Source organism: Rhopilema esculentum, chromosome 10, assembly GCF_057945365.1.
Source record: "Rhopilema esculentum isolate cy_ngs chromosome 10, ASM5794536v1, whole genome shotgun sequence".
Lineage (NCBI taxonomy): Eukaryota > Metazoa > Cnidaria > Scyphozoa > Rhizostomeae > Rhizostomatidae > Rhopilema > Rhopilema esculentum.
In genome coordinates this window covers 458974-531062 of record NC_142824.1, presented here as the reverse complement: position 1 = coordinate 531062, position 72089 = coordinate 458974, and the positions used below count along the sequence as shown (strand labels likewise).

The 72089-nt window shown below is 37.2% G+C and overlaps 5 protein-coding genes across 5 annotated transcripts; 3 read left to right on the top strand and 2 right to left on the bottom strand.

Annotated features, from left to right (window-relative positions):
• The first annotated feature begins 23105 nt into the window (after nt 1–23105).
• Nucleotides 23106–32696, top strand: LOC135694104 (fumarate hydratase, mitochondrial). Its single transcript, XM_065212783.2, has 8 exons — nt 23106–23336; nt 24725–24850; nt 28056–28166; nt 28480–28659; nt 28984–29139; nt 29472–29680; nt 31729–31916; nt 32098–32696. Exons 1-8 carry the CDS (start codon nt 23121–23123, stop codon nt 32520–32522), a joined length of 1611 nt encoding a protein of 536 aa, XP_065068855.2. The 5' UTR covers nt 23106–23120; the 3' UTR covers nt 32523–32696.
• Nucleotides 32697–32771: 75 nt separating this feature from the next.
• Nucleotides 32772–60393, bottom strand: LOC135694111 (inositol-trisphosphate 3-kinase B). Its single transcript, XM_065212796.2, has 9 exons — nt 59636–60393; nt 56039–56138; nt 40392–40532; nt 39210–39282; nt 38243–38297; nt 37450–37599; nt 34611–34712; nt 34446–34517; nt 32772–33613 (listed from the first exon to the last, which is right to left on the bottom strand). The coding sequence occupies exons 1-9, from the start codon at nt 60089–60091 to the stop codon at nt 33404–33406; spliced, it is 1359 nt and encodes a 452-aa protein (XP_065068868.2). The 5' UTR covers nt 60092–60393; the 3' UTR covers nt 32772–33403.
• LOC148959173 (uncharacterized) lies at nt 49513–50734 on the top strand. Its single transcript, XM_089110977.1, has one exon. The coding sequence runs from the start codon at nt 49519–49521 to the stop codon at nt 50605–50607; it is 1089 nt and encodes a 362-aa protein (XP_088967103.1). The 5' UTR covers nt 49513–49518; the 3' UTR covers nt 50608–50734.
• Nucleotides 60394–64892: 4499 nt separating the features above from the next.
• Nucleotides 64893–66473, top strand: LOC135691501 (uncharacterized). Its single transcript, XM_065209363.2, has one exon. It carries the CDS (start codon nt 64893–64895, stop codon nt 66471–66473), a length of 1581 nt encoding a protein of 526 aa, XP_065065435.1.
• Nucleotides 66474–67517: 1044 nt separating this feature from the next.
• Nucleotides 67518–69317, bottom strand: LOC135691491 (uncharacterized). The gene has a single exon (XM_065209353.1). It carries the CDS (start codon nt 69315–69317, stop codon nt 67518–67520), a length of 1800 nt encoding a protein of 599 aa, XP_065065425.1.
• Between the last annotated feature and the right edge of the window lie 2772 nt (nt 69318–72089).

The following is a 72089-nucleotide window of genomic DNA, read 5'->3' as shown; positions in this document are numbered from 1 at the left end:
TTCTCTTCATTATCTTCCCAACTCCAGCATTTTTCCTACGGGACTGCTCTTTTACATTCACAAAACTGCAATATACCCATTTAAACATTTGACATGATGACATAAGAGACGACAAGACAAAGAACTGCTCGTTTAGGGGACATGACGACTCTTTAACATCAAGAGCTTTTCCTCATTATCTTCCCAACTCGAGCATTTTTTCTACGGGACTGCTCTTCTACATTCAGAAAACTGTAATATACCCATTTAAACATTTGACATGATGACATAAGAGACGACAAGACAAAGAATTGCTCGTTTAGGGGATAGGACGACTCGTTAACATCAAGAACTTCTCTTCATTATCTTCCCAACTCCAGCATTTTTCCTACGGGACTGCTCTTTTACATTCACAAAACTGCAATATACCCATTTAAACATTTGACATGATGACATAAGAGACGACAAGACAAAAAACTGCTCGTTTAGGGGATATGACGAATCTTTAAATTCAAGAACTTTTTCTTCAATATCTTCCCAACGAAAGCATTTTTGCTACGGCGCTGCTCTTTTACAATAATGAAACTGCAATGTACCCATTTGAACGTTTCACATGATGGCGTAAGAGACGAGAAGACAAAAGACTGGTCCTTTAAAAGACATGACGACTCTTTAACTTGAAGAACTTTTTTGTAACATATCCATTAAAAAATTTCACATGGTGACGTCAGGGACAACAAGACAAAAAACTCCTACTTTAAGCGACGTGACGACTCTTTAACTTAAATAACGTTTTCCTCAATACCTCCCCAACTCGAGCATTTTTCCTACGGGGCTGCTCTTTTATAATGACAAAACTGCAATATATCCATTTAGACATTTCACATGATGGTGTAAGAGACGAGTAGACAAAAAACTGGTCCTTTAAGGGACATGACGACTCTTTAACTTCAAGAACGTTTTCTGTAACATATCCATTAAAACATTTCACAAGATGACGTCAGGGACAACAAGACAAAAAACTGCTCCTTTAAGGGACATGACGACTCTTTAACATCAAGAACTTTTCCTCATTATCTTCCCAACTCCAGCATTTTTTCTACGGGGCTGCTCTTTTACATTCACAAAACTGCAATATACCCATTTAAACATTTGACATGATGACATAAGAGACGAGAAGACAAAAGACTGGTCCTTTCAGCGACATGAGATTCTTTCCCAACTCAAGAATTTTCCTACGCGGCTGCTCTTTTACATTCACAAAACTGCAATATACCCATTTAAACATTTGACATGATGACATAAGAGACGACAAGACAAAAAACTGCTCGTTTAGGGGATAGGAGGACTCGTTAACATCAAGCACTTTTCATCATTATTTTCCCAACTCCAGCATTTTTCCTACGGTGCTGCTCTTTTACAATTACAAAACTGTAATATATCCATTTAAACATTTCACATGATGGCGTAAGAGACGACAAGACAAAATACTGCTCCTTTAGAAGACATGGCGACTCTTTAACATCAAGAACTTTTCATCATTATCTTCCCAACTCCAGCATTTTTTCTACGGGGCTGCTCTTTTACATTCACAAAACTGCAATATATCAATTTAAACATTTGACATGATGACATAAGAGACGACAAGACAAAAAACTGTTCGTTTAGGGGACATGACAACTCTTTAACATCAAGAACTTTTCCTCATTATCTTCCCAAGTCCAGCATTTTTTCTACGGGGCTGCTCTTTTACAATTACAAAACTGTAATATATCCATTTAAATATTTCACATGATGGCGTAAGAGACGAGAAGACAAAAAACTGCTCCTTTAAGGGACATGACGACTCTTTAACTTCAAGAACTTTTTCTGTAACATATCCATTAAAAATTTCACATGATGACGTCAGAAACGACAAGACAAAAAACTGCTACTTTAAGCGACGTGACGACTCTTTAACTTGAAGAACGTTTTCCTCAATACCTCCCCAGCTCGAGCATTTTTTTTACGGGGCTGCTCTTTTATAATGACAAAACTGTAATATATCTATTTGAACATTTCACATGATGGCGTAAGAGACGAGAAGACAAAAGACTGGTCCTTTAAAAGACATGACGACTATTTAACATCAAGAACTTTTCCTCATTATCTTCCCAACGAAAGCATTTTTGCTACGGGGCTGCTCTTTTATAATGACAAAACTGTAATATATCTATTTGAACATTTCACATGATGGCGTAAGAGACGAGAAGACAAAAGACTGGTCCTTTAAAAGACATGACGACTATTTAACATCAAGAACTTTTCCTCATTATCTTCCCAACGAAAGCATTTTTGCTACGGGGCTGCTCTTTTACATTAATAAAACTGCAATGTACCCATTTGAACGTTTCACATGGTGACGTCAGGGACAACAAGACAAAAAACTGCTCCTTCAAGGGACATGACGACTCTTTAACTTTAAGAACTTTTTCTGTAACATATCCATTAAAACATTTCACATGATGACGTCAGGGACAACAAGACAAAAAACTGCTCCTTTAAGGGACATGACGACTCTTTAACTTCAAGAACTTTTTCTGTAACATATCCATTAAAACATTTCACATGATGACGTCAGAGACGACAAGACAAAAAACTGCTACTTTAAGCGACGTGACGACTCTTTAACTTGAAGAACGTTTTCCTCAATACCTCCCCAACTCGAGGAATTTTTTTACGGGGCTGCTCTTTTATAATGACAAAACTGTAATATATCTATTTGAACATTTGACATGAGGATGTAAGAGACGAGAAAACAAAAAACTGCTCGTTTAGGGGATAGGAGGACTCGTTAACATCAAGCACTTTTCATCATTATTTTCCCAACTCCAGCATTTTTCCTACGGTGCTGCTCTTTTACATTCACAAAACTGCAATATACCCATTTAAACATTTGACATGATGACATAAGAGACGAGAAGACAAAAGACTGGTCCTTTCAGCGACATGAGATTCTTTCCCAACTCAAGAATTTTCCTACGCGGCTGCTCTTTTACATTCACAAAACTGCAATATACCCATTTAAACATTTGACATGATGACATAAGAGACGACAAGACAAAAAACTGCTCGTTTAGGGGATAGGAGGACTCGTTAACATCAAGCACTTTTCATCATTATTTTCCCAACTCCAGCATTTTTCCTACGGTGCTGCTCTTTTACAATTACAAAACTGCAATATATCAATTTAAACATTTGACATGATGACATAAGAGACGACAAGACAAAAAACTGTTCGTTTAGGGGACATGACAACTCTTTAACATCAAGAACTTTTCCTCATTATCTTCCCAACTCCAGCATTTTTTCTACGGGGCTGCTCTTTTACATTCACAAAACTGCAATATATCAATTTAAACATTTGACATGATGACATAAGAGACGACAAGACAAAAAACTGTTCGTTTAGGGGACATGACAACTCTTTAACATCAAGAACTTTTCCTCATTATCTTCCCAAGTCCAGCATTTTTTCTACGGGGCTGCTCTTTTACAATTACAAAACTGTAATATATCCATTTAAATATTTCACATGATGGCGTAAGAGACGAGAAGACAAAAAACTGCTCCTTTAAGGGACATGACGACTCTTTAACTTCAAGAACTTTTTCTGTAACATATCCATTAAAAATTTCACATGATGACGTCAGAAACGACAAGACAAAAAACTGCTACTTTAAGCGACGTGACGACTCTTTAACTTGAAGAACGTTTTCCTCAATACCTCCCCAGCTCGAGCATTTTTTTTACGGGGCTGCTCTTTTATAATGACAAAACTGTAATATATCTATTTGAACATTTCACATGATGGCGTAAGAGACGAGAAGACAAAAGACTGGTCCTTTAAAAGACATGACGACTATTTAACATCAAGAACTTTTCCTCATTATCTTCCCAACGAAAGCATTTTTGCTACGGGGCTGCTCTTTTATAATGACAAAACTGTAATATATCTATTTGAACATTTCACATGATGGCGTAAGAGACGAGAAGACAAAAGACTGGTCCTTTAAAAGACATGACGACTATTTAATATCAAGAACTTTTCCTCATTATCTTCCCAACGAAAGCATTTTTGCTACGGGGCTGCTCTTTTATAATGACAAAACTGTAATATATCTATTTGAACATTTCACATGATGGCGTAAGAGACGAGAAGACAAAAGACTGGTCCTTTAAAAGACATGACGACTATTTAACATCAAGAACTTTTCCTCATTATCTTCCCAACGAAAGCATTTTTGCTACGGGGCTGCTCTTTTACATTAATAAAACTGCAATGTACCCATTTGAACGTTTCACATGGTGACGTCAGGGACAACAAGACAAAAAACTGCTCCTTCAAGGGACATGACGACTCTTTAACTTTAAGAACTTTTTCTGTAACATATCCATTAAAACATTTCACATGATGACGTCAGGGACAACAAGACAAAAAACTGCTCCTTTAAGGGACATGACGACTCTTTAACTTCAAGAACTTTTTCTGTAACATATCCATTAAAACATTTCACATGATGACGTCAGAGACGACAAGACAAAAAACTGCTACTTTAAGCGACGTGACGACTCTTTAACTTGAAGAACGTTTTCCTCAATACCTCCCCAACTCGAGGAATTTTTTTACGGGGCTGCTCTTTTATAATGACAAAACTGTAATATATCTATTTGAACACTTGACATGAGGATGTAAGAGACGAGAAAACAAAAAACTGCTCCTTTCAGCGACATAAGTTTCTTTCCCAACTCAAGAATTTTCCTACGCGGCTGCTCTTTCACATTCAAAAAACTGCAATATATCCATTTAAACATTTGACATGATGACATAAGAGACGACAAGACAAAAAACTGCTCGTTTAGGGGATAGGAGGACTCGTTAACATCAAGCACTTTTCATCATTATCTTCCCAACTCCAGCATTTTTTCTACGGGGCTGCTCTTTTACATTAAAAAAACTGCAATATATCAATTTAAACATTTGACATGATGACATAAGAGACGACAAGACAAAGAACTGCTCGTTTAAGGGACATGACGACTCTTCAACATCAGGCTTTTCCTCATTATCTTCCCAACTCGAGCATTTTTTCTACGGGGCTGCTCTTTTACCTTATCAAAACTGCAATATACCCATTTAAACATTTGACATGATGACATAAGAGACGACAAGACAAAGAACTGCTCGTGTAAGGGACATGACGACCCTTTAACATCAAGAGCTTTTCCTCATTATCTTCCCAACTCGAGCATTTTTTCTACGGGGCTTCTCTTTTACCTTAACAAAACTGCAATATACCCATTTAAACATTTGACATGATGACATAAGAGACGACAAGACAAAGAACTGCTCGTTTAAGGGACATGACGACTCTTTAACATCAAGAGCTTTTCCTCATTATCTTCCCAACTCGAGCATTTTTTCTACGGGGCTGCTCCTTAACAAAACTGCAATATATCCATTTAAACATTTGACATGATGACATAACAGACGACAAGACAAAGAACTGCTCGTTTAGGGGACATGACAACTCTTTAACATCAAGAGCTTTTTCTCATTATCTTCCCAACTCGAGCATTTTTTCTACGGGGCTGCTCTTTTACCTTAACAAAACTGCAATATACCCATTTAAACATTTGACATGATGACATAAGAGACGACAAGACAAAGAACTGCTCGTTTAAGGGACATGACGACTCTTTAACATCAAGAGCTTTTCCTCATTATCTTCCCAACTCGAGCATTTTTTCTACGGGGCTGCTCTTTTACCTTAACAAAACTGCAATATACCCATTTAAACATTTGACATGATGACATAAGAGACGACAAGACAAAGAACTGCTCGTTTAAGGGACATGACGACCCTTTAACATCAAGAGCTTTTCCTCATTATCTTCCCAACTCGAGCATTTTTTCTACGGGGCTGCTCTTTTACCTTAACAAAACTGCAATATATCCATTTAAACATTTGACATGATGACATAAGAGACGACAAGACAAAGAACTGCTCGTTTAGGGGACATGACAACTCTTTAACATCAAGAGCTTTTCCTCATTATCTTCCCAACTCGAGCATTTTTTCTACGGGGCTGCTCTTTTACAATAATAAAACTGCAATATACCCATTTAAACATTTGACATGATGACATAAGAGACGACAAGACAAAGAGCTGCTCGTTTAAGGGACATGACGACCCTTTAACATCAAGAGCTTTTCCTCATTATCTTCCCAACTCGAGCATTTTTTCTACGGGGTTTCTCTTTTACCTTAACAAAACTGCAATATACCCATTTAAACATTTGACATGATGACATAAGAGACGACAAGACAAAGAACTGCTCGTTTAAGGGACATGACGACTCTTTAACATCAAGAGCTTTTCCTCATTATCTTCCCAACTCGAGCATTTTTTCTACGGGGCTGCTCTTTTACCTTAACAAAACTGCAATATATCCATTTAAACATTTGACATGATGACATAAGAGACGACAAGACAAAGAACTGCTGGTTTAAGGGACATAACGACTCTTTAACATCAAGCACTTTTCCTCATTATCTTCCCAACTCGAGCATTTTTTCAACGGGGCTGCTCTTTTACCTTAACAAAACTGCAATATATCCATTTAAACATTTGACATGATGACATAAGAGACGACAAGACAAAGAATTGCTCGTTTAAGGGACATGACGACTCTTTAACATCAAGAGCTTTTCCTCATTATCTTCCCAACTCGAGAATTTTTTCTACGGGGCTGCTCTTTCACCTTAACAAAACTGCAATATATCCATTTAAAAATTTGACATGATGACATAAGAGACGACAAGACAAAGAACTGCTCGTTTAAGGGACATGACGACTCTTTAACATCAAGAGCTTTTTTCTCAAATCTTCCCAATTTTTAGCTCCCAACACAAGCTTTTGTATCAATGGGACTGCTCTTTTACAATGAGAAATGTCTGATATATCGATGTAAAGATCCTTCATGATGATGTGAGAAACGACAAAAAAAAAACTACTTATTTTAGAGGACATGACGAATCCTTAATATCAAGAGCTTTTTCTTGAAAATCGTCAGAATGTTTAGCATCCAAGTCCAGTTTTTGTACCCATAAGACTGGTTTTTTACAATGTCAAAACTGTAATGGATCCATTTAAAAATGACACATGACGATGTAAAAGACGACAAGACTTCTTATTTTTAGGAACCCGACAAATCCTTAACATCAAAAGCTTTTCCTCAAAATCTTTATGATGTTCAACTTCCAACTTTAGCTTGTTTTGCTATTAGACTGTTCTTTTTACAATGAATTAATTGTTATATATCCCTTTAAACATCCGACATGATGATGTGAGAGAGGACAAGACAGAAAACTACTGATTTAGAAGAAATGTCGAATTCTTTACCTCAAGAATTATTTCTTCAAATCTTTCCAATGTCTAGCCTCCAAGTCCAGCATTTATACCTCCGGGACTGCTCTTTTACAATGAAAAAATAGTGATATATTCATTTCAACATTTGACATTATGGGAAAAGGACGAAACATCAAAAGAGGTTTTTCCCCCATGTCTTCACTATGTTTATCTTGTTAACACGAGGAGCTTTGCTTATGTGGCTGCTTTTTATATTTTCGAAACAGCGATCTGTTTTAAGATCTTTTATGTTGACATGGGAGACGACCGGACAAAAGACTGCTCGTTTTAGGGGAGATGACGAGTCATTAACGTCAAGAGATTATCTATCAAAATCTTCACAATGTTCAACTTCCAACTTATGCCTTTTTTCATATGAGACTGCTTTTACAATGACAAAACTGTGATATTTAAACATCTGACATGACGAGGTGAGGCACGATTAGACCAGAACTGCGAAACTGCTTATTTATCTGGACATGACGAATTGTTTAATCTTAAATGCATAAAGGTTTTCACTATGTTTAGCTTGAGCAACTTTCCCTATGTGCCATTTATACACAATTTCTCAATTTGATGAGAGACAGGACTACCAGTGAAGTTGTTTATTCTGCAGGACTTAACTAGTTTGTTTTCCATTTCAAACGTATTCAATGCTTTAATCATTGTCTATCTGCTAGCTGCTTTCTGAAAAATTCAGAAGTTCCCAGAATCAAAAAGAGCCATTTAACTTTTTGTGAGAGACATAGGTACTTGGGACCAGAGATGGCAGAAACCTATAGGACTTGGTTTTGGAGGAAGGTTTTAGTCAAAGACAATTTGTTGTATTTTTGGTATTACCTAGAGCCACTAAAAATCTTGTATGCTGTCTGATATGAGAGAGGCTTGTTTTCAAATGCAAAAAGTCAGGCTGCAATGTTTGGTAAAATTAAAAAAATCTACAAGAAACTATTGATCTGTGTATGGACCTGTTTTTTGCCTGAAATGGTTATTGAATTTTTTCTGGACAGTGTAGGAAGTTTTTGGAAAGTGCCCTATGTCGTTTGAAAAAAATTGATGGTTGTTTTTTCTTGCATTTCTTTAAAATAGACGGGAAATATTTTTGTTGAATGATTTATCTTTTAATTTTTATCAAACGTAGGAAAATTTGTTGTTAAGCAGAGCTACTTTAAATGTTTTTTAAAACTCTAAATTTTTGTATGTCATGACGTTTAAGTTCATCTGTTCTTTTTCCTTGGTTTTTTATCTTTAGCTTTTTAAATACGCGTATGGGAGAATTTAGAAAATAGGGTTTGATGGCGAATTTAGGGTGTTTGTTAGACCACTGTATGAGCGTAAATATGTAAGTATACTATATTAACAGAGTCCTAAAGATAAATCTTCATTCCTGAAGAAACAATGCTACACAAATTTTTACCCTTGATTTGCAAGTGCGAGTTCATTTGATCTGTAAAACGAAGAAAACTTTTCTTTATAATGGATTATGAGCTCAGCATTTAAAATTTAAAAGGAAACCATCACTACATTTCCAATTTCTTTGGGGTTTTATAAATAGACTATATGCACAGTTTAATTATCTAGACTATTTCATTTTGTGATAGTCATTATCTAGAAAAAATTACTGTAAATAACATTTTATTAAATAACATTGTGTGGAAGTAAAAAATGTTGATTTAGTATTGTTGAAAATTATCAAAAAATGATTTTAGCCTGAAAAATTTGAGTTCAACTGACATTGCATTCTTTCCTATGACACTCAGAATAAGAATTGGGATTTCTGCTTGGAAGCAACTGTAAAACAAACGATGATTATTTTCATGGCGTAATGGGCAGCAGTTGACAGAGCAAGCTAAAGGTCCTGCCTTTTATTAGTTCTGAAAAGATTTTGCTTGCTCATGTTTTAAATTTACTAGTAGAAATAGAAATCATTTTCTGACAGTTTATTCGAAAGACGACTCACAACATAGGCAAATATAGTTTTACACGTCTGAAAATCTTCCACGTTTTAAAAACCACGTGGAATAGTAATGGTTCTTTGTACAGTGTTTGTCCAATACCATCATATTCGCAACCAATTTTTTTGATAATCTTTTCAAACCAGTTGACCATTACAGCAAAATATGACAGTTTCGTCGATTTTAAAACAGTGTAGACAGGTCAGCATATTTGTACAGTTTATTGACCAAATCTTAGCAAACAGTTATAGGGGCTACCAGGTAAAATACCATTATTTTCAAGCCTTGGCTCCCCCAACGATCCTTGATTTCAATAAAACGATAGTCACAGTTTTAAAAACAAACTACTAAAAACTAGAACGACTGTTGTTAATTGAAGACACCATCAGAATTTATCTTCAGAACAGTCATTCAACAGTGAAACACAACTGATTTCGTCTGGGGCTCTTTTCAATGCAAGTGATGTTAATTTTATGGTTTGAACCCTCTGTAAAGCTTCTTTGCTGCATTCTTGTTTGGAGTAAAGATTTTTCAAAACAGGGCCTATTTTAGTGTGCTTTTTCCCACATTTTGTGGTGTTGGAAATCCAAAATGTGGTCTTGGAAATTCAAAATTGTGGAATGGGTTTTTTCATTTTAGCTATATCTTTGTTATAAACATGTTTTTCTGTTGATAGAGTTTTGAAACTTTATAACATAACAGAACAGAACAAAACATCCATGAATCGTAGCGCAAGTTCCTTGTTCCAGATTAATCTGGTCCAACAAGAGTGAAAAATGTTACAGCCAATCAGCTTTATGCTCGCAAATGGTGTAAAAGCCAATCAGAGCTTGTAAAAGACCCCTGAATCTAGCGACAATAACAACAATGGCGGCCAAACAGCCACCAAGCTGCGTGAAAATGCACTACAAACTTCGAACTGCTGCAAGCGAAAAATCTCAAGGCAAAATAAGTCTATGATTTTTTCAATATGTAAGGGTCGTTCTAGATTTTCAACGTGCGCATTTTAGAATTTTCTAAATTTTTAAATTTCTTGGCTCTGTGTCCAAGTCCTTCAATATTAGAATAAGTATGAATAATAGAGCTTCTAGCAATGTTAACCTTTAATTACTGTTACTGTCGGAGTCCATAAAGAATAGGCTATAATAGAAACATTTTTGTAATCGTGTTATGTTGAATATTTTTGTTTTACATAAATAAAGAAAAACGCTTTCTACGGCAACGGTCGATATCTTGAAATTCCATGCTTCATATACAGCCTTCTTTTCTTAAAGTGTGGTCTTGGAAAATTTCCATAAAATAGGCCCTGTTTTTAAAAGCTACACTACTGAACATTGGGAAGGCTTTTCAAGGCAGCGTAACTTTTGTGTTGAATTATCAAGAACGCAAGCAATAGTTTTCTAACAATTTGTTTATTCCTGACACTACTTACCGTCAATGGTTTTGGAAAACGGTAGAACCAGTCTTTTTCAACAAAATGGATCAAATTAAAGCATTATCCTCATTGAAAATGATATGGTAAATATTCAAAGACGCAGTTTGATTAAACTCAGAACATGGTTTGCTACAAAAAAATTAAATATAAATTAACAGTTGATAAAAAAAAGCAGATAGTCAATATGAAATAGGTTAGGCCTAGTAAGAAATACACGAACAAATTAAAGTAGTAGAATAAACTGAACAAAACGAATATCTATGAAAAATGAAAGCTAATATAATTAACAATAACAAATTACTTACAATCTATTTGCCTCCGTAACTATATTGCATGACCAACTAACTGTACACGTGCCGCAACTTACAAGTCTTCCGCTTTAGAAAATGCCCTCCGCGTCTTTAAAGTGCTACTGAATTGAAAAAAATAAATTTTTTTATTGTTGATTCTGGTAGACTAAATCATTGCTTATTTCGAAAAAGTTTAGTTTTTTAATCTGGGGCCCACAAATAGGGGTTTCTAGGGTTCTTTTGCGAGTAGGTCGTGCGAAAAGAGGCTGGGGCGAGTGATGCATTAAGATTTATTGAGGGCTGTGAGAAGATAAAAAGTTATAAATTGTGTAAAACATGATACAAGCATGAGACGTGATAAAGATAGGCAGTTTGATACGCCGTAAAAGATAGGGTGTGAATAGACGTCGACAAATATCCCCTTATGCTATTTATAGACTGGGGTATTTGGTTCCAAACCTCTAAGCAGTAATTGCCATTATTTAACTTTTAGATCGCGATATCAGCATGGAACTTTGTAAAGATAAGCAGTTTGATACGCTGAAAAAGATAGGATGCAAATAGACACCGTAATATTTCCCTTGTGCTATTTATAGACTGGGGTACTTGGTTCCAAACCTCTAAGCAGTAATTATCATTATTTAACTTTTAGCTCATGATACCAGCATGAAACTTTGTTGAGAAAGGAGAAAGGCAGTTTGATACGCCGAAAAAGATAGGGTGTGAATAGACGCTGAAAAATACCCTTTATGCTATTTATAGCCTGGGGTACCAGGTCCCAGACCTCTAAGCAGTGATTGTCATCATTTAACTTTTAGATCGCGATATCAGCATGGAACTTTGTAGAGATAAGCAGTTTGATACGCTGAAAAAGATAGGATGCAAATAGACACCGAAATATTTCCCTCGTTCTATTTATAGACTGGGTACTAGATTTCAAACCTCTTAGCAGTAATTGTCACAATTTAACCATTAGATCGCGATGCCAGCATGAAACGTGATAGAGGTAAGCAGTTTGATACGCCAAAAAAGGTAGGGTGTCAATAGACGCTTAAAATATCCCACCGTGCTACTTATAGACTGGAGAACAAGGTTTCAGATAAAGCAAGTTATTTTCATAATTTTCATTCTGGATCACGATACCATGACAATGATGCTAACAATGATGCTACTGCTATAACCAGGGACGCCAAGATGTTCTGGAAGCCAATACATTAGGCCAAAATATATTTGCAACCACGAATTCTAGATTAGCTTAAATTGATTCTTTTTCTTGCAAACGTTTAAAAAGTTTAACTTTTTAAGGCATAATTTTGTTACTTTCAATCAATTCCATTTAAAATGAACTTCTTTACTTTTTGAGGCGCCCTCACCACGAGACCCTGGGGCAATTTATCCCACCTTGACGGCCCTGGCGATAACTGATGCTTTGACAGTGGCAACGCAAGTTGGAAAATGAGAAACGCGCCGAAAAATGTGCAATTTGTGTGGTTCTAAAATAGATCAACTTTATCCCTTGATCAATTTGCTCACTTTTATTCATAATTTGTAAAGCTGTTCGTAAAAGCATTCTTATTCGACACGCTCAATGATTCACAAAAGGTAAATGATCGGCATGAAGTCTTGGTAAAAACTGCACGCCAAAAGTTTGCTCATTTCGTATGGGCACGGAATTTTCGCAAGAAAATACCTTGCACGTGTCTTGTAGTTAGATAGCTAGTGATATCTAGAGCACAAGTATCGCACCATTTCCATCCACTTCACGTTTTTTGGTTTTTTAACGCACGCGAAATATAGTTTTCAGTACTGAAGCCCGCATCACTTTCGCGACTTATAAACGTGAATGCGTCACACATTCCTGAAATTCCTCACAGACCGCGCACAAATTTTCGCACAAAAAGTTTTGAAAATCGCAACTTTGAAGCGTTGTAGCTTCAAAACACTTCACAATTCCGAAAAACGAACTTCACCATCGGATTCAGGAGCACTGACTTGACTTGATATCTAGAGCACATCAATAAAAAAAATTTTGATTTTTTCAATTCAGTGGCACTTTAACTTCAAACTCTTCGTGATTTATAGTTCAATGATATACAGGAATACAACGCCCAAAAAACGTATGCACAGCATAAATAGTTATGGAGACTGGGTACAAAAATATTTACAAACAAAGCAATAAATAAAGCAACAAAAGGTAAAGTTAGTCAGCACGTGCATGAATTACATGGAAACAGAGAGAGTCTTGCAGAGGTTAAAATGTTGCTGTCCCTCTGGCAAAACTTTGCACGTTTCACAACCATTCACAACATACCTGCGAATTTGCCGAGAAGCAAATCTGTCATTTGCTTAAACTTGAACAGCTTTTTGTCAATCATTGTTTTCAAAAGTTTTTCCGGAATTATAGAAGCTTGCAGGATGGCATTTCTCCTACTAGAATTTAGGAGAAAACTAGGCAAAAGATTCCATGAGGTTTTTTAGCTGACTCTTTCTAACCTCTTTTAGAAACAACTAAAAAACAGATTATAATTTTATGGTACATTTTTTATCGTTCCTTATTCTCGGTTTCGTAATGTTCACCATGTGATAATGCAACGACTTGAAAAGTGGAAAAAACTGGATAAGGATACCGATGCAGTTCGGATGGATGAGCTATTCTACCTTGACATATTGTTAAATTCTTTTTGTTGGTATAGATTGAGCCAAATTTGCATATTCATGCAATTCTTGGAATCATCATCATCACAACATATATTTATTCAAGCCCCAGCCGGGGTAGTGCGATAAAATTGTGAAAGTATTGTGCACTTTGAGGAAAGCATGAAATTTGGCAGTAGTGTTCTCCAATATGTGTAGTTACAAAAATGAAGGGTAACCACCCTGTTGCGAATATGTTAACCACTTAATTGCAGACCAGATTATGTGGTAGTAAAACCTTTAAGCCGTAAAAACTTTAAACCAGATTTCTCAAGGCATAGTAATGATAATGAAAAATAAGAAAACACACTTGATTTTTTCTTTCTTTCAAGTCATGCCCACCATTCTATTATTATGAATGTATAAGGCAAAGGCGAATGTATAGAATATCTTAGACAGATCACGTTACAAATGAGGAAGTATTAAGAAGAGCAGAGAGAGAAAGAAACTCAATAAAAACAATCAGGAAGAGACAGCTGTAGTTCTTTGGGCACATATTGCGAAAGGAAGGTATGATATGATATGATATGATATGATATGATATGATATGATATGATATGATATGATATGATATGATATGATATGATATGATATGATTGATATGATATGATATGATATGATATGATATGATATGATATGATATGATATGATATGATATGATATGATATGATATGATATGATATGATATGGTATGATATGATATGATCTCCGATTGCATCGAGGCCTGGTGTAATGTTTATCAATTTCTTTTGTTCTGAAACGTGTTTATAAAAATTTCTTCCATGCTTTTAGCAATCTTTGTTACAATATCGTCAACCTATTTTATCATGCTTGGATGAAGATGGAGGGCTTGTTATTTAGATTCTTCTTGGATTCAGTGTCCATCTTTGGACCCATGCTATTATTTAACAAAATCCTGTTGATTTCTCTAACTGTTTTTGTATCTTTTTCAGTTGACTCTCGATAGTCTTGTCTGCATCGTTTTTGCCCAACGGATTTTGTGACCCAACTGTATGGGGCGGGATCCTGTCCAGCCGCGATCCCGCCCCATATACCTTTTGCTATACATTATAGCACTAGCGTTCACACGAGAAAACATTTTTCCCGGCTATTCGAGATCTCGTTTGAGCATTGCCGGGATCCCGCTTAGGCACATACACAATCCTTGACACAATCAACCCTTGACACATTCAGAATGGCTTTAAAGTTATCCCGATCTGTCATGCGGGGTCCTTCAAGGGTCTATTCTTGGTCCTCTCATATTCCTCCTATATGTAAATGACATGGCACGGGCAGTCGATTGTGACCTGTATCTATATGCAGATGATTCTTGTTCAATTTTTAGAGACAAAAATATTGAGCAAATTGAGAACAACTTGAATCGAAATTTCGATTCACTCTGTGATTGGTTTATAGAAAACAAACTCAACACTCATTTTGGGAAAAACAAAGCGAAATCCATTCTCTTTAGTCGATATAAAATTAAGCAACACTCAACGGTCACATATCTAGGATATGTTCTGGATGAAAACCTTTCTGGGGCATCAATGGCAACTAGCGTGCTTGACAAAATAAATGGCAAGCTAAAGTTTCTGTACAGGAAGCAAAAGTACCGGGATAAGCCCCTTCGCAGGTTGCTTTTAAATGCTCTTAATCAACCTCATTTCGATTATTCCTGTTCTTCTTGGTCAATGATATATAAGCGACGAAGTCGCTAGATGTCTAACTCTATTGTTCTCAAGTGAGGCAAAATCACTCATTTCGGAAAGGCAATGCTGGAAAAACTTGCCTTTCCTATTTAGAGCCCAAAATATGGAACAGTCCTCCATCAGCATTAAAATCAACATCCAATATCAACACCTTCAAGCGTAAGATCAAAGCGAATTTTTTTCAGAACATAGCAAAAAAAGATGGCATGTATGTCTACTTTTTCCCGTCGCTTCTTTTTTACTAGTTAAACCAGCACCTCTAAGGGGACCATAATGGAAAAAAGGTCAGCTAGACCTTTTAATGCTATCCCTGCCACTGAAATCAGGAGTGTTTATTTTTTGTTTTTAATATAAATTATTGTATTATATTATTTTTAACTTTTATAACTTGTAATACTTTTAGTGTGGCAAACTATTCATACATGGATATATAAAGGTCGATAATTAGTCGAGATTCCCGCCTCACCGGGAAAAGTGGGGGGGGGGGGGTGAATCACTCCTAAAATCTCGTAAACCTTTCACAAATTACCAAAAATATCTCTAAAATCTCTTAAACATTGCTGAAATCTCAAAATCGTTTTGAAAAATTATAAAATCTAAGAAATCACGTAAAAAATTCATTCAAAAAATCTTGCAATCTAGAAACGAAATATGAGAAAGTCTTGAAATCTCTTATCATGAGAAAGGCGCTCACAGCAAGCACCCCTGTCCCTGCTCAACCGTCCAAAATAACCAGCCCCGATCTGACTCCGAACCTCGATATGAACATTTTTGCATTTTTATAATCGAGGATGCAAATTTGCGGGAAAACACGGGAATTGTTAGCATGTGCTTTCGGTTCTTAAAATTTGAAATCGAATGGTTTTTCAGCAACAAAATCTCGAACATAGCACAAAACTGAATGGTCTTTTTGTGGATTTTCAAGCCCATATTAAAGTTTGAATCCCGTGGCACTGTATATGCCAACTGCAACAAGTCCACTTGAGTGTTTTATCCCTGTGATCTTGTGTTTTGGGGTTTTAAACCTTTTCTCAAACATTCCAAAACCAAGGAATTCCAGGAAAATTGATTCAGGAAAATTAATATTGCTTTGAAAAAAGCAAACACTTTACAACATATTGAATAAAAGCTTTTTCGTCTGACACTCCTCAGAGCATAAAACGTCAGAATAAGGGTCCGAAAGCACAGGATGAAAAATATATACCCAGTTGTGGATCGAGATAGGCCAATCAGAAAAACGCAAGCACAAGACCGGTATAGTTGACCAATCAGTGTTGCGTGCCTAAAGAAAAAATACCACTGGAGTCCAGGAGAGAAAACGAACTCTTTCTGTCTACACCGTGGAGGTTTTTTCGTTTGTTTATAGATCGATTCCAAAACTGCTAATTAGAAGGACGACCGGGCTCTGCAAATTATCTGAAGCATGTCGTCATTATAGAGTTTTGCACAATCTGGGTTGTCTAAAAGATGTTGACCGATAGCAGAATCACTTGTTTTAACAGTGTTTCCAGACCTACAAGATCTAGGTCTAGAAAGAGGCTTTACTGGTAGTTTATTACTTGATATTTGACATTTCATGCAAAAGGTGGGAGGGGGGCTGAAGCCCCCCAGCCCCCCTGTTCTGCGGTGCCTGATATAGTCAATGTATAATTGTATTGTTATTAGTTTCTATGAATAAAAAAGGAATCACACAACAATATGCATTTCTCATTTCACTAAAAGAGTAAGAAAAATATAATGTAAAAGAGTTCAAGAGTATCTTTTTTCCCTTAGTCCTTAGTCAAGTACAGTAGTAGTTCAAATAAGTCCCCTCCCCCTTCGTGAATAATACCCCCTAAATCATGTCAGATTCAGTAAAAGGAAACGCCAAATTCCAACATCCAGTTTTGAATAGATCCCTCCCAAGTTTCATTCATTCAAGCAGCAATTTCATTCTTGATAGAAATTGTGTTTTTCTGGTATACATGCTCCGACAAAATCTATTGCACAAGCATAGTTATCACAATAAACTCCTTAAATCATAGAATTGTTCTATCAAAATCCCAAAATCTTTAAGCTCCTGCCTTGAACAATAAAATTTCAAAACCTTTTAAAGATATTATAGAATCCCGAAAATTGCTGAAAAATCCCGTAATCTATTGGACTAGAAGGAGATTTTTCAAAATCTCTCAATCTCGAACACCTTTTTGGGAGTGATTCGCCCCTCGGGAAAAAGGCTGGGGAAAGTTTCTTCATATGAACAGGCTCTGAATCTATCTTCAATACTTTTATTATAATGGGCACTTTGAAGAGGCTCTTGAAATGTTTCTTGATCCAGTCCATTGACCATGCTCTGCAGCACCTCATCATAATGCCTTGAAGGCCATTATAACCACAGAGCTTCCCAATTACTCCAATATACATCGTCATCAAATTGAATTTTCGAAGCATCAGTACAACTTGCCACTAATGCTTTTACACTATCTCAAAGCATAACATTTTCTGAAAAATCAAGAGTAAATAATATTTCAGCATTGAAAATGGTAATTTCTTAAAATTTTACCGTTTCTTACCAAGACAACAAGCTTTCCAAGCAGATCTTTATCTTTGGTATGTTAAGTGGTTTGCCACACATTTTTTACGACAACAAACTTTTCAAGCAGATCTTTATCTTTAGTGTGTTAAGTGGTTTGCTACATTTAAGATTGTTTTTTACTTTTGCAGTATATGAACACTTTAATGTCGAAGATATAAACTTTCTAACCTGATGAGGACAAGTTCCTTTCAACATAAAAACAACAATTTCTGTCTTGTACAATCATGCTATTACGTTTTCTTAATTATCAATAGAAATATCGTCTCGAGAACAAGTTGATGAAAATATTGAAATTGATATGGTTTTCAATTAGGTAGTCAATCATTGTAATGTACAAACATTTTCAGTGGATAAATATTTGGTCAATAAACTTCAACAAAAATATTTTCGAACATACTTTTTGCATTTCGGACAAATAGATTTTCGGACTAAGTCTGGCCAGTCTTTTGGATGCTTAAAGCAAAACTACTTCAGGTTATTGATACTCACATATTTTAAGACTGTTACGAATTCTTGAAGAATTGCAAGAATGCCGTACGGAACAGGATCAAATTGTTAGTTTCTTATAAAGAAAACGTTTATTTAAACTAAACTAAGAACCTTCTCGAGGTCATCGAGAAGGTTCCCTCACGACATCAAAGTCTCTAAAATACATAGAAGAGAGAAGAAAAATCACCAATTTTCTTGTTAACATTCATATTTGTTTGTCACTTGTTTAGAAGAACATGTTGGCTTATATTTGCTTTCACATTTAAATCATATTCAGTCTAATTCATCGGATCATTGAGGTTTTAGAGCATTTGACGGTATGGTTACAGATGTGCTACGTCAACACGCTCCTATCAAGAAAAAGTACTTTCGCTCAAATGATGGGCCTTTCGTGAGAAGAGAGCTGCGAAAAGAAATGATGCATCGTACTAAGTTTCTGAACAAATATAACAAAGCGAAAACTGATGAAAATCTTAATGCTTACAGACGGCAAAGGAACAAATGTGTGAAAATGTTGCGCATAGCCAAATTCAGCCATTACAAAAACTTGGACCTAAAAAATCTTACAGATAGATAATCGTAAGTTTTGGAGGAACTGTTGAACCAGTTTTCACAGATAAGGTAATTGTCTCAATGCATCACACTTAAGAAATGATTACTGACAATCTCAAAATTGCTGAAATATTTAACGATTTCTTTGCTAATATCACGCAAGATCTAGAAACTACTGACACCGGCACTAATATATCACCTACAATAATAATAGAAGACCCTATAGATCAAGCTATTGAAAAATGTAAAAACCATCCAAGCATTAAGAAAATTAAAGAGTGTTTTACATGCTCAGAGTCGTTTCAATTTAGGCAAGTTACTGTTGAAGAAATTTTTTGTCAACTTGGAAAATTAAACCCTAGGAAATCTTCTTCTGTAGGAAGCATACCTGCGAAGGTCATCAAAAAATTCTAGTATTTTTGCACCAGTTCTTCAACGCAAATTTCTCGCAAAGTGACTTTCCAGAAACGTTGAAAGCAGTAGATATCTCATCACTTGACAAAAAGGACGATAATTTAGTAAAGAAACATGACAGACCAATTACAGTCTTGCCTGCCACATCGAGAATGATGGAGCCTCAAGTGAAAGCCTTCGCTCGCTGCTTTCTCAATTCACTGCTGTGCGGTTTTCGAGAGATTTACTGCGCACAGCATGCTCGTCTTCGATTCATAGAAATCTGCAGTAAGGCATTGGACAGTGGAAACACTGCTGGGGCCGTGTTTATGGACCCTCCCAAATCCTTTAACTGCTTGAATCATGACTTATTGATAGCAAAGTAAGAAGCATATGGTTTTAACAGAGGATTGCAGCTTATCCACAGCTATCTGAACAGGCGAAAGCAGAGGGTAACGGTGAATTGATCTTTCAGCACGTGGAGGTAGACTACTCTTGGCACACCACAGGGATCTGTTCTGGGGCTTCTTATGTTTAATATCTACCTGAATGACCTGTTTATGTTTGTGACGGACAGCAAAATATGCAATTATGCTGACGATAGCACCATCTATGTCTGCGATAGCAATCCTGAAAATGTAATCAATAGATTAGAAAACGAAACCGTAATCCTTTCAGACTAGCTTAATAATAGCTACAAGAAGTTGAATGTTCACAAGTGCCACTTGATGACTTTTGGTGGAAAAAGCAATGATTTACCGATAAAAGTTGGAAATAAAACCACAACAGAAAGCACAGAAGAAAAGTTACCAGGAGTAACTTTGGACAAACAGCTTTCTTTTAAGACACACATACAATCGTTATGCAAGACAGCAGGTCAAAAGCTCCACGCTCTATCGCCTATCTCCTACTTACTTGGCACTGAAAAACTCAAGCATAACATGCTGGCTTTTATCGTACCCCAGTTCAGCTCAGCTACTGCCCCGTAGTGTGGATGTTTGCGACAGACAACTTAATAACAAGATCAACCACATTCACAAAAGGCACTGAGCATCGCATACAAGGGTAGTGTTTCTGACTTTGATGCACTTATAACCAGAGATAATTCTGTATCTGTTCATCAACGGAATCTGCAGTTGTTGATGACAGTGTTCTATTTGCTCTACCGTAATTTTGGATCTTTTCCTGGTTAGAAGGTCAATGGCAGCTTTCATAGACTTCTCTCGCTGGTCTTTATAGTGCAACAAGATTAGTGACAAAAGTTGGGACTGCATCACTTCACGGAGGTTTTTGGTCTGTGACGCAGGCTATAGGCGAAGTAACTGGATGGCTTGAGGACAGGGGATATGAAGAGTCTCTAGTTGGTGAAATGGGGGAAAGGGTTCTTTTTGTACTAACATACCATCCAGCACTCAATGGATTGGGGAAAGCGGCAGGGAAACTCCTGGGCCCACCTATAATTGTTTTTAGAAGATGTAAGAAAACTAGTTTTAAATCTAAAGTAACTGGTTAGGAATATAAGATAAATTACTCGTATAACTGTGAATCGTCTAATGTGGTGTATCCGTTAGAGTGCAATGTTTGTGGTGTGCAGTATGTTGGTAGCACTAGGCATGTTGATACATAGATTTTAGGTTATTTCTTTTTTCTTTGCATTATATGATTTTTTGTCTATTTTGGATTTTTCCTCTTCCACTAGCTCTTCCACTACCACTAATCGGTGTTCCTTTTTGTCACATATATCATTTGCAGCCCCCGTGAGACTTGCACTGCCGCCGACTTTAGCAGCACCTTCTCCTGTGCTTTCTTCTAATTCTCCCATTGAGTTACACTTTTAACAATAACTACTATAAAAAGCAATCTCCTCTAGCCTCCTCATTGTATTGACTTTATTGTACCAACCCAATTGTATTAACTCTATTGCACTAATTCTATTGTATTAACCCTATTGTATAAACTCTATTGTAGTCCTTGGTAATGACTTTAAACTACATCCGGTTTTAAGGCTATGGTTCGGGAGAACCAAAGTTCTGGGGATAATGGAGTTACCTCTTAATTACCACTACTCTCAGGTCCACCCTGACCCGGGGTGGTAGCACCTGCAATAGTCCCAGATATAGGTCAAATATCGTTCCTGGGGTATGAACTTAAACTTCATCCGTGCGCCACCGACAGAGCAGGGTGGAGATGCTTTAGCAGAGATTTGGTCTTGCTAAATAAATGATAAAGTATCGTGCACTATGACTGCTGGCAGAAATATGGTACAACCAGATGAATGGCGGCAATCAAACTTTAGTTAGTTGAGAACTGCAATCTGTAGAACGCAACGGCAAACTACTACAGTATCCTGCCAAGAAAATGTCATGAAAATGCCAGTCTCAAGTAATTAACCTATTATGGCCACATAAATAGAGCAGACAACAGTTTACAAAAACTGATAATGCAAGAAAAAATTGAAGGGAAAAGAGGTAGATGAAGACCTGCAAAAAAGTGGTTTGACAACATTAAGACGATGACAACAAGAAATGTTTATCAGCTCAACAAAGACAGTAAAAATAGAGCTGAATGGAGACGTCAGGTTCATAACATCACCAGGGGTCGAACGACCTGAAGGACAACTACAACAACAACATTAACTCTATTGTATTGATTTTGTAAATGTTTCTGAAGAAGCTTACAGTGAAACGTCAACTAAGTTGTTTTTTTATTGAGTATCTATTTATATTTTTAAAAAACCTTAGAGTTAGGAGCTATTGAATATATATATATATATATATACACCAACTTTAAAGAAATTGATGGATGGATGGTTGGATTTGAAGCTTCAAATAGGTTTTCTGACTGAAGTTAAAGTTTTTTGGCGTCATAAATTCCAGCCGCTTTAAACCCGTTTTGTAGACGATAAGATCGATAAATGTTAATTGTTTGTTATTTTTATTGATTCGGAAGAACAGCTGTTTTAAAATTTTTTGCAGACATGCTCATGTTCAAAGATTGACAATGAAGATCGTCAGATCAATCTCCATATAAAAAGGCGACCTAGAAACGATCAGGTCAAATAAGTATATTGGCGTACAGATTGGTTCACATCCTAAGTGGAGAGAACAAATAAGTTTTACTATCCATGATTGTAAGATCCAATTTATGATTATTGATAGCATTCCTAACAGTCAATGTCAGTATATCCGAATGGCTTCACACGAAAATCAGCTTCTGACATACAACATCTCTCCCCCCCCCCCCGAAGTGTGAGAGGTGCTTCTATTTATATTATTGAGATGGTAGAGCAAGAAAACACACTCTTTACATTTTCATATCTTGCTTCATAAGATTTATAACTTAACTGAATGAGGTTACGAAGATAACTGAACTACGCTTTACAAAGCTTCGGATTAAATAGTACTTGTCACGTGATTACAAAAGGTCATGTGATCTGGGGAGCGTCCTACTACAGAAGTCTTCTCATCGAATTTGTAAGAATCCCAAGGACCAACTTTCTGAAAAATTGGGGGGGGGGGATGGACTAGCCCTTCCCCGTCATGGCTCCGCCCGCCACTGAAAGTGTGTGGCTGAGGTGAACACCCTTGTTAGGCTTAGATGAGTGCCCTTGATACCCAATCATGGGGTAGGACCACTGATCTAAAAAAAGACTTTTTTCAGTGGGTAGGACCTGGACCTGCTGCGGAGGAGCTTCCGTGTGATCACATCACAGTCAACATGGCAGCCAGTTTGTTCACAAAGCGTGGTTGTCGATTCTTTTCATATGTGCAGTCGACCAGAAAACCACTCCATCTTTTACTAACACGAACGATGGTAAAATAGCTACTTGTTTCTTAGATTGTCTTTTGAATCTTGTATTGTTGTTGGTTATGAATTTGTGTTAAAATGGGTAGGGTTCCTATCTCACCAAATTTAAGTTGCATTATTAGTTTGGCGTTGATATTATTAATTATATTTGCGATCTTTCAGATCTTCTCACGTAAAAAAGACACGCCACAATTTGAAAAATGACCATAGCAGTTTTTTCATCTTTAAAAAATTACAATTTCAAACACGGCTCAAAGTGAGGAAGATGAATTTAAGGGGGCGTGAATTCAAATTATTTTTTATTTCAGACAACAAGAAATACAAGTTGAAGTTTTAATACAAATATGTGAAAAGATTACATTACAATTATAAATCTTAACTAAAGAAATAATTGCTAATACAAAAAACAGTAATACAACAACTTCATACATTATTTTTACTCATTGTTTAGGACCCTTAGAAAAAACTCCAAAAAGGTCTATCGAGCTAAGCATTGCTAATTAAGTGAATTGAAGATTACGAAAATCCCAAATCCGATTTTTTTAATTATTTTTTGTGGAAATTGAATGCGATGGTTGCTGAGTTTTGCAGTATTTCTGTTTTGGTCCAGAAATGTAGCGCAAAAGTTTCACAACCTTGTGTAGCTCCTAAGTCCATGCCCGACTGCAGAGTATGGCAAATGTACAGGATATATTTTGCTCGAAAATGCTCCTGCACACCTGGTAAAGGGTGTGGCATCTTGAGATATGGACTTGACATGGGTGTGACCTACACACTTTTTTATAAGAATTCCTTTTTTTTTGCAGAGCCTCAATATTCTTTAAAATTTTTGATTTTGAGCCTAAGATTGATTCTTGCCCAACAGTATTCTTATAGACTTTATTCTTATAAAAAAAGTGTGTATTGCTTAAGGCAAATAAAGAATTCAATAGGTACAAAATAACTATGAGTCTTGTTGATTTTCTTGTTGATGTCTTTTTGCTCTAGCATAGTTGTGGAGACTTTATACACAATTGAAGTACAAACTCATGCCAAAGTGCACACTTGCACACTTGAAAATTTTTCTCTTACACACCAGAGAGCTTGTTGGAGACTGATTTACTCTGCAGTCCCGAGTCCAAGTCTGCCAGTTTGCAGAGTATGGCCGTTTTTAACAAGAACTTTGGTGCCCCAACAGCCCTGCACCTCAAGTGCTGGTGTTCAAAAATTTTCCAAGAATGTTAGCTGTGCCAGAACTATAAACTTTTCCTGATTCAAATTGAATAAGCTAGTTTTAAGGTGTACTCTGAAAGATACCGTTTCTGCATCTTGGGTGTGACATTGCCATGCTCTGCATACTGTAAAATTTCTAAATCCCATTCTAAGATAATTTTCGCTATCTTCTAAATATTCAGGCAACTATACGTGTGGAGACCGACACAATGGGAGAAATGCAAGTCCCTTCCGATCGATACTATGGTGCTCAGACTGCCAGATCAATGGAAAACTTTCCAATTGGAGATGAAAATGAAAAAATGCCAGTAAGTTCATTTCAAATGTATAATTTTCTATAACATAAATCACTAACAGCTTGCCAGGAAGATTCCATGTTTGATAATTTGTTAAACTTTTGAATGATAAAATGCAAACAAAGTTTAGAGAAGACGAGATTAAGCATGTTTGTAAGGCATTCTAATTCAGGGTTTACTAATGATGAATCCCTGTTTTTGAATACATTGTGGTATTGATTCTATCAAAAACTTGCTCCAAGGCACGGAACAAGGTTGAAAGACTTTCCATTATTTACTGGCCTGTGCTAAGATAGTGACACAATCATCGATCCCAGAATTGCTTGCAAATGCCATGCATGATGTAACTGCATAACATGCCAACATGTTACAGATGGGACAACTACTTTTAGTTTTCCTATAACTGGTAAAAACTTTGATGAAAGCAATGAATGAACTGCAACTCTGCTAATATCATTTATGCTGTTTACATAAATGCATGTTTGAGTATCAAAAACTAGAACTCACAGTACATCAGACAAATAAGCAGATGACTTAAAGACAGCTTTTACAAGCACTGGCCAGACATTGTCAACTGAAATTAAGGTAAATCTGGCGTGGCAGCACACTTGACTGCAATGGTCAGCCACCTGATATTACCACCAGGGCTACTTCAACTGAACAGCAAATGAAAGTGTTCAATCTAGAGAGCAATACTTCATTGGTTTAACGAACAACTTTGCCCCAGCCACATGAACAGAACCAGCCACATGAACAGAACCAGCCACATGAACAGAACCAACAACCGTTAGCTGCACATCACCATCACTCATCAAGATATCAACAGCTCATCATCATCATCCTCTGCACCCTCCTAGCAATGACTATTTTTATTATTATTATTATTATTATTATTAACAAATACCTTGAGCATGGGCGTTTTACTTGGAGGCACGACTCTGCCCTGCACTTCATTGCATCATCATTTTCATTGCATCAACTTCATTGTATCCGAGATATATTCCCGCTTATTTATCACCATGTATCATAACTGGTGATTTGTTACGTCCCGACATGCTTATCAAAACTGCTTCCAACTGTCTGTATGTCATCAAATTAACTGTTTGGTTCGACACTAACCTGGATAATAACGCTTCGCGTAAAGCTAAGAAGTACCATTCCCTTCTAAAGGAACTACACCCTAAGTTCAAAAAAGTAAACTTTGTTAATCTAACCATCAGCTGTCTTGGTATCTTTGGTAACTCCTGTGATTCTTTCATCAATATTTGTGACTAACTAAAACTTGACTACCAACACTGTAATTTTATAATTAAAAAACTGTCAGCAATAATTATACGCACTCCTATGATATATTCTGTATGCGCAATAAGACTTGGACAAACCCTAAACTGCTCTCCTTCTAAAGATTCTTTGCAATCATATGATTTATTTAAATGTTATATCTTTTGTAAAATTAGTAGACTTGTCACCAGGCTAGCAGATAGTAACTACCTGTAAAATGAGGTTACTGTTGTAAGTAGAAGAATATAAGATAAAAATGTTTTCATTATTATTATTATTATTATTATTATTATTATTATTATTATTATTATTACTAACGATAGGATTTGAAACTAACCTTAACTGCAATGCAGAAAGGAAACGCTCAAAATATGCTCGCCTTGTCTCAGATCTAAGACCAAGGTTCAAATCTGTCATATTTGTAAATCTCTCCATCAGCTCTCTTGGCATCTTCGGCGACTCATGCAGCTCATTCCTTGAAATGTGTGACTCTCTTTCCATCGATGATCAACACAAACGATATCTCATTTCTAAGCTTTCTACGATATCCATTCGTACCACCTATTACATTTTTTGCTGTAGGAACAAAACATGGACTAACCCAGAGCTACTCCCCTTTTAACGTTTTTTCTTTTCTTTTCTCTTTACTACGATTGTAATAGTCTTATTTTGTAAAAACAGGCTAGCCAGTTACAAATTACCTTGTAATAGTGAGATTTGTAATTGTAGTTTTAACTGGAATTCAAAATGAAAAGTTTCCATTATTATTAACGGTATCGTATTTCTAAACTTTCCAACATTGCCATCCGTACTACGTACTTCATTTTTTGTTGCAAAAATAAGCCATGGACAAATTCGGAATTACCACCTTTTTAACTTTAGTTGTTTTATTTTTTTCTCAGTTTTTCCTTTTACCTTACGAATGTTATAGTTTTTTTTGTAAAACCAGGCTAGCCAATTGCAAATTACCTTGTAATAGTGAGATTTGTAATTGTAGTTTACGTTGAATTGAAGATGAAATGTTTCCTTTATTATTATTATTATTCCAAATTATCATGGCATCTGAATATATCTGACCTGCCAAAACATTTGTTGTTGAAAACCTTGACAACCTTGTTACAAAATATATCAGGCAATGGCTTGATCTTCCAATAATTTCTACAATCGGTGGAATGATTCTCCCTAGAAGTAGCTTTGGTCTTAACTTTCAGCTTCCATCTTGCAAATTCCTTCAGTGCCAAGTTACCTATCGACGGTCTCTAAAGCACTTGAAACATGATCAAATCATCATGTTTATATTTTTAATGCTGTGTACAACCCTTTATTTCTTTGCACTTGTAATAGCTCTTTTTCAATGTAAGTGTGCCACATACAAACTACCTTGTAATAGTGAGGTTTGTAAGTGTTATATTTTTCAAAATGAAATTACAACTTATCATTATTTTTCTATTATCATTTTTTCTTAGCGTCTTTGTCATCAGTACCATCTATCACCATTAGATCCATACATCCGCTATATTATTTTCGCTGAGACCATGTACCCATAGTTTTTCCACATTTAAAGCACTTTCATTCCAGCACCACCGATTACTCTCTCTCTCACATCAGTCACAATCCTCTTCTTCTTCCACAACCGTTATTGTCTTCTCTTCCCTGCAATACCTTCAAACCAGTCTGTTGTTTTTTTGCCAGTCCTCTGACGAAGGTCTGTCCATCTTTCATGGCAAAATTTTAGCTACCTTCAATGAAATGATTTTTGAATTCTTGTTTTTTTAAGATTAATATCGGCGTTTTCCAAGCTGTTTTGCGTTGTTCCTCTGTATTGCTAATCATCAAATTTTTCATCGCAAGATTCATAGAATGCGGTGGACAGCCATATCTTGCGTCTATTCTGTGTCTAGGGTTTACAGTGATGCTACATTTATTCTCATTGTAGATGGATGTGATCAAGGCATTTGGTTTCCTGAAAAGAGCTGCGGCTGAAGTCAATATTGAATATGGACTAGATGTGAAAATAGCAGAAACGATTTGTAAATCATGCGATGAGGTCGGTATATCTTGGGATTTGTAAATCTTGGGAACTTCTGCACCAGAGTAAAACAAATTACAGCGGTTCGCTCAAGCTAATTCAATCGCGTCACTTTAATCATATAGCTAAATCGCTACTTTTTATTTTGGGTTTGTTCTGAAGAAACCTTAAAGGAAGAAGAAAGGGTTAAATTATGATTTTCAGTCCACGGACTCACAATGATATTTTCCCTAAAGATAATATTTCACACTTGTCAGTAGAATCGCTTATTCCCAAAACCTTCATTTTCCTTTAAATAATGTTCTTAGTTTAAAAACTTCTTTAACGATAGATAATCAGTGGTAAAATTGGCAGGGAGCACTTCCCGTTAGTCATTTGGCAAACGGGTTCAGGAACCCAGAGCAACATGAATGTCAATGAAGTAGTCAGTAACCGTGCTATCGAAATGATGGGTGGAGAGCTTGGCAGCAAAGCGCCAGTGCACCCAAATGACCATGTCAACAAAAGCCAGGTGAGTTTGCTTTCTTCAATAACCTCCAATATCCTAAATATGATCATTCTACAAACTTCCTTACATCAAGTATTTCAGTGTCAGCGATAACAATGCCTTTTGAACAGTCTTTTCTGTGCCAAATCATTCTAGAAACTGTTTTTCTAGAAATTTTATTGCTTCATCCATTTTGTTTCTTTCTAAATTCATTATCAACTAGTGAAATGAAATCAGATTTGTCAATATGAAATCGTTAGTTGGGTTGTATTGCCCTTGCAAATATATTCAAATTGCCCGTCGGACTGGATGTTTTGATCTGTTAACCTGTCATATTTTTATACTTAGAGTTCCAATGATACTTTTCCTACCGCAATGCACATTGCTGCAGCTCAAGTGACCAACAATACTCTGCTACCAGGACTGAAGCACTTGAAATCTGCATTAAAGAGTAAAGCGGAAGAGTTCCAGGGTATCATAAAGATCGGAAGAACACACACACAGGTTTGCATGTTTGAATTGCAATCATCCGATCAATCAGTCAATCAACCATACCATCATACCAGTCAATCAACCAAACAGTCAATGAGTCATTCAGTCAATGTGTAACTTACAAGTTTCAACTCATGTGACCGGGTACAGTATTTTCGTAAAAGTCGTAATCTGTTAATGTTAGGGTAGTACACATTAATCAGAGGCAAAAGGACGCGCAAATATTATTTGCATCTGCATTAGACGAACTAGGTAAATAAGCCGTTGCCTTTACAGCTTGCATGTTCTAAGTTGAAAAGAAAGGGATGTGTTTTTTGCTACTACAATTTATTTCTTTGTAAAAGGATGCCACACCACTGACTTTAGGACAAGAGTTCTCCGGGTATGTTACACAATTGGAGTATGGTATCTTGAGGGTGGAAGGAGCATTGCCAAGAGTTTACCAGCTTGCTATTGGAGGAACGGCAGTTGGAACCGGCCTTAATACTAGAATTGGTTTTGCTGAGAAAATGTCATCAAAGATTGCTGATCTGACAGGAATTCCATTTGTAAGGTAGTTCTTAAAAATTGTCTTGTAATTCGATCTTTGAAGGTTGGTCTCTTACTGATCGTATTCCATATTGTTTTGGATTCAAAATATGCAATTGGTAAAGCTAGTTTTGATGGTAAGCTAGAAAAATTAACTGTTTCTCGAAAGTAGAAATATGGAGGCGTAGAGCAGTGGTTTCATACTTTAGTTTCGAGCATTCATCTCTATTATGGGAAATTTTTTTATTTCGATCTAACACTACTGGCATAAAGCAGTACTGGCGTAGAGCAGCACTGGCATAAAGCAGTACTGGCGTAGAGTAGCACTGGCGTAGAGCAGTACTGGCGTAGAGCAGCACTGGCGTAGAGTAGCACTGTAGTAGAGCAGTACTGGCATAAAGCAGTACTGGCGTAGAGCAGCACTGGCGTAGAGTAGCACTGTAGTAGAGCAGTACTGGCGTAGAGCAGCACTGGCATAAAGCAGTACTGGCGTAGAGCAGTACTGGCATAAAGCAGTACTGGCGTAGAGTAGCACTGGCGTAGAGCAGTACTGGCGTAGAGCAGCACTGGCGTAGAGTAGCACTGTAGTAGAGCAGTACTGGCATAAAGCAGTACTGGCGTAGAGCAGTACTGGCATAAAGCAGTACTGGCGTAGAGTAGCACTGGCGTAGAGCAGTACTGGCGTAGAGCAGCACTGGCGTAGAGTAGCACTGTAGTAGAGCAGTACTGGCGTAGAGCAGCACTGGCGTAGAGCAGCACTGGCGTAGAGCAGTACTGGCGTAGATCAGTACTGGCGTAGAGTAGCACTGTAGTAGAGCATTACTTGCGTAGAGCAGTACTGGCGTAGAGCAGCACTGGCATAAAGCAGTACTGGCGTAGAGCAGTACTGGCGTAGAGCAGCACTGGCGTAGAGTAGCACTGTAGTAGAGCAGTACTGGCGTAGAGCAGCACTGGCGTAGAGCAGCACTGGCGTAGAGCAGTACTGGCGTAGATCAGTACTGGCGTAGAGCAGCACTGGCGTAGAGCAGCACTGGCGTAGAGCAGTACTGGCGTAGAGCAGCACTGGCGTAGAGCAGTACTGGCGTAGAGCAGCACTGGCGTAGAGCAGTGCTGGCGTAGAGCAGTACTGGCGTAGAGCAGTACTGGCGTAGAGTAGCACTGGCGTAGAGCAGCACTGGCGTAGAGCAGCAATGGCGTAGAGCAGTACTGGTGTAGAGCAGTACTGGCGTAGAGCAGTACTGGCGTAGAGCAGTACTGGCGTAGAGCAGCACTGGCGTAGAGCGGTACTGGCGTAGAGCAGTACTGGCGTAGAGCAGTACTGGCGTAGAGCAGTACTGGCGTAGAGCAGTACTGGCGTAGAGCAGCACTGGTGTAGACCAGTACTGGAGATCCAGCATTCAAATGCTCAATTGCTCCACTAAAAAAACCTTCCTTAAATTTTTCCACTATCCTTCATTTTTCCCACTATCCTTAATTTTGCTCACTATCCTTAATTTTTTCCTAGAAAGAATCTTTATTGGACAAAGTTGTTGAGTTGCACGTCATTTCAATCAGTATAATTAAGCTCGCAATCAATGCACATTAGTTTGGATTAGATGGTTTTGTTCCTCTCTATTTTTTATTGCAGAAAAATGAAATAATGTAGTTAATGTACGATGACAGCTACAGTCTGCTCATGTTGGCCCAGCCCTACCCGATCCGGTGGCCAGGGTACCAAACGTCATCATTTTCAAGTTAACCTGTTCTTGCGTAATTTGTTTTTTTGCATTCTTTTCAGGACATTTATTTTTTATTTGGCTGCTTGCTTTGAATAGTTATTTTCGGCAATCCGTTTTAAAATGGGGATTGATAAACCTTCAAAGAGAATGCCTTGCTGATTTTTTCTTGATAGCACCACATTTAACGCTTAATGCTGTTACAGTAATTGTGGTTAAAGTAGGAGGGTCGTATATTCCTATCCCTTCTATTAAATTTTGCTGGTTGTAAACTTTAGGGATGGCATAAAGCTGAACTCTTTTATTGCCTAAATCTTGTGATTTTTAATGGGCCAAAGTTCTTCAATATTCTTTACAGTGCACCAAATAAGTTCGAGTCTTTAGCAGCCCACGATGCCCTGGTGGAACTCAGTGGTGCAATGAACGTCGTCGCATGCAGCATTATGAAGATTGCCAATGACCTCAGGTTTCTTGGATCTGGGCCTAGGTGTGGCCTTGGCGAGTTATTGCTCCCTGAAAATGAGCCCGGAAGCAGCATCATGCCTGGTAATCATATATCTATGGTTGACGTAATGCCTTCTTGCATGGTGTTTAGGCAGACATTGATCTAAAGTATTTCCATCAATTAGAGTGCTGTTAACCACCAGATACCAATCTCAGTCGTCTAGTTTCCCTGCGTAGTTAATAGCTTTGCTCATTTGCTTTGACTTTATCATTTGATTTCTAGGAAAAGTTAACCCGACCCAATGTGAAGCTATCACCATGGTTGCGGCTCAGGTAATGGGAAACAACGTTGCCGTGACGGTTGGAGGAAGTAACGGTCATTTCGAATTGAATTGTTTTAAACCGTTGATCATCAAGAGCGTGTTGCAGTCTGCCCGTTTACTCGGCGATGCCTGCAATGCATTTGCAGACTATTGCGTATCAGGTATTGTTGCAAACGAAGAACGAATAGGAAAATTACTGAATGAGTCGCTTATGTTGGTTACCGCCCTCAATCCTCACATTGGATATGACAAGGCTGCAAAAATAGCAAAGACCGCGCACAAGGAAAAATCGACACTGTTAGAAGCTGCACTCAAACTGGAGTACTTAACCGAAGAACAGTTCAAACAATGGGTTAAGCCAGAAGACATGCTGGGGCCAAAATAAATCCTGACTTTTTTAATGGACTTGATGCTTTTGAATGAAGAGCTGAAAGTTGACTAATGCTTTAAAAATCATACAAATAATTTCGTGCCTTTTCTTGCTGCAAATTTACTTTTTTGAATTTGGAGCCGTAATTTTATTTAAGTTTGATCATGTTTCAATTACATTCAAACAGAATTGCGTGACTTGTCAAGTTGCCTACACTCGCTTTTTTGCACCCACCAGAAAAAACTAGATTAAATGTCATCGAAATAGTGAACTACTGTGCAAATAATAAATAAATAGGTGAAGTTACAATATACAAACATGTTTTAACTAAAGATAGAGAGGACAAATATATAAGGAGTATGAATACACTTACTATACCTTAGGTAAAATGAATCGGTCTTTTATGTTATAGCAATGCCTGATGCAAATACAACTTGACATCACTAAGGCCCTAGGTTCTGATGCAGTGGAAGATACACAATTAATGGTGTCGTGGCATCGTTCAGACATTTGCTTGCAGCGATGTGTACCTTTGACTACCCACGTGTGAATTAAAACATGAACAAGGTAGAAGCTTCAACAAACATCAGATTCGGACAAAGATTGACGATTGCAGCCATTGACGTGGAAACCAGACTTAATGGCGACAGCCACTCTGGCTGTCATAAACAAGGTTATCGTTGTATTTACTGGTCTCCTTTTAGAGGTGGAGATAGTTGTGAAACCTGGGGAAACAGCTGCACCAGTCATTCTTTGCTTCTCAATTTGTTATTTTTCGTATAATTTTCATGTGTCCATAAAATCCCCATTTCCATAAGAGTTTATATAATATACTTTGAGAACCTAAGCGACCTAAACAAGAGTGCCCGAGAAAACTATACAAGAATGTTTGTAACTCATTCTTGTTGTGTAACCAATTTCTCCCATATATCTATCATATTGTCAAGTCCGGTTAGATAGCCATCTTCTCTATTGCCTTCTTTCCATTCATCTCGATGGTTCAAAGGCAAATTTTGAGGAACAGGTGTCGTTTTTCCAAAATCAATTAACCAGATGCCTGTTTTACCTCCTGAATCGTGGACAAAAAGCAGCGAACTACCAATTACCTGAAATGCAAAAATTATAAACTTAAAGATTATCAAAGGATTTGGTTTGAAATTCATCAGCTGTATTAAGATGCATGAAAAAACTTTGTTACAAGTGGCCAATGCATCCCTTGTAAAAAACACTGACAGATAAATAAACTGTTTTAAAAAAGAGAAATGCGTGTTAGACTAGAGAGAAATCTCGACAAGCAACTAGTTGACTGCTGGAGTTCAACTTGTGTCAGTTCTTTCATTTTCGTATAAAACATCTTGGACACAGATGTGAAAAAGAAGAAGTCAAAACATGAAAATGTATCAAGCCCTTTATGGCAAGAAAAAACAAAGGAAAGGCATAAAAAATGCCATGTGCAACGTACTTTTTTGCATATTTTACGATGATTTTTGTATGGTTTTTTGACAGGTCACTCCTAAGCTGGCCGTAAATATAAAACTACTGCTCGCTCAGCTACGCCAGCATGTTTTCGAGGAAGTTCGGCAGTTCGAAACAGTAAAATATTATCAAGAAACCTGAATTTTTTTCGGCAGTCGAAACAGTAAAATATTATCAAGAAACCTGAATATGCTGCTCAGTGTTGGTCTTCTCATGCCAGTAGCATGCGTAAAGAAATATTTCTCTAGGAAACGAATTCCAAATCGATGTTTTGATCAAAATCAGCCCTCATCCACAGCAATGCTATGTTAGAGCTATTTTGAATGCAGCATTTTACTTTCAAGCTCCATACAAAGTTTCCAGAGAAAAAGTCCTGGATGGAGTCAGAAAATTTGCTATTGTATTTATTTGATATTACAGGCGAGTTGCATGACTGTTTATGTTGAAGCTAAAATTACTTGCCTCGTGCAATGAAAAAAACGGCGAGCTTTCAAGGGTGGCTCTGATCGCTTTAAGTCGTTGCAGGTATCCTTCCTAAAAAGGCAATTAAATAAGTAAGAAAGTTTATAGGTAACCAGCAAGGGCACTGGAGGACTCTGCTTAAACAGAATAAGACACTAATTCTACCTTCAAATCTTTTCTTTTTGTGATAAAATTGGCAAAGACTTTGCCAACATCTTCTTTCGTCTTTGTCTGTTTGAAATCTTTACACGGTTTTTGCTCACTTTTCTAAAATGGAAAAGGTAATAGTAAAACCTTCAAAAAAAATCTGATGGATATTCGTACAACAAACATCTCAAAAGAAGAGATTCCATGCAGGGCTACAAAAAGTGATGCAGGGCTTCTAGACTGGGAACTAAATTGGTAGGCCTAAAACATTCTCCTGACAATTTTTTTAAAATTTGTATTGCTACGGGCCATTTGAAACGATGTAGGAAGGTAAATTGTGAAAAAGACGTAAAACATTGTTATATCATTGTGGAATGTACCATTCTAAGTGTATCCGTAAAAAGCGTTTCTTGTCAATTTGCTCCTAGACCTACCTTTGGACCTTCCAAATAATTTTCCTTTTGCTACGGCGGAGATACATATTATGTTAATGGCCTCAAGCAAATCATTCGGGCTGAGCAGGAAACATACAAGAAAACTAGTTTACGGTATGCACGCTATGGTATGCACTTTCTTGTAAACACAGCAGAAAGATTTTAATTAGTTTTAGTCAAAGAACGTTCTTGCATCTGGCAAAAAATATGTCACGTCATTGCTGTGACTCACGTATATATTTTATGCGCAGCATGCTTGAAAATCACGACTATTTGGGTTGGTAAGGGCGGGGCAGGTAACTGCAGGTCGGTTTCCTTTTAGTAGTAGAGCACGAAGCTATCTTTTTACAAATTTAGGCTCGATGTTTATCTTTCTAACAAATTGCTCAGAAGTCTGCGTGTAATAGCAATATTGGTATCATCCGCAAAAAGAATTTCAACTTCTTTCTGCATTTGGTAAGTCGTTTATTACCGCAGTCATGCTAATAGGTGTGTAAATAAACTTACGACTTTTCTAGAATAGTGATTGTAAGGAAAGTATTATTTTGTCATAGGAATATTTGGTTGGCTAGGGTTGAGAGGAAAAATGCCTTTGAGAAAAGATTGATTGACAAGTTGAACTAGGGCTTGATATATGCAAGGTCCTGAAAATTTCAATAATTTTTATGGAGAAACTACAAGATCAAATAGATTTTTATGGATCAGGGTTTAGAAATATATTCTCAACCTCGTTATGTGTGGCAGAAGAAAGAGATATTGCATTTGGATTTCTATTGGCAAAATACGCTAGAGGAGACTTTGATGTTTTTGGTTTGCCTTTTGCAATGATATCCGAAACCTGAACAACTAATTGATCTTCATTCGATCCATTTCGTTATATGCTATTTCAATCTTTAAAACTATTTATGCTACAAGTGACAGAGGATTTATGTAAGTGAGTAATCGTTTTTTTTTCTCAACAGATTTTATATGTTAACTGTTTATAGCAAAACGGATTTTAAAGATGGGGGGTTGAGATTTATTTTTTCATATCAATCAAAAGTTTGAAAACAACAAGGTTAACGCATGATACTATGGCATTTGTAGCGAGGAAAGTCGTAGGGTCACCGAGTCCTCACTACAAATGCCACTTATAATGTTCTAAGAAATATCTATGATAAATTAACTTTGATAAATTAAATTAACATATACTTGCTAAATCAAGACAAGGAAAAAAAACAAAAACCAACAACAAAAAGAGGAAAAAGAGGGGTTAGGCTGCTGTTTTTCCAGAAAGTGTAACTGAGACGTCCAGTAGTTTTAATGAAAGAAATAGTTGCTTCTAGGATGATTCTGTTTGCAAAGGTGCTTCCATTTGGATTCCCATATAACAACAAATGACAAAGATCCTTTGAGTTTATGCTAGCAACATCATATCCGGCATCCGAGACTTGACCAAGGAGATCTTGGCGCTGAGCTGTAAACTGGGGGCAGTGCAGGAGGTAATGCTCATTATCTTCTTTTCCTGTACCACAAATACAAACTGGACCCAAGCAGTCAAAATTATGCCGAAATCTGTGCTCATTCAGAGTACTGAAACTAACTCGAAGACTTGTTATTAGCTTAACACCCAAAATATCATAGATGTTGTAAACAGGGTTTTTCACGGGTCTGATGATTCGAAACAATTTGCTCTTGAAAACCGCCAGAGAAGGAGAATCATGTAAAGATTTGTCCAACAGGTTCCGCTCATATATTGTGTTATAAAAAAATAAGAGCTGGAAAAACGCACAGTTCTACCTACATTTTGCTCATAACAACGCGGGTTTCTTAAATTATAATCAACTGAGCGCTGTTCAGGTATCTCATTTAAAAGGTAATCATTTAATGAAAAGAAATGACATAATCTTCGGCACCTCTGTCGGTCAAAAAGTGTTTTCCTTCAACTCAGCTGTAAGGTTTGTGAATATTTTGTCGACATCACGCTCAACTTTTGAACGTTTTTTAAATTTTTTTTTCATCACTTAACAAATTTACAGTACTGCAGCACTAAATCAAAACTCAGTCTTTTTGGGTAAACCTCCCCTTTTAACATGACTTGATATCTTGAAAATATATATCGATAAACTGTTATCAAAATAGTATGGCTAATAGAGCTGTTTATGTGCCTTCAATAAAGAAAAATTTCACTTTGAAACAATAACTCAATGGAACAAATGACGAACCACATGACCATTCAACTTCTGCATGATCCCATTGTATTAATCACCTATCAAAGACTTTTCAAGAACGGGCTGATTCTGAAACAAAGACCTGTTCAGACCAGGTGAATTTACAAAGAACATGTCAGAATACATTATTTGACCAACCATAACAGCACAAGAGGAAGCAATACAATTACAGAAAGCTGAAATGCAATGCAATTTAATTATCATGGTAATTACCTTAATGCCTTCTATTCGAAAGCCAAGAGTGGCTGTAGAGCTGAGCATTTCACGCCATTGCATGTACCTTGGTTTAGTTATTCCTCCTTGTTTTCTCTCTTCATCTGTAGGCTCCGTTGGATCTATAGCAATCATTTTTTCGTACAGATCCTAGAAAAGTAAATGGCAATTTCTTGAATCTTTGAAAAATCTCTGCTTTAGTTTCCTCTACCTTCTTTTTTTGACATTTTGTTCGTAGCATTTAACCAAACAGTCAGGACGAAAAAGTTGATCATAGAACCATGAAAGGGTCGCAATCTTGAGCTCTAGGCTGTCACTGTAGAACAAATCAATATTCCAAACAAACCCATATGAGCCACACATTTTTTCTTCTCCAGTCTCAACCAGCCACGAATCATCTGTAAAATTCACTTGCGTCTCGATGACTTATTTTCGGGATTCAAAATGCTGACTTCAGGAAAAAAGCTTTTGTTCGCGGGCTCGCAGACCCTACTGAAGAAGCCACATTGTTCAATGATAAAATTCAATGAAGTAACTGAAACAGCAAGGCTCCAAACAAGCCAGGCTTTCAGGGAGCAGATCCCGTTTAACCTAACTCCTCTCCTTGTTGATTCCTGGTCTTCACAGTCAATTTCTGACTTATATGAGAACACGTTTTCCAGACTGTGTCAAGTTAGACCAAATTGCATTCATGATATATATACTCATTGATCACACTAGTTTAAAAAATTGTGAATTCCGTAATTAGATCGGTCTCAACTGCAATGAAATCTGGCAAAATGAGTTGACAAACCTTTCTTATCTTGGGTTGTTTTCCGGCTGCAGACAATTCTTTTTCCAAATAGGTCCTGTAATTCCAAAACAAAGAGAAACTGGTTCAGCCTCATTACAATCAAAATCATTCAATTTAAAAATCAAATGATGGGCTTACAAATAACACACAAAGAGGTAAACATTTGAGGTTTTATTCTAATTTTTACAAAAGATTTGAAAAATTTATTGGGTTTTTCATAAATCGCATTTTTATTAGCATTCCATCATCCCACATCAGTATCAAGCAGGTTGCCATTACAAAGATATGAATTCATGTCTGAAAGCGTATATTCCTAGTTTGCAGGACCCTGGTTTTGAAATTAAATGATTGCCTTTCCTATTCAAATGTGCATTGATTTTGTTCTGGTTTGGAAAATAATTTTTCTTGCAGCACCTAGCAAGTTTGCTTGAAATTCAGTAAAATAATAGGGAGAAGCTTCTTTAAAGCCTAGTCCAAATAAGCGGTCACCCTTACGACTGTCCAGAGGAGCTGTCCAGAGAAGCTTAAAAGTGGTGAAAGTGACAATTTTATTTAAATTGACAGTATTGTTAAAGTTTTTAAGCTATTCCAGCGATCGAACAGCAGTTCCTTTATCAACAGCAATATCAATTAAATAAGCGCCCATCCTAACAGCTGGAGAATTTAATAAGCACCCAGGGCGTTTAATCGGTAGTTTGTTGTATTGTGCTTAGAATTGTCAGTTTTACTTGACTTGTGTGTTTTGTAATTGAAACATTTATGTTAAATAGCTGTGACATTTAGCAGAAATTGAAAAAACAAATGAAAAAACAAAAACAATTTGTGAGATTTTAGCCCTTAAAATTTGGCTCATAGTTTCAACTTCACAGGCCACAAACCACTGAGCGGTTACAGTCATAGGCAGTCAAACCAAAGACTGTTTGACAGTGGTACAAAAAATGCATTCAGTTTTATGCTATTCACCAACCTTATTCCAATCTTGCAGTCCATGACTGAAGGTGAATCAAAATCTGCCAATAAATCTTCCATTTCTGTAAAAGCTGATTCAAAGTCAAGAGTTCAAATCCATTTTTTCTAAGAATGGTAAGCAATATACAAGAAAGAGGGGGTTATATTATACATTTTAGGTTCTAAACGAAATTGATACACTTCAAAAATGAGCTATGGCACCAGGAAGTTATCCAGATATCTGTGGTCTATTCTTTGTGTAATTTTGGCTAAGTATCCTTAAAACGCTTACAAGTTGAAAAACACTAAAACCATTTGCAGCAGAACCCGTTTCGAAGAATAACAAAATGTCAGTATTACTATGGGTATAAAAGCCACCTTAGCATTACTATGTCAGGCGAATTAGGTTATTTACGTGTTGTTTGAGAGTAAAACGGAACTCATTCATAGCACTGATCTTACCAAGGTTCCAAAAGTGGTTGCCTTGCTTTCAATAGCATGCCTTGAAAAGATCTAATAACTTTTCAGAAGCCACGATTATAAAATATCCTCAAGCCTTCTAGATATCAGTGGTACAAGCTAACTGGGCAATTTTGTCCAAGTCTTAAGAAATTCTATCCAATTTTGTTGCACAAGCTTAAATATATTGCAACAACACCAGAAAATCAATCAAAACCATCTGATATCTTTCAGCCTATGGATATTAATTTATGAGTAAAGTAGCTTTAGTAAAAATTGAGTGCATTTTCCAGCAAACTGGAAGCATCAAAATTTGGTAAGTCTCCTTTCCTTCTACAGCAACCATGGTGCCACCTCGGGTAATTACTGTATCCTGTGCTTGTCCCAATATAGAGATCTGTTGGAAGGTCTGTTATTATCATGCAAACAGACATTATGAATTAAATGTCATAGCGAAGGATTGACAAAATGTATTGTAGAGGTTTGTGTCAGTACCTAGAGAATTTCACATTAATTTTATTTAATCAGGTAAAATTGTATCCACATTTCCCAACAAGGCATGCCTCGCAACGATCCAAATTATTTAGTTTGATATACAGTAGCTGTCTGGTCGCAAATGGCTTTAGGTGATTGAAGGTGGTTGAGGGTAGTTTTGGGTAGTAGTTGTATGTGGTTTGTATGTAGACTGCAGCATTAATCCCAATTATTCATCACAGACAGTTGAAAATTACTGAAAGGATACATTCATCATTTTCATGGACCTGTCCTTTATATTCAGGAATGTATGGTCTTAGAACATCTTTCATTAGTTTGCACAAACATTCAATTTCATTGCTTGATGCTTTTTTCAGAATTGTTCCGTGTTTACCGGCCTTAAAAGACCCTACAATAAAAAAGAAAACAATCATAACTACAAATTCACAACAAAACTTTTAAGGCGTTGGAAGAGATCCTAAAAATATCATAAAATAAACATTAGCATGAATAGACTTCTATCCCTATATTCCTTTAAATAATGCAAATATACACAATACCTCATTATATCCAGTTGGCATACTTTTGGCATGCCTATCTTGGCAAATTATTAAAATTTCAGGTGTTGCAAGACGGAACAAAATGCTTTGAGAATTAATTTTAGTTTATTTTGACAGTGAACGGTACAATTAATGGCTCGAATGAAAATTTTTTATGTACAGTAAATGATTGGAGTTTGCCTCCTGACGTAATACATCGCAATAAAAAACTGTGCTGGAAAGATGATGTAGGAGATCACGTGATATCTCTTGCGCGAGCGATCGCTCTAAAAACAATAATGGAAACTTTTCATTTTGAATTCCTGTTAAAACTACAATTACAAATCTCACTATTACAAGGTAATTTGTGACTGGCTAGCCTGTGTTTACAAAATAAAAACTATTACATCGTAGTAATGAGAAAAAAAAAGTGTTAAAAGGGGTGTAGCTCTGGATTAGTCCAAGTTTTGTTTCTAAGTTTGGAAGCTATGCTTGTAAGTTTGGAGATGAGGTAGCGTTTCTGTTGATGATCAATGGACAAAGAGTCACACATGTCGATGAATGAGCTGCAGGAGTCGCCAAAAATACCAAGTGAACTGATGGAAAGATTGACAAACGAGACTGACTTAAACTGACGTTTTAAGTCAGATACGAGGGTGGCATATTTCCCTGACTTTCTGACAGCATTGCAGTTGAGATTTGTTTCAAAGCCTATGGTTAGCTCTAAAACGTACAGACAGTTTTCCTTAATTTTGAGAAGTAAGTCAGGGCGTAGTTGATCTCCAGTTATGATAGAAGGGGAAAGAAAGCCTGGTAAATCTGCGTAGAGAGAAGACCCATTTATTGCTTGGAAGGAAGTGGCTAGAAAGTTTAATGCAGAGTTATGACGCCAAGTAAAGCGTCCTTGGTCAAGGTACACTTTGCATCCAGCAACAACGTGTGGAAGTGTTTCTGGAAGAAGACAGAATTCACAGTCAGATGTTTGACTAAGGTTCCATTTCAGCAGATTTTTTCGAGTTGGAAGAGTGTTGTTAAGATACTTGATGGTAAAGTTAAAGATGTTACTAGGCAAATTGCTCTGTGTACTTGACCAAATACCGTTCAGCTTTTCCAGTGAATGTTTCAGTAGGAAGGTAATTGTGGCTCCCTGAGATGTTAAGTTTTGGGAGAGACGTTCTTTGTTGTCTGATTTGACAGACTTTAATACCTCTTCAGTATTACGATAGATGTCGTACTGTAGGTTCGTGCCATGACTGGTGTTTTTCCATAGGGTTTGAATGTCAATATTAGGAGAAGATTTTAAGGCATTGCGACAGACAGTTTGGCATTGCGTAAATTTGATAGAAGGCAGTTGTAGATTTAGGCCAAACTGATTTTTTGAGAGGATTATTCCACTCAATGTTGCAGAAACAGGAAGATCAAGCCACTGGCGAATGTAATTGGAAACAAGATTGTCTAGGTTTTGGACAACCCAGGTCTTTGGTAGATCTGCAACAGTAAAATGCCATGAAACTTTTGACAGAATATAACGATGGTATAATAGCAGTTTGTTTTTAGGATGGAGAGGTAAGTCGTCAATATCCTTCATAAGAGTAGAGAAAAGAGAAACGAGTTTAGATTTATGATCTTGGTTACTCATTTCAAAATCAAAGAAACGACCAAGATACTTAAAGGAATCGCCATTTTTGACAGCAGGCACTATTTGGTTACAGATGAAAAGTTTCGGTTGAAATTGGAGGGATCGCGTAGAGTGTTTCTTGACACCAAAGGTAACACATTTGTCAACCCTGACAATGAAGTTTGCCCATTGGCACCATCTGGTAAAGCAGTTTAATAAGAGTTGGTTCTCCTTTTCTCCACTGGTAACAACAGCAGCATCATCAGCAAACTGAAACCAGTGTACTGGCTGAAACATGCGGTCATTACCATCATGGGGGGAGAAACCAAGCTGCTTATATTTATCTGATTTGATGTATTGTATGAACGTGTTGAAGCAAAGGTTGAAAAGAAGGGGGCTGAGGCAGTCACCTTGCAATACGCCGCGGCGAACGGGAAAAATAATAATAATAATAATAATAATAACAACAATAATAATCAATAATAATAATTTTTTTTTAAACATCTCATTTTCATTGAATACATTTTAAATTTACAATTATACGACTCGCTTTTACAGGCATCATATAATTGGCTTATAATAATAATAATAATAATAATAATAATAATAATAATAATAATTTTTTTTTTTTAAACATCTCATTTTCATTGAATACATTTTAAATTTACAATTATACGACTCGCTTTTACAGGCATCATATAATTGGCTTATCTGCATTACAATATTTAAAAGTCAATTAGTTCGGGGCTTAGCCATGGTTTGTTTCGACGACAGAAGATATAGTAGGTGCAGCGGATAGAAATGTTCATGAGTTTCATCAAGATGGATTTAGTTTGATTTGAGTCAAAATTAAGTTGGTGTAGCATGTCAGAGAGAGAGGTAGATGAGGTTCCCAGAATGCCAAGGGCACTCATAGAAAGGTTAACAAAGGTAACACGTTTATAGGCAGGGCTCAGTTCCTTGATAAGGTCGCTATATTTCCTAGCTTTTCGTGTACTGTTTTCGTCGATGTTGCTTTCGAACCCAACAGTAAGCTCTAGCATGTAAAGGATTCGATCTTCAGTTACGAAGACAAGATCTGGTCGATAGGAGTCGCCTGTGATTAAAGAAGGTGATAGAAATGAAGGCAGGTCGGCGTAAAGTGAGCTGTTTCTAGGTGTTGAAAGGATTTTAGCCAAATATAGAAGTACAGAATCATGTCTCCAGGTATACCTACCATGTTCAAGATAATTCTTGCAGCTAGAGACTATGTGCTGTAATGATTCTGATTGGAGACAGAAAGAGCAGGCAGATGACTGAGTAATTGACCATTTGCAGAGGTTTTTCCTAGTGGCAAGAGTGTTGTTTAGGTATTTGATGGTAAAGTTGTAAATGTTTTTTGGTAACTTTTGCTGGACACTAGACCAAAGTTGATTAGTTCCCTTAGAAGCAAATTTTAAGATGCACGAGATAATAAATCCTTGAGATGTAAGAACGTTTTCAATGCGGTTTTCGTGTTCACTTTGGATGGATTTGAGAACTTGTTTGGTGTTGCGATAAACGTCATATTGTATGTTTGTACCAGTGCTAGAGTCTTTCCATAAAGAGCGAATCTCTTGGTTTGGGGACAGTCTTAAAGAGTTGCGGATAACTGTTTGGCATTGTAAGAACTTGGTAGATTGAAGAATGAGATTGATGCCAAACTTCGATTTTGGAATGACGAGGCTACTTAGTGAAGCACTTATTGGCAGCTCGAGCCATTGTCTAACAAAGCTTGAAACAACAATAATAATAATAATAATAATAATAATAATAGAGAAGAGAGGCGATCAGAGCTAGAAGAAAAGGCGTTACATGGACAGTTTTTCAGGCAGACAAAAGAAATAAATGACCCAGAGTCATGATGGCTCCGGGACGGGGAATTGAAAAAGGAGACTGAAGGACTGATAATGGCGGCGCAGACCCAGTCATTGCGAACAAATGCAATTAAAGCAAACATCGATAAGACGCAGAGGGACTCGAAATGTAGAATGTGTAATCAGAAAGAGGAAACAATAAGCCACATTGTCAGTGAATGCCCAAAACTGGCACAGAGAGAGTATAAACGTAGACATGACTGTGTAGCGAAAGCCCTCCATTGGGATGTCTGTCGCCTGTATGACATAGATTGTGGAAATAAATGGTACGAACATCAACCAGATGGAGTGGTAGAAACAACAAATGTAAAGATTCTCTGGGATGTCAATATTCAAACAGACAATGAAATCCAGGCAAGGAGACCTGACATAGTGGTTGTCAATAAGAAAGAAAGGAAGTGTTACATCATTGATGTTGCAGTCCCGGGAGATGTGAGAATAGCTGAAAAAGAGATAGAGAAAATCGAAAAGTATGACGAATTAAAGAGAGAAGTGGAAAGATTATGGAAAGTGAAAGCAAAAGTTATTCCTATTGTCTTGGGAGCCCTTGGAACAGTAACACGAAATCTGAGCAACTACATACCAAGGAAATTGGAGTCAAGACGCAGATAAAACTAATACAAAAATCTGTACTTTTAGGAACTGCAAGAGTGTTGAGAAAAGTTCTCGAGATCTAAGATCATGGGTATTGATCCGATTTCAAGAAACATCAAGAACAAGCCAGTTATAACATCAGAACTGTGTACATCAGCATAATAATAATAATAATAATAATAATAATAGTAATGGAAACTTTTCATTTTCAATTCAATTAAAACTACAATTACAAATTTCACTATTACAAAGGTAATTTGCAATTGGCTAGCCTGGGTTTACAAAGAAAAAGACTATTACAAGCATAAACAAAAGAAAATAACAAAAAAAGGAAAAAGTGTGTTCGTCATTGTTTGTTTTAGAAGTCGTCAGTAGCAGAAATCGTTAGAATTGAAGAGGTTCAGGATTATTCCAAGATTCATTTCTGCGGCAGAAAATGTAATAGGTAGTACGGATAGTTAAGTTGGATGGTTTGGAGATCATGAAGCGGAGATGATTCTCGCTGATATCTAGAGCAATGCACATGTCAATGAAAGAGGAGCAAGAGAGACCAAAGATACCTAGGGAACTGATAGAAAGATTAACAAACATGATAGAAGAATAGACTGAGCTTAGGCTGTGAATGAGATTCGAGTATTTCTCTCTTTTGCGGTTATCATTAACATCCAAGTTAGTTTCGTATCCTACTGTAAGCTCGAGTATGAATAGCCGATGGTCAGAAGTGACTAGAAGTAGATCAGGACGGAAAGAGTCTCCTGTTATGATAGAGGGTGAGAGATAACCTGAAAGGTCTGCGTAAAGAGAGCAATTAGGTATAGCTTTTAAAGATTGTGCTAGGAAGATCAATGCAGAGTTATGGCGCCATGTGTAACGCCCTTCTTCGAGGTATGTTTTGCAGCCTGCAACAATGTGAAGTAACGTTTCTGGCATATGGCAAAAAGAGCAATCGGACGACTGAGTAATGTTCCATTTAGATAGGTTTTTTCGCGTGGCAAGGGAGTTGCTAAGATATTTGATAGTAAAACTGTAAATGTTCTTGGGCATGTTGCTTTGAACCGTGGTCCATATTTTAGAGGCTATAGGAAGAGAGTGGTCAAAGATGAAGGAAAGAACGGTACCTTGAGATACAAGATGGTTTTGAAGGCGCTCTTTATGTTCTGATCTAACAGCCTTCAATACTTCTCTAGTATTCCTGAAAACATCATATTGGATGTTCATGCTCTGGCTGGTATTTTTCCACAAAAATTGGATGTTTTTGTTGGGAGAGGATTTCAGTGCATTACGACAAACAGTTTGACACTGCATGAATTTAACAGAAAGAAGAATCAAGTTAAGACCAAACTGGTTTTTTGACAGAATAATGCCACTTAAAGTAGCACTTATGGGTAAATCGAGCCAACGGCGGATAAATGCAGAAACTTGATTATCAAGGTTTTCGACGATCCAGGTTTTTGATAGATCGGCTACTGTGAGGTGCCACGAAACTTGTGAGAGAAGATAGCTGTTATAAAGAAGCAGCTTATTCTTTGGATGGAGAGGTAAAGAATCAATTTGCGTTAGGAGTTCTGTGAAGATGGAGCTGAGCTTAGACATATGTTCTTGGTTGCTCATATTAAAATCGAAGTGACGCCCAAGATACTCAAAAGACTCTCCAGTTATGACAGGAGGGACCATTTCATTATTGATGAAGAGCTTTGGCTGATATTGTAGGGAGCGTGTTGAGAATTTTTTAATACCAAAGGTTGTGCATTTGTCTACTCTTATAATCATGTTAGACCATTGACACCATCTTGCAAAACAGTTTAAGAGGATCATAATAATGAAAACATTTCATTTTCAATTCAACTTAAACTACAATTACAAATCTCACTATTACAAGGTAATTTGCAATTGGCTAGCCTGGTTTTACAAGAAAAAAACTATAACAATCGTAAGGTAAAAGGAAAAACTGAGAAAAATAAAACAACCAAAATTAAAACGGATGTAATTCCGGATTTGTCCATGGTTTATTTTTGCAACAAAATATGTAGTACGTAGTACGAATGGCAATGTTGGAAAGTTTAGAGATGAGATACCGTTTTTGTTGTTGATCGATGGAGAGAGAGTCACAATAATAATAATAATAATAATAATAATAATAATAATAATAATAATAATAATAATAATAATAATAATAATAATAATTCGTCCTGGGTATGACGTAAAACTGCACCCGGTTGTGGAGTTTCAACGTGGGAGAATGAGGTTACCCTTTGCCGCAACTACCTCCAGGTCACCCTTGGGCAAGGTGTACTACCTGTTAGCTCTCCCCGAGACCATGAAATGCCGGGTTGACATCCGGCGGGGGCTAGTCTGTCTCATGGGTAGGGGGGACTCTTTAGCCTTGGTCGGCAACCCCCCTAGTGATGGTGTCACAAAAAAAATACCAGTTAGGGAACTTGCTACAAAGAACGACCTCTTTTATGAGTGAGATGAATCAAAACAGTGATTTAGATAACAGCGTAAAGGAGACTGGAACTGATGGTGAAGGTCTCTCGCTCGGCAGGTGTCCCATGGAGGAGCAGCGTGGGCCCGGTCGTCATCCTACTACTACCAACTGGATGGTCGAAAAGTATGAATGTAGCAGTAATGGAGTGCTATTTTTTGAGTAAGCCTGTAAATGATGACGGAAAACCAGTGAGAGGCTATAGACGCAGAATGCATAACATTTGGAGAGAGAGACATAGCTTCAATCTGACTGAACAGAGATTATGTGACCAAGCTCGCATGATTAGAAAGAACGGTTGGCTGACTCATGTGGAATTGGAAGAAATAAAAAGAAGAGTTACAACAGAAGAGGAAGGGGTGATAGATGATAGTAGCGTCGGAGAGGAGACTGTAATTAATGAGATACCAGTGACTGAGCCTGAAATAGAACCTGTGGTAACTTTCCTGGAGAGAAGTGAGAGAGGCGAAGCGAATACAAAAATGATAGAAGAAATTATTGAAATCATGAAAGAAGGGAACATAAGTCAATCACGAAGTCTGAAAAAGGCAGACAGAAAATCTGTGAATGAGGCTGTTAAGGAGGTAAACGACGCCTTGATAAGCATCAGAACGGAAAACATAACTGACACAAACAAACTGATCAGTGCTGTTGCATTGTATGTTGCGAGGAAACTAGGCATAGGGAAACCAAAGATAGAAAATAAGACAAAAGAACCATGGTGGAAAAGAAGAATAAGCGAATCTATTAATGAACTTAGAAAGCACATTAACATACTTGAGCGCGAAAAGAGAGGTGAAGTATCGAAGAAAGGGAAATACCATCAACTGTCAAAAAAGTATAACATCACGAGAAAAGGAATCTCTACTGTAATTGAAGAGTTGAAACAGAGAATGCAAGCCAAGGCTTTCAAACTAAGAAGGTACGAGCAAAGGACGCGACAATACCAAATTAATCGAATGTTTCAATATGACCAAAAGAAGGTATATCAACAACTACAGGGTAAAGACATAAGAGAGAATACAACACCAGATGCAGATGAAAGTAGAAAATTTTGGTCGAACATATGAGACAACGAAACACAGCACAATAAAAAGGCTAAGTGGTTAGAGGAGTTAAAAAACAACAAACCTAATCTATCACAAAATGACATTGAAATAACAACTAGAATGGTAAATCAGCAAGCCAAGAAGATACCTTACTGGAAAGCTCCTGGCCCTGATGGAGTCCAGGGGTTTTGGATAAAGAAACTTACATCTCTACACGAAAGAATTGCTGCCCAACTCAATGATTTGATAAATGATGAAATAGAAATACCCTCGTGGATGACCACCGGCAGAACTGTGCTATGTCAAAAGGATCCAAAAAATGGCAATGCAGTGGATAACTATAGACCCATATCCTGCTTGCCATTAATGTGGAAGCTGTTGACAGGAATCATCTCTGGAAATGTCTACACGTTCTTGGATGAGAATGAGATGTTACCTGAAGAACAAAAAGGCTGTAAAAGAAATAGCAGGGGTGCAAAGGATCAGCTTCTGGTGGATAAGACGATTCTTGCTGATTGTAAAAGGAGGCATAAAAACTTAGCCATGGCGTGGGTTGACTATAAGAAAGCCTACGACATGGTTCCCCACAGCTGGATAATAGAATGTCTAAGGCTCTATAGAGTATCAGACAATGTTGTTAACTTTATAGAAAGATCGATGACCAACTGGAAAGTACAACTGACATCGTGTGGGGAAACTCTAGGGCTTGTAAATATTCGCAGAGGAATATTCCAAGGAGACAGCCTATCACCACTTTTGTTCGTCATTTGCATGATACCCCTTACCGAAGTCCTCAGAAAAGTCAAAATGGGATATACATTGGATGGTGTTAAGATCAATCACCTGTTGTTCATGGACGACTTGAAGTTGTTCGCGAAAAACGAGAATGAAATTGACAGTCTAACATCTACTGTCAACCTTATTAGTCAAGATATAGGAATGGAATTTGGGATAAAAAAGTGTGGTGTTGTGACCTTAAGAAGGGGAAAATTAACAGGAAGTGCAGGGATTGAACTTGTCAATGGGGAAAAGATCAAGGAGGTTGGTGAAGAAGGATACAAGTATCTGGGAATAACAGAGTTGGATAGAATAAAAGAAGAGGAGATGAAGAAAATATTTCAAAGAGAATATTTCAGACGGGTTAGACTTATCATGCAGTCAAAACTCAATGGAAGGAATAAGATTTAAGCAACAAATACCTGGGCAATCTCCCTGATGCGCTATGGAGCAGGAATAATTAAATGGAGAAAAGACGAGCTAGAAAGTATGGACAGAAGAACCAGGAAATTAATGACAATGAGTAAAGAACTTCATCCTAGAAGCGATGTAGCAAGAATTTATGTTAGCAGGAAAAAGGGTGGTAGGGGGCTGATAAGTTGTGAGTATTGTATTGAAAATGAGACAAACAACCTGGCTTGGTATGTGAAGCATGCTAGAGGCAATATTATGTCAAAAGTGAGAGACCTTGGGGCAATGAATACTGAGGAGGCAGTAGCACCGAATGAACATAAGAATGAGACAAAAAGGCGCTTGGAGAAACGATGGAAAGATAAGCCGATGTATGGGCAATTTACTAAGAATACTGACGGAATTGATTGGGAAAAAAGCTGGTCATGGTTAAGGAACGGAGATCTGAAAGGGTGCACTGAAGCATTAGTGTGTAGTGCACAGGAGCAGGCGCTGCGCACTAATTATACCAAGCACTACATTGATAAAACAAGTGATACGCCTTTATGTAGAATGTGCGGTGACAAGGGAGAAACAGTCAGTCATCTGGTGAGCGAATGTGCTAAACTGGCACAGACAGAATATAAAAGACGACATGACAATGTGGCAAGGTATATTCATTGGTTGTTAGCGGAAAAGTGCGGATTTGAAAGAGCCACAAAATGGTATGAACAGAAACCTGAAGGAGTTTTAGAGAATCACAAATTTAAGCTACTGTGGGATTTTATGATTCAATGTGATAGGGTTGTTGAAGCTAGAAGGCCAGACATTGTTGTCGTTGACAAGGAAAAAAAGGATGTGAAGATAATCGATATTGCCATTCCTGGTGATAATAGGGTAAAAGGTAAAGAACAAGAAAAAATTGAGAAATATCAACCATTAAAGGAGCAAATCGGAAATCTGTGGAATATGAAGAAGGTGACAGTCATCCCTGTTGTGATTGGGGCATTAGGGTGTATATCATATTGTTTTGAAGAGCACATGGAAAAGATCGGAATTGATGTAAAGCTACAGGTGATACAAAAGACAGCACTGCTAGGGACAGCCAGGATTTTGAGACAGACATTGTCTATGTAAACTTGAGATGACAGAATGGGACCTTTGTCAGCTTGTTGCTGACTGCTCCCTCCTATATTATCCGGACCAATTAACATCTAGGTGTCTGTGAATCACTTAATTAGCCATAATAATAATAATAATAATAATAATAATAATAATAATAATAATAATGAACAATGCAAAAAGGTACGATACATATATTTAGTGAGCAAAAGTATTGCATAGGCTGAAACAGAATGGCTGCACCGCGGCAAAAAAATTTAGCGAACCAAAATTCAAGTGGCCATCGATAACCCAATGTAAAAATATTCAGTGTCCTCTGCATACATGTTTAGCATCCCTTTTGAAGGAACTTTAGGTAGGTCGTTTACTTGGACAGCAAAAAGCCTTGGATCAAGCAAGGACCCCTGGGGTACACCAAATTTTACTTCTACCATGTCTGATCTTTGATCTCCTACAACTGCAAATTTTTTCCTCTGTTCTAGATAGTTTCAAAGATGTTGTAAAGACCACCGGCTATGCCGATTTGTTTCAGTTTCAAAGATGTTGTGAAGACCACCGGCTATGCCGATTTGTTTCAGTTTCAAAGATGTTGTGAAGACCACCGGCTATGCCGATTTGTTTCAGTTTCAAAGATGTTGTGAAGACCACCGGCTATGCCGATTTGTTTCAGTTTCAAAGATGTTGTAAAGACCACCGGCTATGCCGATTTGTTTCAGTTTCAAAGATGTTGTGAAGACCACCGGCTATGCCGATTTGTTTCAGTTTCAAAGATGTTGTGAAAACCACCGGCTATGCCGATTTGTTTCAGTTTCAAAGATGTTGTGAAGACCACCGGCTATGCCGATTTGTTTCAGTTTCAAAGATGTTGTAAAGACCACCGGCTATGCCGATTTTTTTCAGTTTCAAAGATGTTGTGAAGACCACCGGCTATGCCGATTTGTTTCAGTTCCAAAGATGTTGTAAAGACCACCGGCTATGCCGATTTGTTTCAGTTTCAAAGATGTTGTAAAGACCACCGGCTATGCCGATTTGTTTCAGTTTCAAAGATGTTGTAAAGACCACCGGCTATGCTGATTTGTTTCAGTTTCAAAGATGTTGTAAAGACCGCCGGCTATGCCGATTTGTTTCAGTTTCAAAGATGTTGTAAAGACCACCGGCTATGCCGATTTGTTTCAGTTTCAAAGATGTTGTAAAGACCACCGGCTATGCTGATTTGTTTCAGTTTCAAAGATGTTGTAAAGACCGCCGGCTATGCCGATTTGTTTCAGTTTCAAAGATGTTGTGAAGACCACCGGCTATGCCGATTTGTTTCAGTTTCAAAGATGTTGTAAAGACCACCGGCTATGCCGATTTGTTTCAGTTTCAAAGATGTTATAAAGACCACCGGCTATGCCGATTTGTTTCAGTTTCAAAGATGTTGTAAAGACCACCGGCTATGCCGATTTGTTTGAGTTTCAAAGATGTTATAAAGACCGCCGGCTATGCCGATTAATTTCAGTTTCAAAGATGTTGTGAAGACCACCGGCTATGCCGATTTGTTTCAGTTCCAAAGATGTTGTAAAGACCACCGGCTATGCCGATTTGTTTCAGTTTCAAAGATGTTATAAAGACCACCGGCTATGCCGATTTGTTTCAGTTTCAAAGATGTTGTGAAGACCACCTGCTATGCCGACTTGTTTCAGTTTTAAAGATGTTGTGAAGAGCATCGGCTATGCCGATTTGTTTCAGTTTCAAAGATGTTGTGAAGACCACCGGCTATGCCGATTTGTTTCAGTTTCAAAGATGTTATAAAGACCACCGGCTATGCCGATTTGTTTCAGTTTCAAAGATGTTGTGAAGACCACCGGCTATGCCGATTTGTTTCAGTTTCAAAGATGTTATAAAGACCACCGGCTATGCCGATCTGTTTTTTAAAGTCATTGAATAAAACCCTAATAATTTTTCCCGAGTCAAGAGCATGTTTCCAAGTTTCTGTGAGATCTAATAACAGAAGTTCTGTGGACCAACAACCTTGTTTATATGCCTGCTGGTTTGGAATTGCTATTGCAGATCCGATGTAGTGTTTATCAAACTACTCACAAATGATAGGCTTCTAAAACTTTGCTTGGAATTCCTAAGAGAGAGATAGGTCTATATTTCCCCTTTCTAAAGTTTCTCTAATTTTGAAAATGGTCTTAACTTTACTAACTTTCCATACAGGTGGGAACTTTGATTGTTCTTTGCATATTTTCATGACTTCAAATAATCCTTAAGTTGCAAAATCTCCAAATAGTTTCAAATCTTAATCCTTCAGTTGCAAAATCTCCAAAAAATTTTAAATCTTTTGAGGATATGCTATCACGGCCACCAGGTTCATTAAATTTTACTTTCCTGTCTATTATTTCTTTTATTTTCTGTTCACTGATGGGCTTGGGTCGGAACAGAAATCTTCAATCCTTTCTTGCTGGGAATAGTCAGGAATTGATCCGACCCAAGCTCATCATTATGGCATATCAGAGGCAAGATTCTTTCCTGCTGTTGCAAAGAAAATGTTTAAATGATCAGCTTTCTCTTTGTCCAAGTTCTGGATTTGGTCATTTTCACCTCTTACAAGACCAATCTTTGCATTTCTCTTCTTTCCTTGCATTTCTTTAACAGTTGTTTCAGTTAACAGTGATTGTCTTTGAAGTTTCAGTTATCTTTGTAGGCTTTTTCATGACATTTTTGAAATTAAGCAAATTTAAGTTGTTTAACAGACGTTTCCCTTGAATCATGTCTTTTCTAGTTCCTTTTTCAAATAACAAATCAGCGTGGAGATCCCCTAGTACAAGGATGCAAGTGCGATTTGATAACCATCAACCATGATCTGCTCATTCTTAATATCTTTATACATTTTGTGGGACCTTTATACGAGAGCGAAATTTGTGGGAAAAAGCGCTTTTGATCAATTCGATGGTGTTGATTTCGAAAATCGATGTTATACGGGGATTTTGGGGGCAATCAGCCTCTTTTTCGCGTTTGAAATCTTGTTTTTGCGTATATGAAGTTAATCAATGAGAAAACAGTTTAAATAGAAATAAATTACAATTTTAATATCGATTAAGCATATTTCTTGCGCAAAAATGCTTAAAATTGAATTATGGTCTGTTAAGGGGGTCAAAAGCCTCGTTGTCACAAGAAAATTGTGTAATCTTCAATTTTTTAACCTTGAATAGACATCTAAAAAGTTTAATACATCTTTTGTTAGGTCTAATTTTTGAATTGTCGTCCATAGGAACTAATTCAGGTATATTCTTGGTAACAAATATCACTCTGACGATAGAATCCTCATTAATACCAACCATGATCTATCTACTAGGAAGCCCAACTGAAGCACCAAACCACCTTGAAAATCATAGCGATTTAGATTGCATACAGAATATGAATCCTTGGGTTTTCTTTGCATGGCAGCAAGAGATTGAGAACTATGATTCCTTTTTCTCTTTCGAAATTCTGCAGTAAAAACCTGGATTTTCTTTGATTTCTTTAAAACACATGACAAACTTCGCTTTATCATTGCCCGGATTGACGATAGGGGTTCCTGCTCTGCTACACTACGATTCTGTCGCACTATTGTGGCTACAGCTGTACTTATTGTAAAAGGCTGAAGTTCAAGTTATATGATTCTTATTCTATAGGTTTATAGCTTCGTCTAGAATGGTGATTAAGGAACATATTGTACAACAAAACTGCCAACATTTCTATTGTAGGTTGTAAAACATGCAAAAATCTTGTCTTGCAAATGTTGCATTAAATCAAATTTAGATGGTGCTCTTTCTAAAGAAATCTTTGAGATCATGTGATATCGTCAGCAAAGACTTTGCTCCAGCCAAATCTTGGCCTAGACTGGTTGTAGAAAACACCTTTTTTAAGTGACTTTTCCAGATTAAAAATGTACCTCTTCTTCCAAAGCCCACCCCTCTATCAGAGGTCTTCTGGATGAGCTTGGGTACACCAGACAGTGTTGTCGGGATTTTCTAAAACCTAAGAGGAGTTAAAACCTGACAGTGGCCTCGAAAATACTTGCCTTCTATTTTAAAAAAAACCGGAATAATATTTTTGCAACCTTTAAGGATTTGTCTGCAAAATTAATTTGGAAATTAAAGAAAGAAAACAATTTTAAGGAAGCATTTTTGGCCTTCTGTGTCAATGGCTCTCAGCACTGTAGATGGTGCCATCAGAAGGACTGTAAGGGCTTAATTGCAGAAACTGGCAAAAGTGACCAACGTTAGCTCCGATGAACTATAACGTGCGGATAAATTGAACAGGTACAACATAGAACTTGCTGCAGCCAAATGTTTGGTTTGCCCTAGATCTATCAAGGGACAAATGGAGCCCAAAATACTGCTACCATTCCAAACAAGTACACAAAGATTGTGACTGTCTTTGATAAATACAAGGACAACAGCATATAAAGATGGTGAAAAAGCTGAGAGAGGTGAAATTAGCTATACGTCTTAACAAGTCTTGACATTAAGTCATGATACAAGTCATTAAATCATAACAAGTCATGACTTTAACAGCTTTCATATCAACGATTGGTCCCTACAATTCTGTCATTTAATACGAAATTAAAAACTTCAAACTGAGAACATTCAAGGAAAGCTGATCTGCATCTTTATTTTCATTTTCTTTATATTACATTTAGTAGCCTCTTTATTTTATCAAATTTTTGTAAACAGGTTATCATATTTAATAGTTTTTATCTTTAATTGTAAGCAGTTTTTTATCTTTAATAGTTAGGTTTATTTTGTTTCCTTGTTGGGACAATTGGAAAGCAGTTTAATTAGTATTGTACCCCAGGGTAAATATGTTTTGAATAAATAAAAATAAATAAACACAAAATGATTATTACAGGAAACAGTCCAAATTTCTATGACTATTGGTCTCCAATGTGCTCTACAACAAGATGTCTTATCAATTTTATTCTGATATTATTGGGTCTTATTATTGGGTTGAATCATTTGAAAATGCAACGACAATTCAAAATGCATTGTTTACTTTGGACACAAAATATTTGATTTGTTCTATTAAAAATAAAACATCATTTTTTGAATATGTATGTATATAAACATGGCCTGATACTGTTTACAAATAATATATACCACACAACATCATAATAAGGGCCTGGGGATGTGGCACTATGGTGGATCAATCCCCATTCTCAATGCATAAAGAAACTGGTTTCTACTGTTGCTTTACAAAATTTTGCACTCCTCCCAAAGATGCTCTCAAGGCAATTTTGTTAAGAGGTGTGAAATAGAGCAAAGGAAGTTTCTTAGGAGCTTGCTTTATGGAGCTTAGAGCAAGACCTTACTTCACAAGATCTTTTGTAAAAGCTTTCCAGTCATTTGTGGGTGCAAAAATTTTGATAAAAAGAGTTAAAGATTTCCAAAGCCTTATTTTAACAAAAACCAAATGTACCTACCATCATGCCCAGCTAGTTGGACCCATGGGTACTTCTTTTTGTATGACTGAATAAACGGAGACCAGTGAATGGCTTTTCTGACTTGTCCCCACAGCTTTTTCTATAGAAAAACAAATTAGTCAAAAAGAAACAAAACAAATTTGTGCCCATTTTTCTTAGAGTAAAAACTAAGAAACAGTTTAATGAACACAAAAGTCTGTGAAAATCAAAATAACAAATATGTTAAAATTGGAAATTAAAATGGGTAGTTTGATCATTAACTCCTTTTTATGAAAGAAACAATGGCCTGTTACCTTCAATTAACACCTGATTATGAATTTGTTTGCTATCGTCAAATTTGAAATACCGAAAGCTTATTTGGATCAAAGCAATATTGTAAGAGCAGAATACATGTTAAAAATTCAAGCACTATTTATGCCACTGCAATTACATTATATAAGCTTTTGGTACCACAAAATTTAAAGATTGCATAAAATCCCGGAAACATAACATACTAAAGCACAATTCATCAAACACTCTTCAGAGCATCAACGTTAGAAGTATGCTAAAATGTATATCCATAAATATGCTCAAAAACAGAGTCATTTGATAACAAACCACAGGTACATTAAAAAAAAAAAAATTTTTCAGATAAATTTTCAGCAGATAAACTTTGTCGAAAAAAAATTTCGGACAACTTTTCAGATTTTTGTTGTGACAAAATTTCAGCGAAGATTTTTAACACAGAGATATTACCAATAACACAGAGGTATAAGAGGCAAAACCATACAGTTTGCTTCATATTCAGTCCCATAGGTACCAACTCCATGGAGACTTTGGGGCTTGAGCACCCATTCAGAATTGGGAGGCTGTATATTTTCTCAGTTCATGCGAAGGCAAATCAAAAGAGGTGATTTTAGCACTCAAAGAGTCTCTACTCTCTATCATTTGCGATAAGGGACAGTTGGAACTTTTTTTTCACAAAGTTAGTTCAAGAACCGACAAGGATGATGATGATTATGATGATGATGCCAATGATGAAAATAGTTATGAAGGTGATGTAAATGAGGATAATGGCAAGGTTGGCATTGACCAAGTTAAAAGGATACATAACTTTCATTTCTGACCTCGTGTGAATTCTCAAAAATCTTAAATGTAAAAAATTTCGTCATGACCAAGTTTCGTCCCATTTTGAATTTGGTCAAGAATTTCATCAAAATATTTGTCCAAAATTTTGTCACAATGAATTTTTTTGTAGTTAATGTATTCAAAAACACTGTTCAAAGTTGCATCATTCAAGAACCGAATCATTTGAATACCAACCATTTCATAGGGAGGAGCAGAGTCTTTCAATCTTGGATTCACAAAGAGCTCGAACAAACAATATGAGGAAGTACTTGAAAAACCCACATTATCGTTTTGACCAAAACAGCAGGCACGGATCTAGACTGGTTGCACAGGTTCAAAAAACCGGTCAAAGTCCAAGAGCTATGTTTCTCTGTGAATCTTGAATTTCTATCCAAAATGTCAACAGCAACAACTGCTGAATTTCTCCCTGATTGACTACAGTTCCTCTGTTTACATAATTGAGCCCCCACACAATTTTTTAATTACGTAAGGACAGCTATTCCTTGTTGCAAAAACTCTGACAGAGTTTCCAGCTTCCTGATTTAATTCAATTCAATTTGATGATGATGGTGATGGTGGTGATGCTAATTCATCTTTTATCCCAAAGCATCCAAATTATTTAAAGACGAGGAAATCAGTCGTCACTCAAAGTGACAGTTTAGAGTAGGCTATCTATGCGTCAATATTGAAACCGGTGGCTATTTTTATCTGTAAACCTGTGAAAACCGGTGCCCATATGTTTCCCTTATGTGAAAAGACCTGTGGCTAAAAAGCATATTGGATATCGGTATGCAAATAAGAATCTGAGGTCTTGTATTGAGGGACTAGACTTTCTTTCTCGGAAAAAATCACGAAAATTAGAATCGAAGTTGTAAGAAAAGGATCAAAGCCATGCTGAAAGGAATAAAAGTTTACACTCTAGAAAAAGGGAGGGCAAATTAATCACAATTTAATAACCTCACAAAATTTTCACTATCAGCAATATTTATGGACCATTAACACACAGGGAGTAAAGAACCCAGAAACTGGCCCAAGGTAATGTCTTTAAGAAAATATGAAAATAGAATGTAGCAGGTACAAAAAGAGTGGTGGAAACTGGGCTAAAGAGTTATAATGCCCCCCACAAATTCCACCAAGATAAGGTTCATAAAAGAAATTAAAAATTACTTTAAAGAAATAAACAAGAAATTAAAAGGATTAAAAGAGAAAAAAAATAGTAATTCAAAAAAGGTTGAACTGCTTGTGCGATAGAAAACGAACCTTGGGAGTTCTAGGCATGTGCAGGCGTGTGCTTGCCGTTGTGACAAGCCCACTTTTTACAAAGTGAAATCCCACTTTGTCAACACCCCCATTTTACAAATTTTTGGCTACTAAAAACTAAAACTCTTGTTCCTTGGAAAACTCCCTGTGAAAGGAACCTTTGATATAAGGAGCTTCAGAAATTATGAACTTTTTTAAAGGGGAGCTTTAAATGCATACATACTACAGGAAAACATAGTGACAGAAAGAGTCTGATGCCTAAGGAACAGAAACAAGTAAAAGGGCCATACAATGTTGGGGCTTTATTTAGGGGCTACTCAAATTTGGGGATGTGTCTAAAAATCTAAGAGCTTTTCTGACGTTACTTTTTGATTTCTTGAAAGAATATGCTGCCGGGTGTAATATGCGTTTTGGTACCCTATGCAAAAGTGTAACATTGTGAAACGCAATGTGTTTCAAATCCTGTGATTTCATCGTAGTGCGATATTATGACACGTTATAATTAACAAATTGAGCACAATGCTTTTTGAGTTTAAAATTTCACACTTTTCAATGAAGAAAACTTTGGAGTCGCTATTAATGTTGTACTTTCTTGCATAAACTTAACAAGGGAAATCATAGCACCGCTTCTTGTTAGTATCCCCTTGCTAGAAATAGTTTTGATTGTTCTTTACATTCTGAACAATATGAACCAGAACATTTGCGTTCCCAGACCGGTTCGCATGCTAAATTCCACCATTCGTTTCGGTTCCCTGTTTTTTAAAAGCTTGGGTACGATTTTGCATAACCAAAATTGCCATGCGTTTGTGTACCTGGACTGTTTTGCATGCAAAATTCCACATTCGTTTTGGTACCCTATTGTTTAAGTGCCTGGGTACGATTTTTGCATAACCAAAATTGCAATGCGTTTGTGTTCCTGGACCGTTTTGCATGCTAAGTTCCACCATTCAATTTGGTACCCTATTGTTTAAGTGCTTGGGTATTTTATTGCATTATCAAAATTGTCATGCGTTAGTGTACCTGGACCGTTTTGCATGCTAAATTCCACCATTTGTTTTAGTACCCTATTGTTTAAGTGCTTGGGTACGATTTTGCATAACCAAAATTGCCATGCGTTTGAGTACCCGGACCGAAATGAATAAGGTTACCGAAACGCATATGACACCGGCATCAGGATTTTCTTCTTTGTTCTGTTGACACAAATGTGGACAAAAAGTTTGGTCATCTTACCTGCCTCCCAGGTTTTATACTCAGTGCTTCAGATGCTTCATTGTTTTCAGTGTTTTCACTATCACTCAGATTGTCATCAGTAATTGAAGTGTCAAAGCTACTCCAGCTGCATAAACTTGACGACGAAACTTGTCTATTTACGACCTCGTGTGACTGGTTCTCTACTGTCAAACAGCTTTGATTACAGACAATGTCAGTATCCATTCGGATGGCACTTGAAAATTCTCTCCTTTCAAAGTCAGTTTCAGCAGTTGATTGAATCTTTGTTGACTTTTGCTCCATTGATAATTTATTTGTTACTTTTTCATGACCAAAGGCAGGTGATCCATGCAATACTTCGCTTGACGTTGTGCTCACTTTAGTTGATAATGGCGGGCAAATGGTTGATTTAGATGTCCTTGCAGAGTCGAATGGTGGCTGCATTGCTTCGCCGTTTCTCAAGGTGTCCTGAGCCATTTTTAAACTTAGTTTATCTTACAAAATACTAAAAGGACATGTCTTGTCAGAAATCATTTAGTTGGGCCTAGTCTGGATCATACTGACCTTCATTCATTCATATCAGTAATATCTTGAACTGCAAGCAAGAAAACAGAATCCGGGCCCGCCTTCTCGAAGTATCTCTGTAGTAAATATAAAAACTACATCAATATGGTAAAAAACAGAACAAAATTGGAATTCCGTTCGTCTAAGCTGCCCAAAACCCGCGGCTAAGGTTGTTAGAGCTATCAACTTGTTTATCAAATGACCTCGGAATGAAACAATCAGCACTTTCCGAATCACTGCAACTTCCCTGCGAGATCATTGGCGAACACCCTTTATGTATGTAATGTGTGTATGTACGTACAATTCACGGGGGGGGGGGGGGTACTCCCATTATTACCTAACAGAGGGGTCCAGTCAGGGTCAAAGAGGGCCAAAGCTAACATGTTAAAGAGCCCATTTGATGGCCATTTGGTAAGACCCTTAAATCGACTGGACCCGCTTTTAGGCCTTAATGGGAATACCCCCGCCGGGTATAATTCATCACACTAAAAGTATTTACAAGTATATAGGTTAAAAAGGATATACACAAGTTTTCCTTAACATACAATAATGCACACTCCAAAGAAGTAAAAAGATCTTAAAATTCAAAAAAATAAGACAAGACAGATACATACGCAATCAGGGGCGTCACTTGAGGGAGGTATGGGGGGGGGGGGGTGGTTCACCCACGAAAGTAGGGCAAAACGGATTTTTGCAGGGAAAATGATTTCTACCAACGAATCTGTTTTGTTGTTTTTTTATGTAACTGTAACAAGAAAGTATGTTCTGCGTGTAATTTGTCTACTCCAAAAGTAAAATGATGTGACACGAAGTAGAAATTGCCAGCGTGATCTTGAGCTGGATGGATTAGATAAAATTGATTTTGATTTCCTTTCAAGTGTTACACCCATTTCCATGGTTACACCCTTGGTTGATATTTGTCTTATTTAAAAACCATATACTAGAAAGACAAGCACCGCTTGCCAGAAAACTGAGACACTGTAAACGGTGCTTTTTGGGTCAAAATTTGATGGAATAGTTTTGCATAATTTGGTCTAAACTTTCTTGACTGTAACCAGAAGCGTGATTTGAGAAAGGAGTCGACTATATACGGTTTTTATATCTATTTTTTGTGGATGATGTACGGTGAATTGTATATATTCCTGTAGGTTTTCAAGCTTGTGTTTGCCAGATGAAGATTGTGTCATCTATAAATCTTTTCCAAACTATTCGACTACACCCCATCGGGGCATTGCTCGAGATATGTTGTCATGAATATGACGGCATAATTTAGGGCAAAGGGTTGCGGTTCCTTAAGGGGGTTTAATAAAATTTACCATTACACTCTACTTTATTAGAGCCAGTAAATTGAAGTTCAGGCTGGTTGTTCTTAATTTTTTCGAAAATCTGAGGCTGAATTGTTCTTAATTTGTTCTTAAATTTATAGGGTACAGTAAATCCCCGCATATAAGAACCTACAGAAATAAGAACCTAGAGGCTGTTTTTTCCTAAATTATGCACCTTGTAATTAAGAACCTGTTTCAGTGTGATAAAATATAATAGGTTCTTTTCCCAAGGGCAAAAAATAGAGTTTTCAATCGTCCTTTTTTACTCCCAGATTTTTAATTATGAGGTAAAATCACAATCGGCATAAAAAATTTTCAGTTGTGCATTTTCAGCATTTTATACACTTTAACGAAAGAGAACTTTAAAATCACTTTGACTTTTTAACATAATCATAGATAGCAAAATCCAAAATGTTGAAATATGAAAAAAGCATTAGAATTCATAATTTTCAATTCCTGAGGACGTATGAGATCATCTCCAGATCCATCCACTGTCATAAGGCAGCCAGTGCACTCAAATGTCTTCCTGTAAATATCTTTGTAATGTTGCATTAATAACATTGCCAAAAGGAAAAAACAGGGTTGAATGCATCTCTTGATAATTAATCCTAAAAATTGAAATTAAAGATCCTTCGAATAAGAACCTTCAAACCCTGAAATTAATCAAAGTACCTTTCCAATAAGAACCTCCTTCAGCCTGAACCTCAAAATAGTAGGTTCTTATATGCGGGGATTTACTGTAAGAGCAGCGCGATTGCTAGCTTTTCGCTCTAGGGAGGTGTCCAGGCCTCATTTGCTAACATTGCCACCCCTGGATCAGAGAACACCAGCTGTTTGCCACACGGAGAATTTGCCTCCAATTTTTTTAATGCGCTTTTTCGTTGTTTTCATTGGATTGTCAATTTGGGTCAAGATCACTTTGGCGAAAGGAAAATTGTTTGCTGGGAGGACCCTGGTACCTCTATACAAATATGCAGCGTCAAGATTTTCTGTTCTGCAGAAAATATTTAAGGAGCTTGTTGTTTTTCTCCAAGAAGTGTGCAAATCTTCTCTCGAATGCTTAAAGCGAGCTCAGCTAGCCGATACTTGTTTTTTATTAATTTCTAAAAGTTGCATTTGCTGCTGGCTTCACATCAACACATAGAAACTTTGAAAAGTGCTAGTTTTCTTCATAAACAAGGATAGATCCCTCTCAGTGAAGTTCTTAGCGGACAAAGAGGGAGAAAATTTTTGCATGTCTTGCGTTTGAAAAATGAAATTTTGATGAAAGACATGGCTTTTACAATTTTTCTGACTGAATAGAAAATTAAGAGGAAGAACGTTGTTTAATTTCTGAAGACATTTTACAACTTCTTTGTTTCTTTGTTTCCACTAACTCTCCGCCCCCTTCCCCTCCCTACACAAAACCTCACTTAAAACTTTGCCTGCATTTGCCACCCCTACGTCAAAGGCCTGGCTACGGGCTTGGTAACAACCGTCTAAGAACGGTAACAAAGAACTCAAGCATTGCTAACCTTTGTAAAAAACAACATCTTCAATGCATTGCGCATATAACAAGACTAGACAACGACTCACTTCAAAAACAACTACTCTTCGCAGTGGATCGTAGAAAACATGCACGTTACCGATAGCTAAAGTTTGAAAAAGAATTAAACATCGCTAAAGATAAAATACAAAAAACAATGCAAAATAAAACTGAGTTCATGTCTTTACTTAATAGAATGTATCAGTAGAGACACTTTTAGGGGACAAATGTACATAATTTCATATAAACACTCCTAATTTCAGTGGCAGGAATAGCATAAGTAGCAGGATGTAGTCGCAAAATTTTGACAAGGGGGGCTCTATCTCTATGAATTTCTAAGTTGTTTATATCATAAAATCATTGCAATTTGAACTTGACGTGGGTTGGTGTTTTTCCATCATTGGTTGAACAACCAGGCACATTGACTGAGCTGACCTGAGCTGAGATAAGGACATTGGTACCATGGAAAGGGGGGGGGGACTTCATTGCAAGTGAGGGGGAAAAATGTTTATATTGCTCGGGGTTTTAATCAAAGCCGCCACCATGGTTGGCGGCGAGTATAATTTTGAGATATGACATTCAAAGGATGGCCAGAAAATGTATCTTAAAAATTTACAACAATTGATAGGGAGGATTTTAGGCAGTATTTGTAAGCTTTCTTTTTAATAATCATGACCAATTAGCTGGATTTTGAATCGACAGATTTTCTCTCGTGCTTAAAAAACAATGCAGATTTTATCACCCAAAGAACTGTGCTACTTACAATGTCATGCAAAATTGTTATCAGGGGACTTAGAAAGAATTCATAGTTTCCAGATAAAATAAACTTAGAAATAAGAACAACATTAGAAACAACCGAGCCTGGAACTATCAAAAAAATAAGAACATTAGATATCGGCAAAAAATTGAATTATTCTTAAAAGAGAAATATTAAAAGTAGGCGAGACAGAGTCAAATTATAGCAACCAGTTGTTGATTCAGAAAATTATCCCAATTTCTAAATGCAATGACAAAAAATCAACTATCTATACAAAGCTGCAACTAAAAATAATCAGTAAGAAATCATTCAAGAATTCCCTATCTATGTCAAACTTTATGTTCGTTTTCATGCACTAAAGCTTGTAATGCGATCTATCAAATATAATATTTGTAATCCAAACCCCAAGCATTCATCGCAGCTTTATTTCCGTTACACGATTCTTGGCCATATCCAAGCACGAGCGATGTGGGGGAGGGCGGACTAAAATTTTAACAAAGGAGGTTGTTCCCCCCGAGCCCCTCACGACTACATCCCTGATTAAAGGTCTAGCTGACCTTATTTCCATAATGGTCCCCTTAGAAAATCTACGTTAATAATTGTTTTCAAAAGGTAGACTTGAGTCTTCAATGGAAGATATGTGCCTCCTATACAGCTAGGTTTTCTGCCATCAAAAGCTCTGAATATTGACACAATGCTGACGAAATTCTCAATACAAGTGCATATTGAATGGCCTTATCATTATCGATCATTATCGAAAGCCTTGACACTGTGAACCGTCCCACATTGATGAAACACCTTGAATATACCTTCAACAAAGGTGAGCTGTATTATATAATGTACCTACTAATCAATGATGTAACTCGGAATGTAAGAATTGGAAGCAAAACAGGAGAAGATAAAAACACTGCTATTGGCATATGTCAAGGTGCCCCTTTGTCGGCACTCCTGTTTAATTTGTACTTGGCTATTGCTTTGAAACCAATAGCGCTTTCCTCGGAAGCTTAAAATAGATTCTGACGTCAAGGCGCGGTGCACTATGGGATCGAGACTCGGACAAGCAAATCAGTATCGCTAGTGGCCTAAGCTATCATCAATAGCAGAACAATGAGTAAAAAGTCGACAACGAAGCATTGTTGCTGGGGGATATGTAAAAGCGACTCTAGGTATCCAGATCGAATGCCAGATGGTACAGTTTTTTTACCATTTTCAAAGCCAGGAAGACACCGCGAAGGAATGACAAAGTGGGAGCTGGAGCAAGCCAAGATAAAAACAGAGCGTGCGAAGCGCTGGTTGCATGCTTGTGGAAGGAAGGACTTTTCTAAATTGGAACAGATAACGAAAGATACATATATATGTTCTCTCCACTTTTTCAACGGCCAGGGTCCAACAGAGGAAAACCCAGACCCAGTTCTTGCAACATTAACAGAAAAGGAAGCAGAAGGCAGGATGAAGAGAAGGAGACACCCAAAAGATCGCAGTATTGACGCAAACAACACGGCGTCAAAAAAGGCCAAAGAAAGCATGGAGGAAATATCAGCATATGAAGTGGAAGCACTTGCAACAGGGTCAAACCAGTCGATTGAGGTGGCGAGTATTAAATCAATAGAAAAATCAGATGCTTCCACTCAAACCATTTACGACAAGTATATGCTTGGAGCGAAAATCGAAACAGTTATTCTAAGAAATGATGCAAAGACTCAGTCTAATTTTATCGCGAAAGACATGAAAGATGCAGGCACAATGAATAATTTAAATCTAATGTCCCCAAATGTAATATTGGCTGACAGAAAGAAGTCTAAATTTTTTATAGGCCTTTATCCTGATCAGTTTGAGGTGCTCTTTAAGTTTTTGGGTCCTGCTAAATATCAACTGACATATTGGCGCTTCTCACAGGAGAAAAAGGACAACCCATACAAATGCAAATCCACAAGAAGCCGAAAGTTTAATGAAAAAGAGGAATTATTTTTGACGTTACTTAAGCTGAGAAGAGGCTTTACCCACCAGACAATTGCATATATGTATGATGTTTCAGTCAGTTTGGTCAGTAGCATATTCACTACATGGATCCAGTTCATATATCTGCATTTTAAAGAGCTGAATTACCTCATGTTTCCAGCAAGAGATATTTTAAAGGAGTCTTTGCCTGCTGCTTTCAAAAGCTTTAAGAACGTAAGATGCTCAATCGACTGTACAGAGTTCTTCTGCCAGACACCACGGGACTATGCCAAACAGGGAAATCTATATTCCTCATACAAACACCACACTACCTTCAAAGCGTTGATTGCAGTGACCCCCAATGGGAGTGCATGTTTTGTGTCTGATCTCTATGAAGGAAGCCTTGATGATGTTGCCATTACTCAAAGATGTGGGATCTTAGATTACATTGAGCCTGGAGACCTTCTGTTAGTAGATAAAGGTTTCAGAATTCAAGATCTTGTGCATGAAAAACAAGCCACAATCAAAATACCACCATTTTTAGGAAATAGGTCAAAGTTAACGGCAGAGGAGGAGATAGAAACAAAACGGATTGCTAAAGCACGTATTCACATTGAACGATTCAATGAAAGATTAAAGAAGTTCATGGCTATTGGAAGGACAATTCCACTGTCATTAACGCCATTAGCTTCTCAAATGGTCTATGTTGCTGCTTGTTTAGTAAATTTTCAAGAGCCTTTGTGTAGATAGTTTGTTTAACTATGAATATATATTATATCAACTCAACTATAGGCCCCCCTGGATATAGGCCCCTGTGTACTAACCTACATATCATTTCAGATGTAGGCCCCCAAATAAAAGCATAGGGCTTCCCTTTGAGATTCACTGTGTATAGTGAGGATTCAATGAAAAAATTGTTTCATGAGGTAGCCTGAATAAAATGGCTGTTCCCGAGTTTGCATGAATAGTATGGGCAGAGCCCATAAAGCCTCTTATTACTTTTGTTCTTTCGTGAAATGTTTGCATGAGTACACTTTGGTGCCTAATAGATGCTCCCCACTAATTAATTTTTCCAAAATTTTCTACCCAGGACATTATTATTTAAACCACCCCCCTCCCTGGCTATTAAGTTATCCCTCCCCCGGCAAGAGTATGTTGGTGTAAACCTCCTTGATTGAAAGCCAAATTCTGATTTTTTTGGCACATGCAAGTCACCTGTTATCCCAATAGTCCTCCCAGATGTAAGCCTCCATCCCCCAGAGATTAACCCACAAGAAAGTTATAAGAACCTTTAAAAGTCCATGGTTTATATTTGGGATTTTATGGTATTCAGATACACAATCTTAACAAGGAACAGAAGTAGATTGAAATAGATAAAAATATACAAGTTTAAACATAACTTTTTAAGAAAATGAATTGACTGTCTCTACTTATATATATCCTCAAAATATATCTTTTCTTGGTTTCATTTGTGTTATGCAATTAGTGGAAAATGTTTATTTAAAACAAAGCAATCATTAACTAAATAAGCAACTTAGGATTTGACAAAAATTCTAAGTTGCATATAACAAATCTTGCATCCAAGGTAGGCTTATGGGGGCTAGGGGGCTTGAGCTATTGGAAATCAATACTCTTGAAGCTTGCAAATAATACCTTATACACTTATGATGTTGTCTGCTGTTATTTGGAAAATCATGAATCTGCCAATAAAGAGCTGAGTTTCTACCACTTACAGTAGGAATTTCGTAGTGCTACAAAAGTGCAATTAAAAAATATTTTGTTTCTATGCAAAAACTAAACAATAAATGCATGAAGTCTTCTTGGAACACGCATCTCAAAGTACTCAGGTATGAAGACTTTGTGCCAGAAAGAAGACAAGCTGGCTCTCAACTTCTCCTGAAATTGTTTGTCACATGGAATCCTCTGAACTGATGGTGGTCCTTTGGGAGAATGCAAAACAAAGTCACAAAATGGTAGCTGAAGCACCAGCAGTTGTAGCTGGACTTGGTAGAAGTACATATGACTGGTTTTCAGTAGCAACTTATTGTCAATAACTGTGAAGCATTGCCTTCCTAGCACAGAGCTTGACACTTTGTCTAATTTTATCTTCTCAATAAGTTCTTCTACTGAATTTTCTTTCAATAGTTTTAAACATTTAATTTCAATGATGCCAGCAATGTCACATGCACTGTTGAGGATTAACCCATCAGGGCTGGCGCCAAGGTAGGGACATAAACTATTGACCCACATTCCTGTTTCCTTGACGTTGTTACCAGTTGCAGTTGTATATGCTTCCCTAGCTTTTGGTTCCTCCTCAATCCCATATTTCATGAATTTGGATTGAAATGTTTTTGGAAACCATAAATTGTTCCAAATCCATTTCTGCATTGACATCATAATACTGTCAGCATTTCCAGCAATAATTGCATTACCATATGTAAAGATTGGCTTACACCTGGAAGCTGTTATCCTCAGCTGCCTCTCTTCATACCATCTTGGGGAAGCACTTTGACCCAATGTACCTTCAATTTCTTTTGCCCCAATCTCATTGAAACCATAAAGAGTTTCCTCTAAAGATTGAGTCAAAATCTGAAGCACCTCCTTTCGCTCTTCAGACAATGTGTAATCCTCATAGAACATTGGAATGGACAGTTCCCACATTGAAACTTGGTTTGTTTTTGAACTTATCTCATTAAGGTCTTTCAAAAAATCATTTGTTTCTCTCATACCAACTTTTCCTCTCAGCTCTTCAGGTCTTGGATCCCATGTGATGATTCTACTGCTAGAAAACTTACCACATTTATATACTCCTTTATGAATGGCTTGGGGATCTTTATGTCTCTTTTTACCAACATTCCATATGCAAGGTTTTGATGTGGATGGCGTGACCAGAGAGTGACCATGAGTTTTCAAATATTCACTTAGGCTCAGAAGTACAGCAGCTACATGTGCACACCTACCAAGTGCTGATGCCTTGCAGTCACACCTTCCAAACCTAACTGAACCACTTAGACAAGATAAAGCAATTTCAACATTCAAAGGCTTCCCAACCTTCATTGAATGGTCAACATGAGCACGAACAAAATAGTTGTCACCAAGAAGATTGTCTTCAATGTCTCTCACAAACCCACTGTTTAAGAGGCTCAGCCCTTTTCTAAGTGGTCTTGCAGTCGATGTATAGCCACTGTCTAAATCTTCGGCATCTTCTTCACTTTCGACAATAGTGAAATCCGAGATTGATTCAACCAAGTGATGGTATATGTGACCATAGTTGAACATTATTGGGATGTCATAGGAGGGAAATTTTTTCCAACCGCCACTTGGTATTTTTTCTAGTTGTTCAGAAGAGGATGTCTCTCCTCTGCAGCGCATTTTTTTCAACTCGTACCATTTACCAGCATCAACTTTTGGGTCAACGGTTTTACCAATGGCAACACACCTTCGCACTCTATCGATCAACTCTTGCTTTCTGCCAGATTTCTTTTCTCCGTGACACTCAAGCCAACGTTTCAACTCAAGAACGGAACAGTTAGCTGGATCTTTTGCTAACGAAGCTCCAGGTACATCCTTCTCATTCAATATTGTTACCTCCATCACAAATTTTAATCTTAAGGCAACGATTTAGACCTGTAGGCTAGTTGTGATGTACCCTCACAAACAGTGAGCCTAATTTGTTTGTCCGAAAATCAATCCCATCACACCTTGCGGGAAAAATGTGACGTATCGTGAGGAAAGCGCTATTCCAAGTTATATTGCATCACAAGACTACAGAAAAAACTTTGGTCTGCTTTGGACTGGCTGATAGATCGAGGCATACACAAAGTTGAAATCGACCGTAACTATGGTGATGACGATAGGATGCAGCAAAAATTAATAAAATCGAACGAATCATTCCCTCAATGTTAAGTAAATGAAGAAGGTCTTTATACAAACCACAGAAAAACTGAGAAGTTCCACACCAGCAAAGAAAGTGATGGAAAACGAAAAAGTGTATCAAGTGGAATCTTTGCTCAGATACCGAAAATGACATAATTCTTAGAAAAGGTCTTGCTTATAATAGTTACAAGACGATAGATGCAATATTCAACAGCAAATACATCAGTGAAAAGATCAAGATAAGAATTTTCAAAGAATATGTAGAGACTGTCTTTCTATACAACACTGAGATCTGGACCCTCACAAAAACCATCTACACCTTTCAGAGAAAACTTTTGAGGAAAGTCATAAACATCCACTGCCCAAGAAAAATCTCAAATGAAGGACTCTTATCAACACATCAACACAAAACCTTGGAGCATTGCCATCCTGAAAAGAAGATTATTCTGGTTTGCTCTTTTCACGAGGCTAACATCTGAAACACCCCCGAGAAAAGCTGTGATCCAATCTGCAAAACCTGTGAAGAAGCCAACAGAAAGTTATCACAGCAAAAAAACATTTGAAAGAAAAGACAAATATCCAACTCAAGTTTGAAAAATAGACTAAAAATTTTAGCTTGGATGGTGATCATGATGATAACGGAGATGATTGCCCTCTAAATCTTTAAACTCCGTGGTTGGAGAATCATCAAGAGTGAGAAGAGAAAAGTAATATTTTCAAGATACAAAAGCAAATCAAATAATTGTTTATTTCAGCGTGTTTCATCTATTGATGCAAAAATAAGCGTATCATGACAGATCCTCGTTCTGAATGTGGAAACAAGTCAGTTTCTTATAAGATGTTGTTGGTCTCTTTAAAGTTGTTATCGTCTTCAAAAAAAGAAGTTTCTGGTATCAAAGTCCGACATTGACCAAAGGAGATTTGTCTATTTCTAAACTTTTCTGATGGAAATAAACAAAACAATTATCTACAAGACTCTATGATATTTCTTTAGAAGTCATACATTAAAGGACGTTGCTTGCCCCCTCCACGTCTCATGGAAGTGGGCAGTAGGGGCAGCTGCTCCAGCAGCCCCCTGGGTAGACGCCCCTGTTCATAATGATCAAAATTTAATAACTAAGAGAAACAAGAACGAAGTACTTTATGTGCTTTGAAGCAAGAATTTAAAAGTACCCTGGCTTCTAGAGCAGATCCACATAAATTCGAAAGCGGAAATAGAAGAGAGAGATGGAGAAGTGGAGGAGCATCTAGCAGGGAAAAGAACAAATTGTTCTGGGCTATCGCAAATTCTCTTTATAGCTCCCGGGGGGGGGGGGGGGGGCTTGTCGTTCTTCAGCACTTTAAAGAGAGCTTATAAGAGAGGGGGGCTAAATTGAGAGAGGGGCTTCATAAATGTTTTGTAAATAAAAAGCCATTGATAGTGATAAAGTTTTTTGCTATTTGCGAAATAAAAAACATCAAAGCAGCCTTCTATATCAATAATATTGTCATCGTCATCGTCAATAATTATTAATTCTAGAGACATAGTGTGAATTTTGATTTGATGCGAAGAATTGAACGACCAATAAATGAAATGAAAATCTCTGCTTTTTTTCAAGTTTACTTATTTCAGCATCAGTGAAAATTAGGGGGGGCTAAATTGAGAGGGGGCTAATTAAATTTTTCCTTCTGAAAAGGAGGGCTAATAAGAGAGAGGGGCTTAATTGAGATAGGGGGCTAAAAAGAGAATTTACGGTATTTACGAGATCGCGATTCACGGTCAGTGGCAGTCGCTGGATTTTGGTTGCATTGCAATTATGAAAGATTCTAAATTTGAGTTTTTCCAAAATAAATTTCTTTATCTATTAGTAACCCAAACCACCTTAATATCATTTTTATAGTCCGAGGGCACTTAGCTAGGGAAGTATTTCGGGACGTGCGGAAGGTCCTTTGGCATCCTGACCCTGCTCCATAAAAGGATTGCACAAGGTATACCCTGTCCAAAAAATGTATGCCAAAAGTACGGCACAATAATGCCAAGATATATAAGGCCTGGTTCAAACGTCGCGCTTCTCATGTGCCGAACCTAACTCGAGAATTAAGTACATGAGGGGCGCGACGTTTGAATCAATTTGGTACGGCAGATTTAGTTAGGAGCGGCAGACTAGTTTGGATCGGCAGAGCTTGCCGAGCTGCACGGCTCCAGCACGGCACGGTTTCAAGCGTCGATCTTGTCATGTACCGACTCAATGCATAATTATATTTAATTTACTTTCCTTCCCAGAACTCATTTCTTTCTTGGAGGGCGCATGCGTTTCAAACAAATATTTAAGATTTCGTGCCTTAACCAAGATACTTCATGTAACAATCCTAAAACCCATTTGGCGCGACATAATTAAGTTCGACGTTTGAAACGGGAGTCGCGCTAAACATGCTCAAGTGTCGCTCCAAACAGAGTTAGGTTCGGCACATGAGAAGTGCGACGTTTGAACCAGGCCTAAGGTCTCGTGA

Coding starts and splice junctions, on each gene's coding strand:
- LOC135694104 (XM_065212783.2), top strand. CDS start 23,121: ATGAGTGCCCTTGATACCCAATCATGGGGTAGGACCACTGATCTAAAA. Junction 23,337..24,724: donor TTTTACTAACACGAACGATG/GTAAAATAGCTA, acceptor CTAAATATTCAG/GCAACTATACGTGTGGAGAC. Junction 29,681..31,728: donor ACAGGAATTCCATTTGTAAG/GTAGTTCTTAAA, acceptor TATTCTTTACAG/TGCACCAAATAAGTTCGAGT.
- LOC148959173 (XM_089110977.1), top strand. CDS start 49,519: ATGCGCTATGGAGCAGGAATAATTAAATGGAGAAAAGACGAGCTAGAA.
- LOC135694111 (XM_065212796.2), bottom strand. CDS start 60,091: ATGGCTCAGGACACCTTGAGAAACGGCGAAGCAATGCAGCCACCATTC. Junction 56,139..59,635: donor GTATAAAACCTGGGAGGCAG/GTAAGATGACCA, acceptor GTTTTTCTATAG/AAAAAGCTGTGGGGACAAGT. Junction 38,298..39,209: donor GACTGCAAGATTGGAATAAG/GTTGGTGAATAG, acceptor TTGGAATTACAG/GACCTATTTGGAAAAAGAAT.
- LOC135691501 (XM_065209363.2), top strand. CDS start 64,893: ATGAGTAAAAAGTCGACAACGAAGCATTGTTGCTGGGGGATATGTAAA.
- LOC135691491 (XM_065209353.1), bottom strand. CDS start 69,317: ATGGAGGTAACAATATTGAATGAGAAGGATGTACCTGGAGCTTCGTTA.